Raw genomic sequence first — 72,089 nt, forward strand, 5'->3', positions numbered from 1 at the left:
TTCTATTTTCATTTTAGCTAAACATATTATATCTTTGTTGGAACACAAGATGAATCGTTTCCTTTGGATTGGCTCGGATGCTGTTAAGGCCAAAGCAAAGGTGGGTTGGAATGTGGTTTGTGTTCCAAAAAAGGAAGGTGGCTTGGGATTAAAGAGGTTGTAGGATTGGAATAAGGCCTCTATGCTTCATCATATCTGGAATCTCTTTGTTAAGGCTGGTTCCTTGTGGGTGGCTTGGGTGCAAGCCTACTTGCTAAAAGGCAAGAGCTTTTGGCAAGTTAAAATTCCTCAAGTGTGTTCTTGGAGTTGGAGAAAACTCTTAAAGCCGCTTAATTTTGCCAAACAATTCATTTTGTCTAAAGTTGGTAAGGACAAGAATATTTTTCTATGGCTTGACTCTTGGCATCCGGATGGGATTCTTCAAGACATATATGGGTATAGAGTCATTTATGATGCAGGTAGCCAGCTTGAATCAAAGGTATCTAGTGTTCTTGTTGATGGATGTTGGAGATGGCCGCCGGCTCACTCTGAGGAGCTTGTTAAAATTCAGAGTGCTTTGCCAATGGTGGATATTGGAAGTGTTGACATTCCTACTTGGAATTTTTCTAAGAAGGGTGTGTATAATTGTGCTGCTTCTTGGGAGCTTATACGACATAAACAACAGATTGTTGAATGGTGGAGCTTGGTTTTGTTCTCCATGTCAATTCCTCGGTAGACTTTTATTTTGTGGTTAGCTGCTCAGGATAGCCTTTCTACTAGAATTAGATTGCTCAGTTGGGGGCTTGGAGGTAATGTCCTTTGTGTTTTTTGTCATGGTTGTATTGAGGATAGATACCATTTGTGTTTTGCATGTAGCTTTTGTAAAAGAATCTGGTTGGCTGCTATTTGTCTGTGCTTAATTGATAGCAGATCCTCCTTGGCAATGTGATGATATTATTACTAGAGGTAGCAAGGATTAGTCAGGTAAGTGCTCGAGAGATGTGTTAAGTAAATTGTGCTTAAGTGCCTCCGTTTATAACTTGTGGTTGGAGAGGATCGGAATAGCATACGATATGGTAACCAGTTGGAGAGGAATAGCATACGATATGGTAACCAGTTGCAAACTGAAGAACATATTTTCAAGAGAATAAAATGGATGGTCAGGCAAAGAATCATGTCTGGATGCTTTATAAGGAGTAAGATTAATGAAGATCTTTGTAGGAGTTGAGGGCTTTCAGCTAGTGTGTTTGGAGTTGGTGAGATTGTTTGTTGAAGGAGGGGTTTAGCTGTTTCTTTTGTTATAGTGATTGGTTAGTGAAGATGCTTGTATAGGTTCTTCTAGGAGTTCAGTAGAGAATGTATAGATTGGATATATACTATGCTGTTTTAGTTTTGGGGTAATTATCTTTTTCCCTCATGAATTACCGGCTGTTGTTGACGAGATTCCCTAACAGAAGGGAGATAAAGGTACAAAAATGGTAGTTCATGGTGGTGTCAGTTCGTGGTGGCATGTTGACAATTGCCAGTAGTTCATGAGTGAAAAATGTAATTACCCCTTTAGTTTTAGTATTCAGGAAATAGCTGTTTTCCTAGAGTTTTGGGTGTATATCTTAGCTGCATAGTAATTCTTTGCTGATATATGATAGATTTTACGCATTCGTCCAAAACAAAATAATAATAAAATAAAAATTGTATCATATTAAAGGGAATTAAAATGTTGGAAAGTTGTTTGCTTAAATTGAGGATCGAAAGACTGAAAAAAGCTTCATTAATTTGTGCTACATTGTCATGTACTAATATTTTATCAACAATCCTAATTTGTCTCTTCACCCCCATTCTTATCCAACAATATCACAGACGAGATTGGATCTTTGTTGCACATAATCTCGCCAACCTCTTCCAATGGCTTATATGTATAAAACCAAGCACAAACCACATAATATATGAGATTAATGACTTGTACTCCGCTAACAAGCCAATAATAGTACTCCAATCTTCCCCTATTGAGGTTCCTATCAGGCAGCCAGTTGCCTTTCTTGCCAGAATATTCATGAACCAGTGACACCATCAGCGTGCCCACATAATTTCCCATAGATATTGCTATCCAGTAAAGAGCCGCGGCCATGCTTCTCATGCTTTCTGGTGACTGATCGTAGAGAAACTCCATGTGCCCAACGGACATGAAAACTTCGGCTACACCATGGAGGCAGAACTGAGGCACCAGCCAGAAAACACTTATGGGGATTACAGCTTTTGGATCATCCAACAAGTTATGATTCGCAGCAACTGCTTTTCTCTTGATCTCAACGAGTGATGCAACAATGGTGGCAAGAATGTTTACCACAAAGCCTACTCCCATTCTTTGCAGGCATGTGATGCCTGATGGGTTTCCGGTGAACCGGCGAGCAAAGGGTACGAACAGACGTTCGTATAGAACAAGGCCACTGAGCATGGTTATGATGCCAAAGACGGATAAAGTGGCCGGAGGGATTTGGAAGGACCGGGACAGGTGACGATCCATGCTGCGAGCTTGTTGGATTGTGAAGCTATGCTGGTGTGAAGATGAGGCAACGAGTAAAATTCCGGCAGCCCATATGGGTAGCATTCGGATAATGGATTTTAACTCCTCCACTCGATGGACAGTGGCAAGCCTCCATAGATTTGGTGGCTTTGAATCTGCTGCGTCTCCTTCTGTTACTATTGCAGCTTTATCTAACCACCTGCAGTCAGTAAAGTAAAAGCAATTTAACCATTCAATTTATATTATACTACTAGGGGTTGTAATTCGTGTTGTTTGGTATTTGCGTCCTGGGTTTAGGTCTAGGTCATATCAATCTTAGTCCGATCAATTTTTTTTTGATTAAATTTGTCAGACCCGCAACTTTAACATGTTAATTTCAGATTGAGTTCATATCGGATTTGTTTTATGTCGATGCACAGAAATAAGATTATATAGGTCAATCCTAATTCGACCCATTTAATTAAACGGGTCGTTAGACTCTTCAATCCTGACACATTAATTTCGTATTAGATTTATGTCAAGTTTATAAGTCGTGTAAAAAATTGTCAGCCCTAAATATTACTATAATGTCAATTTGCTTACAATATGAATGCATCTATCATTTCAATGACATCCTTAAAATTGCTTACTTGAATTGATTTGAGTGTAGAAGCCTTCCATGCACAGAAATAGCAGCATCGAGCTCTCTATTTTCATACAAGAGCCCCGGATCTTCTGGCACAACCTGTTTCTTCTTTTTCAGGGCTGCAACAACCACCTGAGCCAATCTAACCAAAGGGCTACCCCCTGGTTTCAATCTTTTGTAAAGAGGGGAACCCAGCAAAAAGGCTAAGATTGACAAGGCCATGGCTATGGTTGGGACTCCAAGACCCCAGCCCCAACCCACATTATCTTGGATGTAAACCACTACAGTTAGAGCAGTTAATGTTGCCATTCCCATGCTAAAGTAGTACCAATTAAAGAAATTCCAGCTTCGAGAAGCTACACTTGATTTGGTCATGTCAAATTGGTCTGCAGCAAATGTAACTACACAAGGCCTAATGCCACCTGAGCCAATAGATGTAAGGAGGAGACAGATGTAGAGGACCCAAAGCTGCAATTCTGAAGCTTCCTTGCAGCTCTCTTGAGTTGAACAAGGTGGAGGTCGGAGCTTTGGCACTACTGCTGATATGGTGATGCTAACCAATCCCTGCAAGAAGAAAATAAAATTCTTTTACTTGTAATATTATGTTAGATTATTTATTGGAAATAATTCACCTATCACCTTTGATATTTCATCACTTTTGCAATCATACTCATAAACTTTAAAAAAAAAATGCGTTCAATTCAATGTATCCATCTTTTAATTATTTCACCTATTACACGTCAATATTTTTTGACGTGTCAAACTAGTATGTCAAAAAATATTGATGTGTCAAAATTTAGCACGTCACTAATCAATTTTATTTCAATATATTTTTTAAAAGTTAAATTGCCTCTAAATTTAGCAACATGGCAATATTACTGTAGACACATGAATAAACCCTCTCTCTCTCTCTCTCTCTCTCTCTTTTTTAAAAAAAAAAAAAATTATAGTGTTATAAGTAAAGTTTTATCTTATTTCTTTTACTATGTTCTAATTAATTAGTAGCACAGATAGATATGTACCATTTCATAGATAATAGAAGCGGCGATGATGGTCCAAAAGCGGCCGGCGAAGGAGTCAGCAATTAAAGCACCAATCAATGGCGTGAGACTGGCCGTTCCACTGAAGTTGGTGAGGGTGTTGGAGGCCTTTACCAGCGGCAGGTTAAGCTCTTGCGTCAGGTACGTTATCATGTTGGCATGGAAACCAGTTGTGGCGAATCTGTCGCATATTTCATTTCCTGTCAAACATATATGCATACGGGTTAATTATGTTCTAGTTCAAAGTTTTTACTCTAATTACAGGAGAGATCAGAATGACTCTTTCGGAAGGTTGTAGATGCGGATATTGGATGCTGATGCGGTTATTTACAATATCTGTATCAGCATCTGTAAAATGCGGATATCACTTTTAGATATGTATCCGCATCCACGCAGTTATTGCGGTTATTAACTGATCAGTCTTTTGGGCCTTATTTGGGTCTCTATTAGAGCATATTTTAAATGATTTTGAAAATGATTTAAGTCGGTTTTTAGTGTTTTGAGCTTGTTTTAATTTTTTTTATGCCCTAAACTTTCGAAATATATTGATTTCACATTATTTTTGCCTTTTTGCCCAAGTGTTACACCGAAAAGAAACGTACGCAACCAACCAAATCAATGTAAATATAACCTAAGTGAAATGAAGTGAAATTATTCGAACTTTATATTGCATTTGGATATATATATATAATTGGTGCACAGATGTTGGGATTTATTTGACTCCAAAAGGGCAAAGGTAAATCTTAAACTAGCTGGTATGAAATTTCAGCCAATCCTATCGAGTAGTTTAATTATAGCATCATATAGAATGGATAGTTTATCAAGATAGTCATAAGTGATAACTCCAAAATTACCTAGTTACTAGGTAAAACTGAACTTTATAAGAGATTATAGAGAAATTCTAAATTAACTAATCATTTTGAAATAATTAATAACGCAGATATATATGACTAACATTTTACTTTAACTTTTTCCTTTTTCTTTTTTTTTTCTTTTTTTTTTTTTTATTCCTGAGTGGTTACCGGTGATCTTCCATAATAATAGTCATGTGTTTCCCTTTCCTTGTTTGTATTTGCTTAGGAAAAAAAAAAAAAAAAAAAAAAAAAAAAAAAAAAAAAAAAAAAAAAAAAAAAAAGTGTATTGGGAAGCTACTTAATGCAGCTGTTGGCTCTAGCTCCTTCACATTTTCCCCTTGAAATTAAAGTTGTCAATTAAGGACCCAAGAAGCTGTTGAAGAGTTGCTTGAAAAACGAAAGAATATTGAAATGCAAACATACCAAGGATGAAAGGCATTGTTTTGATCCCTCCAAGCTTCTTCCTTTGAATATCCTCTATCTTCTCCTGCTTCTCCTCGTCTTTAGCCATGTTGCCTCTCTGCAACTCCAACTCCATCTGTGGGTTCAATTCACATGCAATTATATATGCAAAGGGAAGTTCCAAGAGGACTATATATTTATATATATATATATATATATATATATATATATATATATATATATAATTGTGGAAATGGATTTCGGACAAACCAAAATTATGAGAGAGGCGGGACCCATTAATATTTGACACTACTATATATCGTTGGCCTATGATATATATGGTGCTGTATGTCTTTTGTCTTTAGACAATTAGACATATTTACTAAGGGCACCTTTATCGGGCAAGGCAAATTAACTATTCTGCGGGTCTATTCCGCAAACTATTAATTAAAACAATATGATATTCACTCGTATTCCATTCTCTCTCCCACTTTTCATTGCATTCTCAAAGAAATTGGGTGAGTTTGAGAGAGAGTGAGCCTGAGAGAGAGAACGGAGCGAGTATGTTTCATATCTTTTTTTTTTTTTTTTTTTTTTTTTTTTTTTTTTTTTGAGATATTTCCATTTGGTTTCATTTTTTGTTGCTTTCTAAATTGCATTATTGTAACTATATAATGTTGTTTTTAGGTGCTTCGTTTTCTTTTTTGCATTGTTTTTTCTTTTTTTAATGATAAATTGCTTTGTTTTCATAAATAGTATAATTTTGTTAGAATATTGAATTGGTGTCAGACAATGTCGCTCAAAGAATGTGTGAAAATTCAATATTTTCTCTTTCATTGAGTGCTGGCAAAAATATAATAAAAAAAAAGAGAAATAATATTTAATTGCAAGTAGAGAGCTGTAGAATAGACAATCTGTTTGAGAGAGTATAGAAAAAACATTAGCTAAAGTAGAGAGTTGTACTTTTTCAATAGCTAATTTGGCTATTATTGTTGGAGATGTTCTAAGGCGGTAATATTTGACACGACCCGATACGAATTCAACACGAAATTAGCGGATTAAGGTTTTTTAGAATCACGGTCGGGTCAATTCATGTTGACCCAAATTAACCCATATATTTAATAAACAATTCAATTTTGGATCAACTCGCTTAACCCGTAGGTATATATATATATATTCTCTTTTTCAATTAAAAAGCAAAACCAAAAAATGTTAAAATTCATATAAATTTATTTTTAAATACGACCTGCTTATTAAATGGATTATGCGAGTCAAGTCAAGGCTGTGTCATGGTTGATAGGTTTAAACTGTTTAACAATGGGTCGGATTCGAATTAACACTTCCAAAACGACTAGACTTGAATCCGAATACGCCAACACAAAATGTCATGGTTTTATTAATTGAGGTTGTACTCATTCAATTCAATGGTATATATGGGTTGTGCATGTCATAGTACTGAAGAGATCGACATTTGTTTGTTGTGTACATGTTATGTGCATTTCGGAATCTGGATTTCATTTTCCCAAGTGGGCAACGCACAGTAACTCTTCTCTTGATACAGAAAAATATCAAAGGGAATCTTGATACAAATTGCAAGAGTAATATAACAAGACAAAAGCTTCACTGTCAATCTGATTATCCAGAATTTCCCTTTTGGCCTTTGGGGTAAATTTGATATTGCCCTTCCAACACCTTTAAAAGCTATGCTAATCGGTTAAGTCTCCCATTGTCATCCATCCATGATCCATCCATCCTCTTTTCTCAAAATTAATATCATGCATGCATGTATGGTACTGCTAAAGACACACATGCATGCATTATTTTAGAGCACATCCATACGACACTCGAACAAATTAAACTCATCAACCGGTGCGATGGGTTCGAGTGTGTAGCGGCAATGGGTTAGATTAGGCTAGCGGAAGCACAGCCGCGATGGATCAGTCGTGGAACTATACACAATGAGTTAGTCTTTGTTTTGTTTCCGGTGATGTACGCGGCGTTGCTGACGTGGAGTCACCAGACCAGATGGAGCTTTGATTTGGCAACATTTGATGACCTGGCAATGCTTACGTACGTGTAGATACTACGTACACACCGCGTAATGTGATTGATGCAACTGAACTTTTGGTTCACGTGGCAAACAGCTCACTTGTTAAAGTGGACGAAATAATTAAGTAATATTTTTACACCATCAGAGAGATCAAAAACTAATTTTATTATATCTATAAATAAAATAAAAAATAAAAAAATAAAAAACTAATTTTATCACTTTGCGACAAACCAAAAGTATAAGAATCAATTTTAGATACGTTCCTTCGTGATCTTTCAACACCTCGATATAAGCCTCTTTTTTATAAAGAAAAGAAAATAATAAAATAATAAAACTTGTAAGGACAATTGAATATATTAACTCAAAGATTAAAAAAAAATTAAAAAGTAACAAAATTTTGATGAATTATTTGTTTATTTTGTCGGTTATAGTCTTTGATATTTTTAATTAATTTTTGTTTAATTTTATTTTTTAATCTTGTCACCCGCCATTACGTACCGATAATTAGATGGGTGAGCAATGATAGCTAACAGTGGAGGGTCAAATGATAATAATTTTGGATGTTTGAGAAAAATCACAACTAGGTGCGTAGATTTATATACTTTTAGTTTCTCACGTTCATGACACTAGTACACAAAACGATATAATATTGTCTGTTTTTAGTTCCCGCGAACTAGACTTTTCAGGAGGTTTCACGTTCTGCTATATATTATTATCATAAAAGCACGTTTAACTGCGAAATTCTGATGAGTTCATGATGATCATCACAACTTTAAAACGGGTTGCGTTAAGAAAAGTGCGAATATACATATAATCAGATCTTCATTTCCATACCCAGGTGATGTCCACACATCAACTCTTTTTACCTTTTGTAAAGCCCCACTTTTTAATTAAAAGAAAATTAGGAATATGTTATAAGGAATCAAAGTATTGAAAAATAGCTGGACTTCCTAACAACAGACTTAAAACAAAAATAAAGGTGCAAATACTACAAAAATATATGATTTTTGTGACTGACATCTAGTGACCTGTCAGGATGTCTAAAAGGTCACTAAACACTAATGATGTGTCATTAGTGACCCTTTTACAATCACTAATCAATATGTCAATATTTAGAATTTAGTGACGTGTCACTGGTTGACATGTCACTAAATATAGTGAGTGTTTAAATGAAATGCCACTAATTAACACTTCCAAAATCTGAAGAGGGAGTTTCTGTCTCCAATACCACAAAACACATGCATTCGATGGTATGAAAAAGACAGATTATACAGTGAGAAAAAACAAGAGGAATCCATGGTTTTGTGGTGGATATGGGTTTAGGGTAATCATGATAATTGCCAAAAAGAAATGCATAGGATGACGTCCCCTCTTACGTGAAAGCAGATCATAGCGGAAACAAAATTTGACGTGTTAGGCGCTACCATACAAAAAAGAGAGAAAAAGCAGATGGAGATTGGAGACCAAAAAGGTTGTCTTTCCTTCACATGACAGTCCAAAGCTTTTTTTGTCTTTCTTTAATTCCTTCACATGTTCTACTCTATTTGATGGGATAATAATGCGTGCATTTATTGAAATATCTAATTCCATGAACAAATCTTGTGATTTTTTCCTCCCTAGCAATGATGAAGTACTTCAGTACAGGAATGACAACGATTCAAATTAAAAGTAAAGTGGTTGGATTAGTCTTTAATATGCTTCATTCGCTTGTCTTTTCAATTTGTGTTCCAAGTCAAAAATTTAAGTGAAGGTAAAAATGGTCCGCAAAGAAGATTCCTTTCCAAAATTGGTAGGAAAGGATCCAACTAAAGACGGTAGAATGAGAATGCAGCCAGAATAAAATTTGGTTGTGGCCAAAGATGCCATGCTAGAAAATATAAACGAAAGCAGAAAAACGAAATGCTCCTAAGGCGCGTTACAACGTCGCTTTCCTTAAGAAATTATTTGCCCCCACCAGAAAGGTATGTGATGTGCAAATTTTAATAACTCGCAAGCGCACGAATCGTTTGCAATATAGTGTATGTGCAAGTGCGAGATCGTATCCACAGGGAATTGCGTTGCAAAAATTAATCTCTATTCAAACTAATCCTATTTTAACCTAGTTCCAAATTTAGGGTTTTGTAATAAAAGATAATATAAACAAAAATAACGAAAATAAAGGGGTCTAGGGTTTTGGAATCCACACTCACCAAATCATATCAACCTAATCTCATGCTCATCACACTTATTCGAGGTTGTCACGTATAAATCTTAGGTATGCTCTACATTGCTTCAAAAATCATTTAGATCATTCAATGATTTCGTTCATAGCACAAATCACAAAGAGTACCAATTGAAATCCAAACATCCAATGTATCATTCAATCACAATGGATATCTTCATTCAAACCGATAAAACAATGTATTAGTCAAACGACGCACAATGAATGTCCAATGTTTTGATAGATGAAAAACCAAGCAACCGATTTAATGAAACTTATTCCACATCATCACTTGTATCCGGAAACTACAAGAGATATCAAAACATCATCTCAGAAAAATCGAAGTAGAACAATGAGAAATCAAACCCATAAACTCAAATAGCATGAACAAGCATGAAACTCAGTTTCTCTTCAATGGTGAGGTTTCATCCTCAACCCTAAACGAAAATATTAGCTACACATGATAAAATAACTACAACTTAAAACATTAAATTAAAAGCATAAAAATCAAAGAGTTGCAAAAGGAAAGAAATAAGCTACAAGAAGAAGAGAAGCAAGAAGTTATGTACAAAGAGGCTCATGCCTCCTCTCCTCTCTTGATTTTCAGCCTTGGTCTCCTTTTATAGCCAAGTGGTTTGTGTGGAATGGGTGAGTGGGTGTATGAGTGGAGAGATGAGTGGTGAGTGTTTTATGGAATGAGTGGTGAGTGTTTTATGGAATGAGTGGTGAGTGTTTTATGGAATGATGTTGAGTGGAAAAAAAAGTGATTAAGTGGCTGAGAATGTGGAGAAAAACGTGTATTGGCTCTAGCTTTGGGGAGACAAGGAATGAGGCAAAAGAAAAATAATAAGAGAGATGGTTCCGGATTTTCGGGATGATCCGACGACTGAAATTCAAACAGCCATATCTTTTTCCACGCATCTCCTAATTGGCTGAAACTTGTTGCGTTGGAAAGCTGACATCTTGAACTTAAATTTAGACCTAAGAAACTCCCAAAACGGATATCTTTTGGTCCTGTTATGATCAGTCTAAATGTAGTTGTCTGCTGCATCCGAATTTCCTTGTATTTTGCTTGAATTGTATCATTTCTCTCTTATTGTCCTACAAAATATAAAAACACTAAAACTAACCAAAGCATTAGAAAATAACAAAGCTAAAGGTTTAACTAATGTAAATTAAGGGGTCCAAATACACAATATTTGGTACTCATCAGTATGCAAAAAGGTTACAGCAAATATTTCTCCAGGATACAATGGAGCCCAGAAACCTCTGATTAAACCACTAGATCGATTGATCAGGACCATCCAAAATCGAAAGGTCATGATTAGATCGCTCCGAGCTCCGATGCTTCGTGCTAAGTGCCAAGTGCGCCATCAAAGCGCCACTAGCACCCTACAGCCCACTGCCACACGCGCGCGTGTGCGTGTGCGTCCGGTGCTTCGCACCGTACTAGAGTATACACCCAAGCATTACTTTAAATGCTTAAAGTGTGTTGGTCCTTATAAATGCCAACTTCAGTTTCTCTTTTTCCCATGTGGGACTATCTTCATTTAATGCTCTTTAATACCTTCCTTTTAAATCATTCCCAAGACACAAAATAAATATATATACATATTAATTTTGAAAATACTTTAACATGCCATGTGATGGGCATAAAAGTTTGCATTTCGATTTACATAACTAGCTGATTAGCTAGTAGTGGGTGGAATGATTGTATGGATATGAGATTCCCCATAAAGAGCAGCACATTGGAGACTAATAAGAGAATTGCTGTGAGTAATGGTCACAGATAAATTCCTATTAACCGCAGCTTGAGCAAAAAAAGAATCCCGAATCGCTGTGTCATAATTGATTTTAATAAGAGGAAAGCAGGGCTTCTTCCAAAATTCAGGGGAACATACCAAAGCAGAATTCCAAGCAGAGAAATTCCAAAACCAGTTTATTGATAGTTGCTGAAAAAACAAGGGCATTGGGAACAAAGTCATCATGATGAACCTTATTCGGAGAAAACTATATATGATCGCATGCAACCACAACAAAAATTTGAAACAAATGAGAGTCTATTGTTGGAATACCAATCGTTTCAGGGTTAAGAATAATAGTTAGCCATTCTGTCATCTGTGTAATATTTAAAGCAAGAATATTCATAGGCCAGAAAGATTGTTGCCAAACCACTCGTGCAATAGGACAAGAGAAAAAAAGATGGATAATGGAATTGACAGGGCCAGAGCAAAGAGAACATTTTGTATCCCGATGAGAAGAGATAATATTTTGGGAAATCCTAATCTTTGTTGGGATGATGTTTCAAACTATTTTCCATAAAAACAATTTTAAGTGATGGTTTAGGTTGAGTTTTCAAAGAGATTGCCAACTAGATTTAGGGAGAGGAGAAGGAGTGGGAGGGTGGGAGGAGAGGAGGAGATGGTGAGCAGATTTAGTAGAAAAAAGGCCATTGGTTGAAGGAGTCCAAAGAAGAGAGTCACTATGCACCCTGATAGTAATTTTTAAAATTTCTGAGACAATGCTAGGATGGAAAAGAAAATAAAGAAGGTTAAGCTTCCAAGTTGAAGAAGAAGTATGGATGAGATCAACAATAGTTAAAGGATAAGAAGGAAAATAAGATAAACGCGGAATAGGTAAGAAATTCATCAGAGTAGGAATCAAGGGAGAATACCAAATGGACAAACTAGAATTCTTATGGGGCAAAAAGCAAGCACCTTGATAAAGAAGAGGTATCGTATATTTAATACCATTCCAAATCCAAGAGCCCGAATTGAGAGGGGAAGATAAGAGAGTTCCATATTTGATGTACTTTTTCCGGAATAAAGGAACCCAAACACTGCCATAATTAGTGACAAGCTGCCATCCAAGCTTTGAGATGAGAGAAGTATTAACATCCTTCATGAGATGAAAACCCAAATCACCCTGATCCTTTGGCAAACAGAGAGACTGCCAAGATTTGAGAGATAAGTTACGAGACTTGTCATTTGGGAAGCCCCACCAGAAATTTTTGAAAGCTTTATCCAGTTTATGACAGAGACCATCAGGAAGCAGAAATGAACTCATAGTGTAAGAAGGGATGGCAGAAGCAACGACCTTAACCAAAACTGTTTTACCTGCCTGAGATAATGTTTTGGAGAACCATCCTTCAATTTTCTCTTGAACTTTATCCAGAACTTCTAAGAAAGCTGCTATTTTAGATTTACCAAAAATAAAAGGAAGACCAAGATGTTTGGTCATTGCAGGAGTGATAGCATAGGGTAGAATAGTTTGAATAGTTGAGATAGTCACAGCAGCTGCGTTGTTGCTGAACAATATATTGGACTTTGAAGTGTTGACAGTTTGGCTAGACCAGATACTATATTTATCAAGACAACTCTTTATAGTAGATGCTTAATTAGGAGTAGCCGTAGTGAAGATAACCAAATCGTTAGCAAAGAGAAGATGATTTAAAGGGGTGCAAGATCGAGCAATCTTGAAGCCACTCAAGTTACTGTGAAGGAGACAGGAAATAACCTCCGAACCAATAATAAAAAGAAAAGGGGAAAGATGATCACCTTGTCGAAGTTCCCGAGATGGAGAAAATAAACCAAAGGGCTGTCATTCAGTAAAACTGAAAAGGATGAGGTAGATATGCAAATACAAATCCAGTTGATTTATTTGGGGGTGGAAACCAAGCTTTTAAAGAATAGCCGATAAGAAAGTCCACTCCATTTTATCAAAAGCATTTTCCATATCAATATTCACTGCCATTAGGCCACCTCTTCTTCTCTTGGATTTGAGGGCATGTAGCATTTCATGAGCCAAGATGGAGTTATCTTGAATGTGACGATTAGGAACAAAAGCCGTCTGAAAAGGAGATATAATGTTAGTGAGAAGAGGCTTAAGGCTATTTGCAAGCAACTTGGAGATAATCTTGTAGATAATGTTGCAAAGACTGATAGGACGAAAATGATAAACAGAGGAAGCACCAAGCTTTTTTGGGATCAAAGCTATGAAAGTGTAATTCTGTTCTCTGAGAAGTTGGTTGTGCAGAAAAAAATTTCAGATTGCATGGAGAACTGTATGCTTGATAGTATCCCAATATTTCATATAAAATAGAGTAGTGAAACCATCCAGGCCAGGTGCTTTTAAGCGTCCCAGACTAGCTAGGGCTGCATGAATCTCAGATTCTGTTGGAATAGCACAAAGAATAATTTTATCATTATTTGTAATAGAACAGTGAAAAAGATCCAAAAGCTCAGAAGGAGGAGAGATATTAGTAAATGTGAAAAGTTCTTTGAAATTTGTGACAAAGCATCTACCAATAGCAATTCTATCTGTAATCCAACCAGTTGTTGGGGAATATAAACGATCAATAACATTTCTCCTACGACGGATAAGAGCACAAGTGTGAAAAAATCTAGGGTTTAAGTCCTTGCAGGTTAACCACAGTTCTCTAGATTTATTCTTCCAAAGAGATTCCTCCTGTTGAAGATACTCATTAATCACAAATTTAAGATGTAATTCAAGGGCTAAATTTGAATCGGAGGGAGAAGCCAGTTGGGTGATATCAAGGAATTGTAGAGTGGAATCTAGTTTGGCTCGGATATCCCCAAAGTAGTGTTTATTCCAATATTTGAGGGCCTTCTTTGTATTCTTAAGCTTTTTTGTTAAACAATAAGAAGGCAAACCAATAACAGTAGTAGACCAAGCTTCATCAATAACCACACCACAAGTGGGATCCTCAGTCCAAAATTCGTCAAAGCGAAATGGGTAGGGGAGGGGAGGGATTGAGAGAGCAGTGTTCAATAAAAGAGGATTATGATCAAATGTGTGAGCTGGTAAATGGGTGACAAATAAGCTAGGAAAAGTTTGAATCCAATCATATGAAGCAATACCCTGATCAAGGCGTTCTTTAATCAAGCCAAATCCTTGTCCATGATTAGACCATGTATATGGATTGCCTGAGTAACCTAAATCAATCATACCCATTGTATTTAGGAAGTTGCTAAAACAGTTATCAAAGTAGCAATTAAACGAGTGACCACCAAGTTTATCAATAAAATAAGTAATTGCATTAAAATCACCAATGCAAAGTCATGGAACACTAATATCAACCCCACAATCAGCAAGTTTATGCCAGAAATCTGAAGTAGTTTTCTTATAAGGAGGGCCATACACAAAAGAGATCATCCATTTCACATCAGGCATAGTAGAGTAGCACCAAACACAATTAATATCATGAGATACAAAAAAACTAGTTAGGTTAACATCAGATTTCCAAGCAAGCAAAAGATCACCTCTAGAGTTAGAGGGAGGGGCTTGGACTAATAAAGTAAACCCATGTTGATGCAGTATAGAACTAGCTATATGTGGAGCAGTTTTTGTTTCAGACAACAAAATAATATCAGGGTGATTTTGCCTGATAATGGCCCTGAGACTACGAATTGTCAAAGGATTGGCCAAGCCTCTACAATTCCAGGATAAAATCTTCATGGAACTGGAGGTGGCATGGTCGAGCCGGCCACCTCAAAAGTGGGATGATCAGAATAAGAACCAACAGCATGGTGTCGGTCATCCACCAAAACCAGCTGAGTAATTCTACGGGGCTTACGGGTAGCTTTATAAACCTTTTTTGCCTCTGTGGAGGGAGAAGTGATATGGATCCCTGCTGAAATATCCATCTCCCTGTGAGGAGAGAAAACAGAAACTGAAATTTGCGGCTCGTTGATCAGAACATGACCTAGAATAGTAGTAGTTGGTGGAGAGTACTTCGGGGTAGTCAGGGAAAAGGCAGTCATGTCCATCCTGTCTTGGAGACTATGTGGAGAATGAGTATGAGGGGAAGCCCAACATTTCATAGAGGGAGAAAGAAACTCCCCATCTTCAGAAAATTTTGGCTCGTTTTTTCCTTGTTGCTGATTTTGACCGTGGTGGAAAGGACGATGGCGATTGAGCTTGGGCTTGACCACAGATGGTGCTGGTTGGACTTTTGGGTGGATAAGGATGGTAACGGGCCTGTTGGTCGCCGAAAACAGTGAACTTCGGGTGAGGAAGGGTGGTGGGGTTGTAAATAGGAGAGTTAGTATAGTTGGGCCAAGGGATAGATGGTGGACAGTACGAGTGGAGGTCTGTTGCGAGTTGGAAAGGGGGGGGGGGGAGGCAAAAAGACGATGGGCTGAAGGGACGATGGTGGGCTTAGGGGATAGGGGGTTAAAGGTTAGTCAAGTGGGCCAAAAAGAGGCTGGGGTGGGGTTAGGCTTGTGAGCGTTGGGCCAAGTGAAATGAGGCCCAGGTTGGGAGTGAGGCCTTGTAGGATTCGGTTCAGCGAACCTTGATCCAAATTTGGAGAAGAAAAAATCAAAGGTATTAATGACAGCCTTACCTCTGTCAGTAGGCGTCACAGTTTTGACCGCATGAGGCGGGCAAGACAAGGGCGACGTGGCTGCTTCTGGTCCAAGGAAAGGAATGTATGGATTGATGGCTGCCACGTGGGGAAAGTTCATTGCTCGAGGAGATGTGAGGGTGTACGAGACTTGCTCGATGGAGTACCAGGGGCGAACTTTCACCAGTAGGATGGAGTGCTGGTGAGGCCACTGGAGAAGAAGATGTGCAGATGAGTGCAGAAGAAATTTCTGGAGTAGCAAGTGCCGTATCTTGGTGAACTGATGCAGTGGCAAGAGACCGAACAATTGAGCTTTGAGAAATGGTGGAGCGGGGACCGGAGAGAACAAAGGTCTGAAGAGAAATCCCATATTTGTCTTGAGGTCCTTGAGGGGGCGGAGCAAGGCAATAATTTTTTCGATGCCCGATTAAACCATAGAGAGTGCAATAGTCCGCCAGCCGTTCGTATAAGTAGCGAATCTAAATAGCAGATCGTCCTGGGCGGGGAAGAGTAAACCTAGGGACAAGTGGCTTTGTGGTGTCAATTTCAACTCGAATGCGAAGGTGATGGGTGCAGATGATACCTGGAGTTTTGCTATTTTCCACAGCCATTAGGTTGCCATGAGATTTACCAATACTGATTGCATTGCGGGCAGTCATATTCTGTAGAGGTAGTCCATGCACCTGAACCTAGAAAGGGCAAGTAGAGAGTTCTGCCTCGTCAAAAGTGACCTCCGGGGTCCAGGGTTTTAGAAGAAGAAGGGAACCCTTTATATAGGGTTGGCAATTCGGGTCGGCGGGTCGGGTTCGTGTCGACCCGACTGACCCGATTACACAATCGGGTTCGACACGAACTCGACCCGATTATTAATCGGGTTGAGTTGCAGAACCCGAACACGACCCACTTCCCATTTGTGTTACCCGAACACGACCCGGGTAACACGATTCACTGATTCAGCAATTTCAGGCTTTCAGCCGCTAGGTCTGGGACTTTGGGTCTTCCTTCTTCGTTGCCGACTCGCTAACGCTGTTACCATCAAGGCTCAAGCGCTGGGTCTTCCGTCTTCGTCGCTGTTACCATCAAGTGCTGCTGGGTCTTCTGTCTTCATCTCCGTCCTCATCCTCTCCAGGTCCTTCTTTTTCCTCTTCAGCTTCTCCCTAACCCTCCTCATCTCCATTGCTCTCTTCGACTCCTTCAGCCTCATCAGCCCCAACATGAAATCTGGCACACTCGCCCACAATATTGTGGGTTCACTGGGTTGTCAATCAAATTAATAGACAACCCAGTGAACCCACAATATTTTCCTTTAAAGTTTAAACACCATTCGGTTAGAGGCTTAGAGCTTCTTCAACCAACCAAATAACCAATCAAACCTAAATCAGTAAATCTCAAAAGGAAACCAAAGTTACCAAACCAACACCCATACCTTGAGGAGGAACTGAAAGTGAAAAGTTTGGCGTAGAAAGAGCCAAAGAGGGGGAAAAGGCCGACTGGTTGGCGGTCGCGCCAGTCAGGCGTGCGGAGTGCGGGCCGGCGGGCGACGGGCTACTAGGCTAGGCTGCTAGGGTTCCAGTGTTCCACCGTTTCGGCAATTCGACAATTTCGACCCTTTCTCACTTCTCAGAATCTCAGAATCAGTGAATCTCAGTTACTTAGTGTTAGTCTTTCGGTTTCGGGTTAGTCGTGTTACAGTTAGACAAGTTTTGCCGTTTGTTTTTTTAAAAAAAACTTAACCGGGTCACAATTGTGTCTGGCGGGTCAACCCGCGGGTTGACCTGCCAGACACAATTGTAATCGGGTCATAATCGGGTTGACCCGATTATGACCCGAACCCGATTACAGTAAACCCTAACCCTATTTTCCCGTGTCGTGTTCGTGTCGGGTTCGCGGGTCGTGTCAGAAATTGCCAACCCTACCTTTATATTCCATGGTCCTAGATCCATGATTTTGTCAACATGGGCTTTTTGGAAGACTTTGAAAAGGTATTTCTCAGCAGAAAGACTGTCAACTTCAAAGGGGTGAGCAAATTTTCAGGAGTACAGAAAGGTTTCACAGAGCCAGCATGTAAATGCATGGTGGCCGAGAGGATAAGAGTTTACCAATTAGACGAAAAGATTCTTGTTGTGAAGTAGCCAGTGGTAGAGTTTCCAGTGTTGAAGGATCTTCACAGTTGAGGGCTTCGGTCTCGTCGATGAGAGCTTGCAAGTTAAAAGGTACGGTAGCCATAATAGAATCGCTGGAACCAGAAAAAGAGGAGAACAAAGGTTGGTGGATTTTGCTGAGAAGGGAAAAAGTAACGTGCTTTAACTAGAGATACGGTAGCTATTATCAAAGATGGATGATGAATGTGTTAAGAGAGAAGAAAGATGGATGATTAATGGGTTGGGAACCTGACTCTGTTGTACAGAGAAGGTAGAGGTTCTCTCCCTAACCGTGAGTAGTAACAATTGATGTGCTAGTTAAAACTAAATATTTCAGTGTTTTGATGCTCTGGAATGGGGTTAAACGAAAATTTCCAACTGATGGCCCGATAGGGATCCTAGTCTTTCTTGCTCTCTTATGTTAGTAACAATAATCCTTTTTTTCTTTTTTCAAATTAAAAGGATCCTCCACTCACATTTATATGCTTAATTTGAGCTCTCTCCCAACAAGCCGTGGGTCAATCATCCATAGCAATTCTACAATCATGTACTGTATAAAGCTATGACTTTTTGAACTTGATATTTCAATGTACTGCTCTGATGGCATAAACTCTTTTCAACGTTCAGCTTAGACCATCTCCAATAGATTGTGTAAATTTAACTAATATGAGTAAAAGGTCACGTCCACCAGCTTTTGTTCTGCTTATCTAAAACTCATTTTATCCACAATTCTTGTGTCTCTCCACACTTCCACTCTTTTTTCACATATTTCATTTTATTATAAAATTCTATAAGCAATTTCCCTATTCTAAAATTCATATACCTAATGGGAAAAAGTTAATAACCATTTGATTTGGCATGTCACTACAGATGCCTTTTCCAGCTAAAAATCTGCTTAGATATTGTCTTCACTACTTGAAAACCCCAAACCTCACAAAAGGTCCGCTTCTTCTGAATTGCAGAAGAAATGACAGGCAATGAGATCTATGTACAAAAATATGTAAAACCAATTTGACCAACTCAACGGATTGAGTACAGTTAGCAAATTCTAATCCACGGCAAGATATGACGGGTCGTCTGAAACGCTCCACTTACCTCCCATTTCTTTTCTAAATGAAATGGGAGAGTTTAAATGGGAGGAGAGCCGGACCCGGATACAACTAGTTCCAAGATCAAAATGAGTAGTTCCAATGTTTTCATCTTTCTGGGAAAACAATAATAACTAAATGTTGGTCAAACTATAATAACGGGGGCTGTATGTCCTTCCCTTTCATCTTTCCTTAGATGTAAAACCCCTGCTATTTCAGCAATTGTTGGTCAGCTATTTACTAACAAATTCAAGACCAAACGATTCAATTAGTAGATCTTCCGTGAAAGGGACGGACATACAGCCTCCAACACAGAAATTTACCATTATTATGTTTCAGAAAACTGAGATGTGTCATTACACAAAGGAGGATACAACAAATACACACCACTAGTTCTCTCTCAAGGAGCCAGGGTGAGATTAATATAAGAATACAGAAGATAAACACCTATTGCCATCACAAGGAACCTCGGTGGCTCTACATTCACTATTCAGAATTACCAAGAAAGCCCTACAAAAACATTGGACAAATATATAGGCAAAATCCAATCTGAGGTCGCTGAAAATATTAGTTGCTTTCTTGAGCTACAGGGGGAGAGGAAGAGGCTTTGTCTGTCTCCCCAGAAGAAGTATTTGACTTAATATATGAACGGGCCACCTCCAACATCAAGTCCACCTCTTTCTTGTACTACATTAAGTGAATGTAAAAGTTTAGGTATAAATTAACATGTCAACTGGGAATGCTACAGTCAAAATCCATTCACTTCTTGAAGGACAGAATTGCACAATTATGAGCAATGAGCACAAAAAATTAGGGCACATTTCAATCAGATATGTACTAACCTCATTGATAGCCCCTGACCTAATTTTGGATTGCATCACACACCATTTCTTAAAATGTGCACCTGTAAAAGTTACCACCAATTCAGTTAAAAAACTATCTTCCTGAATAGGGGAAAAAACTTAATGTTAAACTATGCAAAATGAGACTAGAAGAAATCTCGCTGCAGAACACTGCAAGATCGGCAAAATCATGTAAAACCCATACGTGGAACTACATATTGGTCTATGGGTACATTTTACAAAGAACTCCTACGGAGAAAAATATTTAATAGGTTAATATACTGTGTATTAAGTGAGCTGGTTGACAAGATAAAAGGGAGCAATACCAAAAAAAAAAACCAGAGACGACAAAATCTAATGATGATGATGATAACAAAATCCTACTCAAGACCCGTTGGATGCATGATAGCTAAATCCTATTCCATTCCTGGGGAATACCTATTCCCACATTTTCTACAGGAATAACTATTGCTCATTTTAGAGGTACATCTATTCTTTAAGTAATGGTGGTGCAACCAAATAACGGTATAGCTATTCCATTCCTGGGTTATTCTTGCATACCAAACGTGCCCGTAGTGTCTTCTAATTTGCCATCCCTCAAATTTCTGACATATAAAGGAAAACATGGCATAAGAATAAATGTAGTATTACATATCATTAGTAAAATTAACTCTGTTTATGATCCAGTCTATTGTAAAGGTCCACTCGTTTTTGTGCTTTAGATGAGCTCCCCCCCCCCCCCCCCCCCCCCCCCCACACACACACAAAACAGCATTTTGCGCCTTTTGCTTGAACCATAATATGATGTCCTTGGTGATTGGACCTTGTATCCTTAGAGGAAAGAGTTTTAAGCAATATCTCTGTTTAGTTTTACTTGATTGTCACTTATGTAGACTTCGCTCAACTGGCTTTGCATTGGAGCAATTTGTTTTAATAACACTGGACAAATTGCGAAGTTCTGTATTTGGGAGATTCCCTCCTTTTTAGTGTCGTTCTCCGTATGTCCAATCAAATTTGCCTAAGATCTGTCCTTTATCTCTAGGTTTGCAAGCTAGTTCACTATCTGTCCTTGATGTTGCTCAAAAGTTTTTTTTGATAGGTAATAAACAGAATATTATTAAAAAGCGAAAAAGGCGCCCCTAAGCATACAGGGAGTATACAAAAAGGACACAAAAAAAAGAAAAAAAGAAAAAAAAAAGAGGGAAACTATCCTTTGGAACAGCCTCTTTAGAAGAAACCTCCACCTCAACGATTCCAGACGGCAAACCAGGATCCAGGGGGCACCCAACAACACTTCCTTTAGAATCAACCCCCTTTGAAGATTCCCCCACCTCAAAGACCCTAGACGATAATCCAGTAAACTGGGTGTACCCAACCACCAAGGGGACTGGTCTTGGCCAATGAGAAAACAAAACCCACTGACCACAGGGAAAGGAGGCCGAAACCCCAGGAAGGCCCAAGAGATCAACCCCACCAAACCTCCTACCCAAGGCAGAAACATCCGCAAGCTTCCCTACCTGCCGACGGAGAGACGAAGTTTCTGGCGCACTAAGAGCAACGCCTACGTGGTCACGCCCAGCACCGACAGACGAATCACCAATCTCCCCAAGCTGAAGAACCTCAACGTCCGACCTCACCCCAGCTGACGGAAGAACCCCTGCCTGCCGAAAGACGAGCCCAGAAGGCCGCACCCCAGAAGGAATAACACTCAAAGACACCGGCGGACGCAACACCAGCGCCGGAAGAGAGAAAGGGACGGCATCCTCAATGACAGTCTCGACCACAGGACCGCTCACCCGAACAAGATCTGCCGCCGCCGGCCACTCAACAGAGGGCGCCGGAGCCAGAGCCTCCGGGCTGAGAGATCGTTGAACGACAGGACACACCGCCAAAGGCCTCTCAACGGAACTAGCCTCCGACTTCGACGCCTCCGGTGGGGAGGAAAGCTGAACCAGATCTCGACGACCCGGATTCGCAGCCCTCACAAATGGCTTAGGCACCTTAGCCCCAGCCCGAAACCGGGACCCTATGAAAGCAGACTTGCACCTCTTAAGCTTCCGGCCCGCAGCAAAACCCAACCTACTTTTGGGCCGAACTGAGGATATCAAGCCCAATCTATGAGAAGACCCACATGCCCACCGCAAAACCTTGGACAGGCGCCCAAGGACCTTCACCATCTGCCTTAACACTCCAGACACGCTGTCCCTTTGCAGTGAAGAGTCGCCCTCAACAACTGCTGCCCCAGACACGCACGCCGAACAGCAGACACAGCCTCTGCAACTGAGACGCTCAACAGCATGGCGGTCCTTACCCGTGGGATCAGTCGCAACCTTCTCCATGGCGTTGCAACCCACTTGAAGCGGCTTCTTCTCCAAATCGCACCAGCCCGACTTCCACACCGGAGATCTGCAACCCACGACAGAGGCGGTATCTCCCGAGCGCACCACCTCCGCGAACGATGGAGAACCAGTTCCCTTTCCCTTCTTCATACCCGTCGGAGACCCATCAGTGACTCCCCGAAGATCCAGGGGAGTCTTCCCCTCCGACGAAGACATCCCACCACCCGGCGACCGATCCTTTAAACCGAGAAAAGAAAGCAGCTTCCTCAACTCTCCCACCACCCGAGACCAACCCCATCCACCACGGCCTTGAGGGAGCCAAATAGCCCCTTTCCGACCACCCTCAGCGTAGGCAACCACCTCTAGGAAGCGGCCGGCCTTGTTCCCACTCCCTCGAACCATCAGAGCTTTTGTATCCTCCCGAAAATACTTGACGAAATCCAAACCTGGATCCTTCAAAGCCTTCTCGACCGTGGCCATCAACCACGCTGAGCCCTGGACACCAAGAACAATGAACCCCCCAAACGCCTTCCTCCTCTCTTCCAAACGAAGCTCAGGCTCACCTGCCTTCGTCGAAAAAGAGAAGCATTTTGCTTCCACGGTGAAACAACGTTCCATTAAAGCCTATCCTGAAGGATCTCAGGACAGAGCCCCATGGAACCACACCACAAACCAACCCCTCAGCACCACCAGCCAAAAGCCAGCTCCAATCCACGAGACGAACCCTTCTGTCGAACCCAGCGTGACAAATCAGAAACCAGAACTAGCGTGACGCGCCTACACGCGCCACCCCTAGCAGGAGAGAAAGGAGCGGGAAGAAAAGATGAGAGAGAACGGAGAAAATTTCAAAACTAGTTACAAAAATTACAGAAGTGATTTGCCCCATGTTGCTCAAAAGTTAACAATTGAACCTCAATAATTGAGTTGAAACTACTTTGAACCATGAAAAATTCTTAATATTCACACTTCATCTGCACTTACCAATATGCGACCCAGAATATGGATCATGGTGCTACGTGAAATGGGAATGAGTGCGTGGTACATCTTTTATTTTTATCAGTAAGTCCACATACATCAAAATGGGGAACTATGTAGGTCAGGCTTGCATATGATAAAATATTGTCCAATAAGAAATTAGAATGTGATAAAGTAGCTTCGTTAAAATATTTGTAAATGAGCCAGTATTGCCCAAGAATTTTGAAAGCTATGCAAGATTTTACTATTATTTTTCCATATTACTGAATTGAAAGTATACCAAGTTTTGGTACTTCATTTTGGATCCTAGATCGCAGTTGAGTAGGGTGGCAATCAATTATGTTAACACCGATCCCATGAAAAAAAAATTTAGTAGCAATATAATTACAAGCATGAAGTACATGCAGATAAATGGCAGTGAAAGAACAAAATGGGGTACAAGCCAATACTTACCCACTTTTATGTCTATGGTAATTGAGTTTTCAGCATTTGTCTCTAAACGCCATCTACAGTGGACCTGTATGCAATACCAACAACTACATGTCACCTATAAAGTAGACAAAGCATTATAGAACAAATAAATCAATAAATTGTTTCTTTTACAAGTCATATCTCTATTAAGCAAACAAATAAATGATATTCACTCGTTCTTAAAAATCTCTAGACTAGTCTACTGTGGAATAATTACCACAGAACAAATCTAAACGATCAACAGATACCAAGTCTCCTATCTAGCTCTTTGTGTCAAATTTCTAGTTTGTCAGGAACAAGTTATAGATGGCCGATAATTTCAACCCACAGAACTGAACCTGCCGTTGAAACAAATATTTGCCATTGCTACGGCACATCTCAAACATGCCCTTCCATAGTCGATATTCCCATTCTCTATTCCTCTAGCCTAATTTCACAAGAAAAGAATGCTAGGCCACCAACCAGAGTAGCAGCAAATGAATAATTAGCATGAATTGAGTGTATTCTATACTCCCAATTAAAAAGAGAAAATGGTCTATAGTCAATTCAGTAGTAAATAAGTATGAATTTATAGTAGTACCTCGTGGAAAAAGAAAAAGAAAAAGAGGACTTCTTTTGCATTAACCATTCCCACTTTCTTCAAAAAAAAAAAAAAAAACCATTCCCTCTCATTTATTTCATAAAGAAATGGAATCATGTTCAAATATGAAGCCGACAAACTAAATGAAATGTAAAATTCTTAAGTACTCTACTTCCAGTTGAATAATAATCCCCTAACTCGGCTTGATTATTAACTCAAGATGATATCGAACAAACCATTTGAAATGGAATAAATGCAATCTATTTGTCAATTGGACTGTTATCAAAGAATGCTCCCGCAACAGCCTGGCAGAGCAACAGACTGGGAGGACAGATACCAGTTGCAGTTTCCATGACTTCCGGTCAGCGAGTCCAAGAATATATTTACAGCAAATTCTTAAGAGACATGACAATATGGAGAAACATTAATCTCTAAAAGATTTGCGTAGATGCCACCCAGCAAATTCAATACAAATTAGCATATGGAAACTGAAAAGAGGATAGCCAAGTAAATAAAAAAATAAAAAAAGCAAAAAGTGCACATACCCCCCTTAAACTACCACCCAATTGTCAATATGCCCCCCAAACCATCAATTGTGTCAATGTCCTCCCTAAACTACCAAACAATGTCAATGTCCCCCTAATGACAAAAATACCCTTTATAATATTATGAAAAATCTTAAAATTACATAAAAACAAAAGGAAAAAAAAAAAAAAACCAAAAAATTATATTTTAACAAAATCAATATTTAAAAATTAAACAATAAAATAAAAAAGTGAAAAATAAAAACCAAGGTTTTTCATTTTTATGAATTTTTATTTTATTTTATATATAATTTCAGTTTGGGCCACCCCTTTGGATTTTCATTTTTCTCGTTTTTTTTTTAATCTTTTAATTTTTTTTTCCTTTTTTTAATTTTTTTTAAGGATATATTTGTCTTATAAACTTTTTTAGGGTTATTTTTGTCTTTTTGTTGGCTTTAGGGGGACATTTGACATTTTTAGTAGTTTAAAGGGGGGCATTGACACAATTGGTAGTTTGAGGGGTACATTGATAATGCAGTGGAAGTTTAAGGAAGGTATGTATACTTTTCTCTAAAAAAAAATCTTTTATTTCAAGAGTACAAGAGAGCCAAAAATTATATAAAAATTGAAAAAAAATGAAAAATCAACAAGTGAATAGTGACTACATCTCAGAAAAATTATGATCTCTCACACAGTACAGAGAATTTGACTTGAACTCTTATAAGGCAGTGGGAGAGACATGAACCAATGTGCTAAAGTTGAAGGCAATCAGACCAGTTGATTGGAAGAAAATGGATAAAAAAAATTACATCTGCAGTTATAAATATTTATCCTCGAAAGAAAAAAGAAAAAACTAGGCTGTCGTAGAAATGCAGAAATTTTACATTATGGCAATAAAGAACATATTTAAGCACATCAACAACAAATCCAAAGCAATAGTAATGAACAGGGAAGGATCTAATGGTTTATCAAAATAACTAATTATCAGATGCTGACAACCAGCTTCTAGATTTAGCATGCATTGGCTTCAAAAATATGGTTCTCCATCAATTGTTTATCAGGTTGAGTTTGGATCTGTTGCTCTCAGAATTCATGGATATATCAGATTGAGACATAAAGCACACAACCCAATCATATACAAATGTTAAAGTACAAAACAAGATATACAAAATATTGAATACCTCAAAGTAGGACCCAAATGGAACATCATGTGCCTGTTGCACGGTCTCAAACACCTAAAAGAATGGAAAACTCATTATATTGATATATTAAATAAAAATAAGGAACCCAAGAAGATGTAGAAAAAGAAAAGTAAGACACCAGCACATTTACAAGCAATGAAAGATATGTGCTTCATAAAAGAGAGAGGAAGTCACATCCTTTTTTGATAAGCAAATATAGCTCATACACTCATACAGAATTGACGCCACAATAGAAGGAAGATATATGCATTAATACCAGCATTTTCTTGTCTGGCGATAGAACAGCATGCTGGTACTCTGTCATGGCTGTGTCTGGAGGGCACATTGGACTGTTACAAAGGGATCTGAATGTTATCTCTCTGACTTGACCATCATATTCATCTGCAACATGCCACTGTCCCATCTGGAGATGACATAAGAAGAAGCATGAAATCTCAAGTTGATACAGCCACCAAACAAGTAATTAAAGATTTAAATCTCATAGGATCGAAAAATTCCACACCAGGACTTAAAATTACTTAGACTAGCTTAACCTCTAGCATCCCAGAGGATAGGGCAAAAATTGGTCAGAGCAACATTGTTTCCTGGAGCCTCCATGCCTCGGGCCACCAAAGGTCCTGGTCAGCCCTTCAGCTTAAAAATGCAACTGAGCTTGCAATCCAAGCCATAGATGTAATGAGAGCATGGAATTTCTCCTCATTCACTAATATGCATATATGAATATCGGACACAACAAACAATAGCATTAACTATTCTCAATTGTATGGGACTAAAAAAGACAATGGGCCACCTCGGATCCATTCAAGGGACTTTGTCTTAGCCTTTTAGGTTGAGATGCACAAAGCATTCCAGTTGTGACAAAACCAGCATTCTAAGAACATGTTATATCAATAAAACTCTAAATCAGGAACTCTAGCGTATGGTGCAGAATAATGAAAAATAGTGTCACCAAGCAAGTCAGCTTTTTAAGACAGATATAAGGCTGCCTACACCTTTGGAGAAGAGTATTAGGCACAATTAAGTTCAAATGGAATTACTATAACAGAAAACGAGAAGATTAAGATAGAAAGTGCAATATAAGAAACACTAAACTTAGAAACAAATTCCTTTCTTGAAAAAAAGTAGAAGAGAAAAGCTATAAGACAGATATGAGGCCGTCTACACCTTTGATACAGAATATTAGGCAATTAAGTTTAATTGAACTACTGTAAAAGAAGAGAGAAAATTAAGACTGATAAGTGCAAAACGGCAGCATATTGTGCGTGTGTGTGTGTGTGTGTATTGTAAAATTTGTAGAAGAAAAATCAGAGAACAACCGATTTACATTGCAATAAGGTATTGATTCTAAAACCATGGCAATGCATTTAGACTTAACACTCCATACAACTGATTTATATCACTGTTTTACTGTATAGAATAAGTTCATTTGTTTTTCTATTTCATATTAAAAGCAAGAAATAATATAAAGCATCAAAAATTTTGTCACAACTGATTTAGTTGGCCTCACACTTTCACCTCTAAAAGCACAGTTTATGTCTTGACTCCCTAAAGGCAAGGCCAACTTCATTCCCTAGAGGTTCATGTCCAAGTATATGAGATAAAAACTAAAAACTCTAGCCACACAAGTTGACCTCTTCAATCATTGCTAATGCTCTGAGCCACACCTCATGACAAAGCATGTTTATTACCCCGAGGGATCATGCCCGAGTGAATCATGCAGATGAGAGTTGCACTTGCAGGCCTTAGCACTCCCATACACTCAAAATTCAGACAAGTTAACTTCTCTGAAATACTTCTGGATGAGAAATTAAATGAATAAATATTTGACAAACTTAATTCAGTGATTCCTAAAGATTCAAGCACATGATGACAAAAGGAAACTTCATTGCTGCACCTTCCCTGTCTGAATGTCAGAAAGGTAGCAAAGTAATAAGAACTAGTGTCCTCTAAAGCAAAAGATTGATTCTTTTTTTTTTGATAGGTAATAAACAAAATATTATTAAAAAAGCGTAAAAGGCGCCCCTAAGCATACAGGAAGTATACAAAAAGGACACAAAAAAAAAAAAAAAAAAAAACATCACTATAAATGCATAGTGATGTGAATAGCAAATTTAATTAGCCAATATGTACTTCCAAGAAAAAGAAAAAGGACGATGACCATAAGCTAGTTTGTTACTTACAACAAGATTAGAATCTTTCCGTGCTGAACGATACTCATTTGTGAAATTTGAATCATCATTCAACAATATATTAAAGAACTGCTCAGCTGTGCATGGGAAAACATCCTGCACAGAAGATAAATTATAGCATGCTAATAATATGAAGATGAGGAACTAAATCTACGAGTTAAAGGAAAGAACGATGCATACATTGTATATGCCAACTAGAACTTCTTCCTTGATAAAAGCAGGAAGCTTCCCAGTTTTCGGCACACTATCTTCAGGAATCTCAGTCTGAGTTTTACTACCTTTAACAGAGCTGCTATGAGCACGCAGAGCTGACTCTGCCCTCTCCTGAATACCAGTAACAACAGATCACATGTACATTCAAAACAGTAGAGAGTTAGTAGATCGGAAAATTTGGAGTAAACAAAAAAGAAAGCCAGCCCCAGGAAAATAAAAAATAAAAAATAAAAGAAAAGACAAAAAAAAAAAAAACTGTAGTACCAGCAGCAAATGTTTTCCAAATAATCAATTAGCTTTTTGTCAATAAACAAAAAGAAATGTAGCCTCAGCAAAATCAAGAATAAAAGCAAAGGAAATTAACCAAAAAGAAAGAAATTTGAACTGAAGTACTGGTAGAGAATGCAGCAAATGCTTTTCGAATAATCAATGAATATCATTGACGAACATAGTGTCATTTCTTCCCACTAAGAGTATTTATAACATCAGAAATAATTAGTTGGACAAACCATAAGAATAACGTACCGTAAATACTTTTAGTCTTATCTAGAGTAAACCTAACAGTAAATTAGTCAAGATTATCCCATTTGAATCAATCAAGTTTTCCATGATCCAAAACAGCCATACATTGTCTTCACTACAGCTACACATCCAGTGGTCCATCTTTCCCTTGACTAAGGCATGGAATGCCTACATAATCTATTTAGAAATGACTTTAGAGTCCTAAGAATGACTACAACTTGTAGAGGACAACACAATACAGATCTCTGAGCTGTCCACATACAACCGCTCTCCCCATGAAATTGATGCTACATAGTTTCGAAAGTTGTGCCTGTAGCAACATATTCACAATTTTTTAACATCTAAAAATGTTGTACAATAGAACTCCCCCACTCTAAATCTGAGATAGCTTCGTGACCCACAAACCGCAGCTATGGCTGCACTATAAGTCCACACAAGTCTTACTGAATTCAAGCAGAAATATGATAAAATTTTTTTTTGATAAGTATGAAAATTTCATTAAAAAAGCGTAAGGCGCCCCTAAGTACACAGGAAGTATACACAGGAGCAACTCAGATAGCCGACATGAAAAACCCAAGAAAACCCACGAGAAACTACATATCTACAACACCCAAAACCCACATGAAACCAAAAATACAAAAGCCCCCAACAAACACCAACAAACACCCAAGATACAATAGAAACCCCCCATCAAACACCCAAGATACAAAGTAACCCCCATAATACAATAAAACCCAAGATACAATAGTAACCCCCCATCAAACACCAAAGATACAAAATAACCCCTCATAATACAATAAAACCTAAGATTCAATAGAAACCCTCCATCAAACACCCAAGATACAATAGAACCCCTCATAATACAATAAAACACAAGATACAAAGTAACCCCCCATCATACAATAAAACCCCCAAAACCTACCCAACAACCCCAACCACCAACCAAAAAAACCCACAGACCCAAAACCCGAATTACCTACAAGTTAAAAAAAAAAAAAAAAAAAAAAACCCTGCTGGGCCGGCGCAAAACGGCCACGCGCGGCCTCCAGTGACGGCGCGTGGAAGTCACGCACACCGGCGCGGCACGGAGCCAGCCGGAGACGACGCGGAATCTACCGGAGAAGCCAACGGAACGGCGCGTGGCGGCGACCTGCGGCAGTCCCGACGGCGGGGAAGAGACGGACGACGACGGAGATTCTACCGGTGAGGCGCGTGCACAGAGAGGAGGGCCCAAAAACAGTAGATCTACACCCCAAGAAGCAAAAGCCACGCACACCGGCCAACCACAAAAACGCCGACGACAGAACAGACCGGAAAAAACCGGTGACGCCTCAGACGGGACGCGTGAGAGCAGACGACAAGCCAACCACCGCAGATCACACCCAAAAGCAGAGAAAACCAAAAAAAGACAAAAAGGAAGAAGAGAAAGAACTAGATCAAAACAAGAAGAGAACCGGAGGAGGAGGGAGAGACCTAGGGTTTTGGTAGTATGATAAATTTCAAATCACAAATTATGTTAAACAGAGAGATGTTGTCAATAACATAATGAAAGCATAATAATGCCTCGGGTAGTATTTGTTGTCGCAGCATTTGCTGAAGTTTCCCAAATTCATGCTTAATTGAGAGATTAAAAAGAGGGAGTTATCCCCAAGAGGTAGCTCAATAGGCTTCATTGAGAGATTAACTAGTATCCCCAATAGGTAGCTCAATAGTTTGAAGCAAACAAGGAGAACAGGTTTAACTGCTACTCTGTGTAGTTCTCAGTTTTGGGCCCTAGTGCGATGCCAAGTGGAGTTCAGACTTCAGACCAAAATAGTTTCATTATGTCATGTTATAAACAGTGAACAATTTGAAATAGCGAAGAATAAAAAGAAGCAATTAAATGCATTATAAATATAAATGCAATGCATTACTAATACATTTAGACTTTATATCCCAAATATTATGTGTATTTTCACATTGAACTATAAATATAAATATAAATATTTGAAAAAAATTCACAACAGCCTTCAACTGAATATTCCTTTATCAATTATAACCAGTCACCCACCCCTCCATCAGTGTAGTGTGATAATCAACAACCATTAAGATGTATCTTTTCCAGCATCCCCCACAAGAAAACAAACTACGGTTAATCCCTTAAGTCTGATAGTCAGCTATGTGAAGATATCACCATTTTCAACCATAACTTCATACTAAAAATGTAATATACGAGGGGTAAGTAGAAAAGTAATATACACCCGATTACCCAATCTATGCTAAAGTAACAAGACAAAATTTCACCCTAAGAATGTATACACAAGCTGTACTATCACTGATTCGCTACTGCAGTATCGTTTGTGTTGTTAAAAGCTCAAGGTACACTTGAACCGTTGAACGCAAAGGCCATGAAGCCAAGGCACAAAGTGCAAGCACACACCTGATCTAAGTAAAGCACAGATTTTTTAAATACAATGTAAAATTATTTCCAAGAGAAAGCTTCATCATATACAAACCAAAAAGTTATTTATTTAGCTTATTATAGCTCAAATAGTTAGAGCATTCTCCAGTTCCATGAAGGTTGTAGGTACAAAATTTGTAGGGAAAATGCTAGACTTACTACCAAATCCTTACAACCAAGTTTTTACAACCTGATGTGGAAATTCCACATCAGATATATATATATTTTTCTTTTTTTCTTTTCTTCGTTTTCAACCAACGCTCTCTCTCTCTCTCTCTCTCTTTCTCTCTCTCTCTCTGGTTCTTCTTCTTCTCTCTCATTCTTCTTCTTCTCTCTTTCCGGCTGGCGAATGAAGCTCCGGACGACGTGATCTGAATGGCCGGCGGGCGAATGAAGTCGGACGACGGGATCTGAACGGCCTACGGGCGAATGAAGCCGGACGACGGGATCTGAACGGCCGGTGACTGCATCTCGGGATTTGGAGAGCCGGCTGTCCAACGCTCTCTCTCTCTCTCTCTCTCTGGTTCTTCTTCTTCTTCTCTCTTTCCGACCGGCGGGCGAATGAAGCCGGACGACGGGATCTGAAAGGCCGGCGACTGCATCTCGGGATTTGGAGAGCCGGCTGTCCTTTCCTCGGCCAGAACGGCCGGATCCCGGTCGGCTGGCCGGAGAACGGCTGAATCTGGCCCTTCCCCGGCCAGAACAACTGGATCCTAGTCGGCTGGCCGAGATCTGGCACTTTCCCAGCCAGATTCCGGCCTCGGGGTGGGCAGTTCGAGGGTGGAAAACGGGGAAAAAAAAAAATCTAACGTGGCATACCACGTCAAGTTGTGAGAAGTTGGGTGTGGGAAGTTGGTTGTAAGTGTAGCAGCCCTCAATTTGTAGCTACTATATCGCTAATCAATTTTTTTATATTATCTACAAATAATCTGAATGGAATTGTCAATGGGCAGCAACGTAATCATAGGATCCAGTGAAATTTAAACATAATAATAATAATAATAATAATCCATTATCTTTCACTTTACAAAATTTAATATCCTGTGAATTAAAAAATATACCCAGTGTGGTAGAAATTATCAAATTCGAGCACATGGTTTCACAAAATATACCCCAAAAGTGTGAAAGAAGAATTGAGTGAGAATCACTAGTTCATGGTGATTCTAAGATGGTTTCACAAAATATATTCAGGTATTTTACTCTAACTCTCTCTAATGGTGGTTAGCACATGATGGTGAGAGGTAGAGTGTGAGGGTTAGTACTTGTTTCTTGTTTCAACGGAGTTACTTTGTAGCTTTTTCTGATTGGTTATTTGGGTTACTTTTACGTTGAATTAAAGTCATTCGAAAATCAGTCTGGAATTGGGAACGGTGGTGGTCGATTAGCATAGAGGAGTGAGTACAAGGTTTTTTTCCGAGAGGTGGTTATGGGCATTCAGAGTATGTTTGGTTGCTTAAAACGATGGAAGCTTTGATAAAAGGAGATAACCTGAAGGAATTTTGGAAGCTTTTGTTGCTTAAAACTTCAAGGGTGGCTCTCTTTGTATGGTCAGCAGCTTTACGTAAAATTTTGACGCATGACAATTTGCGTAAGAGAAATGTCGTAGTGATTGAGTGATGTTGTATGTGTAAAAAGAGTGGGGAGACTATTGATGCAAAGTCGCCCGTGATCTGTAGAGTTACATTCTTACTTTATTTGGGGTCGAGTGGGTTATGCCGCAAACAGTGCTAGAGTTGTTGACTAATTAGAGTGCGTCGGTTGGGTATGGTCTTGCTAAAGAAGCTTGGCAATTAGTTCTTCTGTGTTTAATGTGTATTTGGCGGGAGCAGAATGCGTGGCTCTTTGAAGATGTAAAGGCATCAATGGTGGAAATACGGAAGCGTTTGTTCAATACATTATATATTTGGATAATGTCCCATCATTACTTGAATATTTTTACTTATGTAGACTTTTTAAATTTATTCTCTGTTCCATCATTTCAGGATCACTCTTGTATACTTCCTGTATATTAGGGTTGCGCCCCTTTGCACTTTTAATGATTTGATTTGAAATTACTTATCAAAAAAAAATAAAAAAAAATTGTAGGACCTTTAGAGTTGGAGATACAACGTATGTAGTGCACAAGCGACAGAACCATGGGACGTTTTTGGAACTTTCAGAATACGGTGGAGGAGAGCGGTGAAGTTTTATAATTATACCAGAGGGCCGAGAAGGTAGTGGATGAGGACAATGCATCTCGCAACTAAGGTGGGTGGTGAAGCAAGTAGAACAAAAAGGGATTGTCAGCCCAGCGTAGCTGCTGCGGGACGATGGAGCAAGGCCCGGGATCATTCACAGAAGTGGTGGCAGAGAAAGGGCTAGTGCAGGAAAGAGAGGATTCGAGCAAGTTTAAGAGCCTGACTCTGACCAAGTTTTGAACTATGAAATACACCACTCAATAGTCAAAAGTTTTGATATTGAGTTCATGTTAAGTATGATATATTATCAATTTAGACCCGGTTCCCATTGTTTGGTTCCTTAGCCTCAGTAACCTTCAAAACTCTCAAAAACAAAAAAACAAAAAACAAAAAACAAAAAAAAAAAAAAAAAAAAAAAGATTGAGAGCTTTATAAATATTGCATATGTTCCTAATCATCAAGGTTAACAACTATCAATACCACAGAATCCTAGGTTTCTTTCACAAATATTAAGGTAATTCAGCCCCCAAAGTAATTAATAAGCACAATACAAACAGCTATTAATTTTAGCATGTGTCATCAATCATGGAATATCAACACACCAGACTGTTTAAATTAATCTAAAATTACATCATAATTAAAACTTTTCATGGTTTGTGGATGTTTATGTTGGAAGTAATCACATGCCAAAAAATATGAGTCATTCGCAAAGCCAAACAAACTTGGACCTCTTCTCATAAACCCATAGTAGGTATATTTCACAATAGGAAAGGTAGCACAAAATAATGTAATGAATTTTTCAAAATGAACATATAATTAATTTTAACATTACTACATAATTAATGTTCAATCTCTTCTTAAAAGTTCCAAATCAGGCTCCATCTATTTTGCAGTTGATAAGTATGACTAAGCTCCTATATATGCAAATTTATTTAACAGAAGATTTTTATTTTTATTTTTTTTGGAAAAAAAAAAAAAAAAACTTTTGAGCACAAGAAATTACCATTTTCTCAGCTTCCAACATTGCATGGAGGTTCTTTTCTGCACGCTGTAAGGCTCGTAATGCATGATTCCTGTTCCAAAACGATGCAAATTTATATCTGACTCTACCTGAAAATGGCAAAGCAAAATGAAGGCCATATAAACACATCTTGATAGATCAACTTATCCCAAAAAGAATAGAAACCCTTCAATGATGGGTGCTTCCTAAACAAATCAATTTAGGAGCAGAATGAAGGTACAAGTCTTGACTAGAGCCTCCCCCCCCCCCCCCCCCCCCCACATCAAATTGTCATGTCTCTCACATGCTTTTTTTTTTAATTAGCATTAAAATAGTTGGGAAAAATTTAATTATAAAAGCATGCTTCTCACATACTATTTAAAAAACATATATTTCTTACAGGCTAAGGGTCACATGCAATTTTATAGACCTCCCCCCCCCAAGCGGTGGCACAATAACAAATGAGCTTTTACATGCAAGTTATGACGAAAGAGGAAATTTTATAGACTTAACCCCCCCCCCCCCCCCCGGGGGGCAAAACATCAAATTGTCATGTCTCTCACATGCTTTTTTTTTATTATTATTAGCATTAAAAGAGCTGGGAAAAATTTAATTATAAAAGCATGCTTTTCACATTCTATTTAAAAAAAATGCATGTTTCTCACATGCTAAGGGTTACATGACAATTTTATAGACCTACCCCCCAAGCGGTGGGACAATAACTTCCTTCAAAGTAATAATAGAGAAATGTTATATGTACTTCCAAGTGTTTACTTTTTTTTTTTTTTTTTTATTAGCATTAAAAGAGTTGGGAAAAATTTAATTATAAAAGCATGCTTTTCACATTCTATGTAAAAAAAACGCATGTTTCTCACATGCTAAGGGTTACATGACAATTTTATAGACCTACCCCCCAAGTGGTGGGACAATAACTTCCTTCAAAGTAATAATAGAGAAATGTTATATGTACTTCCAAGTGTTTACTTTCTGATGTGACAATAAAAATTACCATTAGATTTTAGATGGGTTAATTTGTACATTTCACATCAATAGAGATTTTCACTATCACATAAAGGAATAAGCACTAGGAAGTACATGTAGCATTTCTCACAATAATATTTATTTTACTTGTACTTATCGAAATATATATATATATATATATATATATATATATATATATTTATATTGTCTCTAGTTCTAACCATCAAATTTAACCATTACTTTGTAAAATTTTGCAACAAAAACTAGATCTCTTTAACATGCAGCGCGTTGCTAAAGGAAAAGTATAAGGAAACAACTGAGGTTATCATTATTGGAAGAGAGAGAAGGGGGGGGGAGGGGGGGGGGGGGGAAGAAAAAAGAAAATCTATATAGCAATACAATTTTTATTTTTTATTTTTATTTTTTATAATTCAATCTTACTAGAAGGCGATGCAACCCAAGTACATTGAGAGTATACAAGAGGGACACCCAATTAAGGAGACGAGGAAGAACACACATCTAAAAATTCTTAAAAATTAGAAAAACGAGAACAGTTGAAAGCAACCATCCATGAAGAGGTTTGGACACCAAAGCTTTTAACTCCATCGTTCTCTCACAACCTTCAAAATTTCTAGCATTGCGTCATCTCCAAATACACCACATCAAATTGGCCTCTCCAACTAACCAACAATCTTAATGGGGGTTTTCTCTCAGGATTCTATGTGGGGTATAGGCACTCAAGTATGGTTAACATATCACATATGTTGTTTGCAAATGACACTCTAGTTTTTGTGGGGCCAATCCTGACCACCTACGTTATCTATGTGCCTTATTTTTATGTTTTGAAGCTCTTCCAGATTTGAAGATTAAATCTTCCTACGTCAGAATTGATTCCTGTGGGTAATGTCGTTAATGTGGGTTGGCTAGCATCCTGGGCTGCAAGGTTTCTTCTTTGCCATTGAAGTATCTTGGCATTTCTTTGGGAGCCTCTTATAAGGTAAAGTCTATTTGGGATGGTGTTATGGTGAAAATAGAGCGGCAACTAGCTAGTTAGAAAAGGATGTACCTGTTTAAGGGTGACAGTATTACCCTTATCAAGAGTACCCTTTCTAATTTGCCCATGTATTTCATGTTCCTCTTCCCTCTCATTGCAAGTGTTGCAAACCATATTGAAAAGCTTCAACGATATTTTTGATGAGGTGGGCTAGGCGAGGAGTTCAAATTTCATTTGGAAAATGTTCAATCGTACTCTCCTAGGAAAATGGTTAGGGTGCTATGTGCATGAAAGAGGGGCTTAGTAGAGAGTTCTGGTGGACTCTAAATTTGGCAGTTCTTTTGGGGGGGGGGGGGGGGGGGGGGGGGGGGGTGGGGGGGGTGTTGTAATGCTCCTCTTGGGGCGTTTAGGGCAGGGTTATGGAAGAACATTAAGAGGGGTTGGGGGAAGTTTTCAAGTAATACCAAATTTGAGGTGGAAGGAAGATGGCTCCAATGTTGGATTCAAGCATGATTTGTGGTGTGGGGGACAAGGTCCTAAAGGAAGCCTTTCCAGATTTAAATGGTATTTGCTTGTACGGAGGATGCTTCTGTAGTGGCTCACTTGGAGCTTTTTGGTAGCTCCAATTAGTGGAACATAAACTTTGCTAGAGCGGCTCATGGTTGGGAGATGGATGTCTTTGCCTTGTTTTTCAGCTTGATGCAGTCAGTTAAAGGGAGGCCAGAAGGTGAAGACAAGCTTTGGTGAGCCTCTTCCAAAAAAGAGTTGCTCAATGTTAGATCTTTCTACAATGTTTTGGGTTGTAACGACGGTTTTCATTTCCCTTGGAAGGGTATTTGGCGGACTAAGGTTTCAATGAGGGTGGCTATCTTCGCTTGGTCGGCGGCTTTAGGAAAGATCCTTATCATGGAAAATCTTAGGAAGCGGCATGTCATTGTGATTGATAGGTGTTATATGTGTAGAAGGAATGGGGAGTCCGTGGACCATCTTTGTCTACATTGTGAGGTTCCTTGTGCCTTATGTACTTTTTTTTTCCAATCATTTTGGGCTATCTTGGGTTATGCCTAGCCGAGAAGTTGACTTGTTTACTTCTTGGTGGACTATTGGGGAAACACTCAGAGTGCTAACACTATTGTCCAAACAAAGAAAGCCATTCTCAAAGTGGCCTTGTTTCTCCAAATGCTCAGTAAGTCTCCTTCAGCTAGCCTTATTCGGCATGGCTTCCTTCTCCCAATCGTTGTGGCCCCTCCTTCAACTGGAGTGGGTGGATCTCCTCTCTCCTCGGCCCAGTCTATGGGTGTGAAGATGATGGGCATTGGTGCCCTGCCAAGGCTTGTGGTCTCTCCAGCAGTTGGGTGGCCTCCTTTGTTGTCGTCTTCCTAAGAGGTGGGAGAATCTTCGAGAGGAGAAAGATGTTCTCCCGGGGCCGCAATAGATGTTATTTTATGTTTCCATACTCTGGGTGTCTCCCACGAGGGAATGTGAAGGGCTTTTTCGATTTATTAGCTCAAGTTGATGAGGCGCAGCGTCAAGAGATTTCAATCTGCACTCCTAAGTTTAAAGGGAGTAGAGGTCAAAAACTTGGAGTGCTCGATTTATTATGATGCTAGGGTTTTAGTTCTAGTCGGGGCAAAGGCAAGAGTGCCCTTGCTATGATGTAATGGTCTCTGGGTTGTGTGGGCTAGTTCCTGTTGGGGTGTTTTGGTTTTCTTCTGTTTTTGGGTTTTGCGGGTGTTTTTTCTTTTTCTTTTTTCTTTCTTTTTCATGTTTTGGTATCCTTTTTGTATACTTCATGTATGCTTAAGAGCGCCTTTACTCTTTTTATAAATTTCTCTACTTACCTATAAAAAAAAAAAAAGAAAAAATGGCAGAGGGCTAAGTGCCTAATAAAAGGATCTGACCTCGAACGTCCGCCTTTTGGAAGGGATCCAAAAAATTCTATCCTCACCAACTCGACTCTTCCTAAAATAGTATGAAAGATTAAAGAACGAAGTGACCATCTCCACTTCCCAATCATGCACTGGTCTAATGAAGATGATATTCCACTGAAAGGTGTCATTAAGAGACAATATAAAGTCTGCCATTGAAGCCTTCTTAAAGCGAGCTATATTAAGCAATGTCGAGAAAGATGCCTTCAAGGGCTGATCACCACCCCATACACCTTGCCAGAACTTGATCTTAGACCCATTTCCCACATCAAATCTCACAAGTCTAGAGACCCCACACCCCCTCATGTTTTTCCACACTCCAACCCCATGGGATCCAAAAACCTCATTGGAACACCACCCTACCCACATGCTGCCACATTTAGCTTTGACCATTGATCTCCATAAAGCCTCTCTCTTCATGGCATACCGCCATAAGAATTTCCTCAAGAGAGTTCAGTTAAACATGCTAGTGATCTCAACCTTTCTAGCCTTTTCCTCATCAAATAGGGGTCTATCTTCTGCAATAACATCAAGATCACCTAGTTCATCCAAACAAACCTTTTTTTGCTTCTCAACATTGCCAAAAACCTCCTCATTCCATTTTTTCAAGTCAAGTTCCAAGGTTTTTAGTTTGCGAGCCAAGACAAAACTAGGGGAGCATTGAATGCTGTAAGACAACCACTACTAATTTATCTTTTCCATAAATCCCTCAGATTTTAGCCACATATTCTCAAACTTGAAATATCTTCTATCCCTAACAACACCACAATCAAGCAAATGCGGAAAGTGATCCGATAAACCACTTTTGGGTTTGCCAATTAGATGTATTTAAATTTAAATTCAATATTAATGCTAGTATAATTTTGATCAAACTTGATTCCCTTTTATCTTTTATTTTTGTTTGACTAACTGTAATTTATCAATTTTGATCCACGCATACAATCTTTTATCAAATTTTTTGGTAATTGGTTTTGCATTTTCAGTCACCTAAGACACATATCATATTTACAGGTTCAAAATCATTTACTTTACTCTTGAAGGAAGAGTTAGTTCCTGAGAATGCCCTCAGGATATAATTTTTGGTACAATAGGCAAAAGTGTAGGGCAAGGTACTAGAAGGTTAGACAAAAGAGTTTTACTACGAAATTTTGTATAATTACGTTTAGATTTAATGGGAACTTCTCAATGAATTGGATTTAGTTAGAAAGTTTAGATTAAATACATAATAATATCTTTGTATACATATTTAATTAGATTATATTAGTGATTTTTTTTTCCAACCCCACCCCCCGCAAAAAAAAAAAAAAAAACAAAAAACAAAAAAAACAAAAGAAAAAAAATCCTAGCTCCGCCCTTAGTCATCATAAAAAGTTGGCATACCAACTACCAACCAAGATCTGAAATGGTACACATACTTGTGGTGGGACATCTAAACAAAATGCTAGAAGTTTTACATTAAGTATGCTAGTTACACAAACACACGTATTTAGAGAGACAATCAGGAAGAGAATTAATTGAGTTCACAAATACTATAAATCTTACATGCAAGAAGAGGCACTTTTTCAGAAGCAGCATGCAACTCATGTCTAGTGAGTGAATCTTATGACATAATTCATTTTTAATTACAAGCTGAAATAAGAAATTAAAGATTAGGAACAAAACACACAATCGAATGATGACCTAAAAATGAAAGTATATTCCTGAAATCTACGTTATGTAAAAGTTCACGATTTAAGTTGATCAACTCTAAATAACAAAATTTAAAGTTAAAAAAAAATCACCAAATCTAACATCTACCGTGAAAACATATTATATAATTGACTTTGAATATATTGTCCTAGCTATAAGTTAAAATAAAAAAGAACATCCCTTTCCATTCTCCGGAATGGGAAGCTAAGTTTCTCGATATATTTCAGAAAAGGCTGCATAGATTGTATGCAGACCATTTCCTCATTCTCCTTGATTGTGGTGGTATTCAAGGAGGCAAAAGATCTTTTAAGTTTGAAAATGTGTGATTAAAGGTTGAAGGGTTTGGGGATAGGGCGAGGCAGTGGCGGTTTTCTTATCGCTTTCAAGGCTCTCCTAGCTTCATTTTGGCTTGTAAACTTAATGCCTTGTAAGTTGGAATCCAATGAAAAAAAAATAAAATTATAATTATAAATAAAATAAAACCCTGATGGAGTTGTTGCGTGTTCTTGATGGTTTAAAGGAAGAGAGAGTTGTAGTTGCTAAAGAGAAGTTGAGGAAAATCATGGTTATTAGTGAGTTGGAAAAGGCTACTTTATTGGAGGTAAAAGTCAAGGTCTATGTGGTTAAAAGATGGCGATAAATGCATGGAGGTTTTCCATCGGGTGACCAACTCGAATAGGAAAAACAACTCCATGAGTTGCTGTCAGTAAATGGCTCAGTTTCTTCTAATCAACCTGTTATTAGGGAACACATCATGCAATTCTATGATAAATTGTTTTCAAAACAGTTTAGCTGGATGGCCTTTCTTTCGACTCCACAGATGCGGAGGAGGCCTCTTGGTTAGAGAGACTATTTGAGGAGAGTGAAGTCCTTGAGGTGGTGAAAGGTATGAACAGTGATAAAGCCCCAAGTCCTGATGGTTTAATTATGGCATTTTTTCAAGCTTGTTGGGATGTGATCAAGGCAGATATTATGGTGGTGTTCCATGAATTTCATGCTAGTGGTAAGTTTAAAAAAAGTCAGAATGCCACTTTCATTACTCTCATTCCGAAGAAATATGGGGTTATTGATCTTAAGGACTTGTGTCCTATTAGTCTTGTGAGTGGAGTTTACAAAATTATTGCCAAATTCTTTGTCAATAGGTTGAGAAGGGTTGTGGAGAAAATTATTTCAAAGCCCCAAAATGTTTTGTTAGAGATAGGCAAATCTTCTCCGTACTCATAGCAAATGAATGTCTAGATTGTAGGATTAGATCTGGTGAGCCAAGGGTGCTTTGCAAATTGGATATTCAGAAGCCCTATGATCATATCAATTGGGATTTCTTACTTTATTTGTTGAGGAGGTGTAATTTAGGGGGGGAAATGACACTCTTGAATAGCGCATTGTATTTCTTCAGAGCGTTTTCTTGTTTTAATGAATGGCAATCTGCATGCTTTCTTCAGTAGCTCTCGTGAATTGAGACTGTGAGATCCTTTGTCACCTTTTCTATTTGTTATTGTTAAAGAGGCTTTAAGTAAAATGCTTTTTGCAACTGTTAATGGGGGTTTTCTCTCGGGCTTTTATGTGGGGTCTAAGCAATTTGGCGTGGTTAACATATCACACATGTTGTTTATAGATGACACTTTACTTTTTTGTGGTGCCAATCCTGCCCACCTACGATATTTGTGTGCCTTATTTTTATGCTTCGAAGTTGTTTTCGGTTTGAAGATTAATCTGACTAAGTTGAATTGGTCCCCATAGGTTATGTCGAGAATGTGGATGGGTTGGCCCAAGGTTTCTTCTTTACCTTTGAAGTATCTTGGTCTTTCATTAGGAACCTCTTATAAGGCCAAGTCTATTTGGGATGGTGTTATTAAGAAGATACAGCGTCGATTGGCTAGTTGAAAAATGATGTATTTGTCTAAGGGTGGTAGAGTTGCACTTATCAAGAGCACCCTTTTCAATTTGCCTACGTATTTCATGTCACTTTTCCCTCTCCTCGCATAGAGAAACTTCATCGAGATTTTTTATGGGGTGAGCTAGGTGAAGAGTTTAAATTTCACCTGGTCAACTGGTCCAAGGTTTGTTCTCCAATCTCTAAGAGAGGGTTGGGGTTTGAAACTTGTTGATGTTCAATCGTGTCATTTCAGGAAAATGGCTATGGCACTATATGCATGAGAGGGAGGCTTGGAGGAGAGCTATAGTGGATTCTAAATTTGGTAGTTCGTGGAGTGGGTGGTGTTCTAATGAGCCTCTTAGGTCCTATCGGGTGGGATTATCAAAGAATATCAGGGGGGGTTGGGGGATGTTTTCTAGTCATACCAGATTTCAGGTGAGAGATGGCTCTAAGTTTAAATTTTGGCATGACTTATGGCATAGAGATAAGGCCGTTAAGGAAGCTTTTCCAACTTTATATAGTATTCCACACATAAAGGATGCTTTCATAGCAGTTCATTTGGAGCTTTCTAATGGCTCCCATCAGTGGACATAATCTTTATTATAGCACCTAATGATTAGGAGGTGGATGTATTTGCTTCGTTTTTCAGTTAATTGTACTCCTTTAAAGTGAGACGGGGAGGTGAAGATAAGTTTTGCTGGCCCCCTCCAAAAGATTGCTTGATGTTAGATCCTTCTACAGTGTCCTTGTTCGTAATGATAGCACTCCCTTCCCTTGGAAGAGTATTTGGCGGATTAAGATTTGTTTCAGAGCAGCTTTCTTTGCTTGGTCAGCCATCCTATGGAAGATCCTTATCATAAATAACCTTAGGAAACGACATGCTAATGTGGTCAATTGATGTTGTATTTGCAAGAGGAATGGGGGGTCAGGGGTCGGATCATTTTCTTCTCCATTGTGAAGTTGTTTATGCCTTACAGAATGCTATCTTCAGTCGTGTTAGGCTGTATTGGGTTATGCTTAGACACTTAGTAGACTTGTTTGCTTGTTGGAGGGGGTTATTTGGTAGCACTCAGAGATGTGTAAAAGATGATGCCTTCATGCCTTTTATGGTGTCTTTGGAGGAAAATAAATGATAAAAGTTTCGAGAATCACGAGAAAACAGTGGTGGAGCTTAAATATACTCTTTACCTTTGGACAGCTGCGTTAGTCTTTCCTAATTTGCTTAGTTTTCATTATTTTCTTGTTCATTTTTCTCCTTCTAACTAGATGTTTCTCTTGTCTACTTTTTATGTACCTGGATTGCGTTTTTTGCTTGTTAATGATATTTCGATTACTTATAAAAAAAAATATATAATTGACTTTGATAAACCTGATCGGAGTGAATTAAAAACATTTAAGCCAGCAGTAAAACCAGCTTTACTCACACGTCACAAAACATGTAAAAATCCAATAACCATGACTACCATGTAACACCTTTTTTTAGATTGAATCAACAATCATGTCAAGTTCAAGAAATATTCTTCTGTAATAAAATACAAAACCTTAATAGCACTCTTACAAAACTAACAGTGTGGATAACTAGAAAAGGAAGGACAGAACTTTGTGAACGAAAAAAGTACCCCTATGGTAGTTAACAACATAGAAAAAAAATAAATAAATAAGCCCAATAAATCTTCTTACTCTAAGGTAAATCTTTCATTAAACTTCTGATAATTTGGAAAGAAAGAGGCATCACATGATTAATCCACGTGAACTTTTGAGAAACATTTCATTAATTAATTTACCTCCCACAGGGAAAACTCTAAGAAAACCAGTATGAAGAAGAGAGAAGCAATTCAAGAGAATCAAAAGAAAACCTCTTCATCAACACCTTCAAATCCTATACTCCAGAAGTCAATACCCATTCTCAAAAGCAAACACAAACATATTTTCCTATATTTGTGAAAAGATCTTGTTTAATTCTCCCTGGAAACAAAAACTTAGGTTCTACGTATAATATTTTCCTACCCTTTTCCAATTTCAACAAGCAAATTCTTATTGAAATACAAGTTTTAAACCCATGCAGAAGACTGAAACCAGCTGAAACATAGACCGTAAAAGAATTACACAAGTACAAGTTTTCACAAAGACTTCAGGAATGGAGATCATATCCTTATCACAACACTCATTTGTGCGGATAATACCAACAACATGAGCAACCCCAACAGAGCCACCAAAATCCCTAATTTGAACAAGTCCTCAATAAGTCATATCAATGATTCCATCTCCATTTCAACTTGAAATATCAGGTCAACTAATAACATCCATTATTGTTATATTCAACGGATGCACCACTCTGGCACCATATTCTAATTTAATAAACCACCAACATAATACCTAAAAAACATGATAATTCCTTTAAGAAGAATATATATTCAGAAAATAAGTTATATTTAAAAACAAAAGATGTTCACTTAACTTTAAGAAAATATAAATAATAATTAAAAAAAAATTCAGGCTTCAGAACCAAACACTAACCATCAGGACTTCCCAAAGGAGGTACACCATGTCCACCAGCACCCATGCGAAGAATAATTGTAATAGCAGGATTAATGAATGCATGCTGACTTCTTCGTATCTTCATTAAATAAAAAAATAAAAATAAAAAATCCACAACGAATAAGCAAAATGTATGATTCAACAATGTGGTCAAGGGAAGACTATAGAGAGAGATCGTGTGTGAGTGAGTGAAAGAGCATACCTCATCTATATCTTGAAATGGTATAACCACCTGTCAAATGTAATTTTTTCGAAAAAAAAAGAAAAAACAAAAAAAAAGAAATTGTTACAATAAATAATGTATTTGTCTAACATGAGAATACCAACAGTGTTAGAACATTGTTGCTACTTGAAGAGTGAACGTCGCTTCTTGAAGTGCAATTGGTGAGTTCTGAAGGTCTTTGTGGGTATCTACAAGCCAAGGGTGCTTATTGGTTGGGGTTTAGGTAGCCTTCACTAGTAATTAAGTTAAATTGTTTCTTTGACTTTTTGCACAAACTTCCTTAGGTTTCAGTACTAAGACATTTATGTTATAGTTGTGCTAAGAGTGTTTTACAGAATGACAGGGAAGGAGCCATTTGATGTTGTTCGTGCTGCTTTATATGTAAAGGATGAGTATGTTGAAGAGAGAATTTAGTATCAGAGCTCTTTAAACTGGATCGCATCAATGACACTTTTCTAATGTCCTCAAATTTAGTAGTATAATATTGACTTATGCATTACTTTATAATAAAAAATTAATTAAAAAAGAAGAAGAAGAAGAAGAAAGAAACGAAAGAAAAGAGAGAAAGAAAGAAAAAGTCTAATATTGACTCAACCTTAGAAAAGAAGAATGACAGGCTCACCTTCATTTGCTTAGAAAAAACATTTGAATGAAAGCAAATGTGCCATGTGGAGACATACATACGGCCATGATACAAGAATGACCTCTCAAGTGCACAAGAATAACTATGTTCAACAACCTGAAATAGATACTGTGTTTGTTAGGTCTGCAACTAAAATCACCTGGAAAGACAATATAAAGATTCTCATACATAGTTATAGTTACCAATGTGCTATTTGAAAGTTCAGGAGAAAAACGTTACCATGAACAGAGTTTATGCAACGCTGGCTAATAAAATGTGCACATTTAAGCTAATTATAATGCAACTCACCTCATCTGGAAAGAGATCAAATATTGTTTGAAGAGGCCCTGGCTTTTGATGAACCACTGTCGGCCCTGGTTTATCTGAAGAAATCCTTCTCCGAGTATTAGCTCCAGGATAGCCATTCGGTATCCTAACAGTACAATAGACAAACAATAATTATTATTGATAAGTAACAAACTATAATCATTAGGAAAAGAAATATGATTATAATAACAATAACACCAACAATATAGGAGTGTGGGTCCATCATAGCAATTCAACATGATGCACATTTAAAAGGGAACTAATCTGGACCAGTGCAAGCATCTTTATTCTTAACATAAAACAGCTCTAGTCACATTAAATACAACAGCAAGAAATGAAAACTTCAAGCAGACAGAAAACGAAATGAAAAGCACAAAAATTTGCTATGTCCCAGCATAATGAAAAAAGTATTCAGGTCAAATACACAATCATTTGTAAATATGAGTAAATAGTCAAGTAAAATGCAATAACCACAAATACAATATGCATGCATGTGATCAACTCATTTGTATATTTGGGCTTGGGCGTCCCAGAACACCAAAAAAGAAAAACAAAATCTTATTCATGTGCTTACTGTCTACCAGGATTGCATCATCTGAGTGCTTTCTTTAATGCAGAAAAGGAAATTTTGAGGTAGATTGAGATAATTCAAATCAGTGGATCCCATCAGAACTCCGCAGAACTCCGCAGTTAAGCGTGCTTGGGCGAGAGTAGTACTACGATGGGTGACCTCCTAGGAAGTCCTCATGTTGCACCCCTCGTTTTACTTTTTTCAATTATTATCGGCAAACTGTCGTTGAGAAATTTCCCTTCATGGCCACAATGTTGAAATGCTCAATCATAATACACGATCACTTACAAAGCCCAATCTCACCTAGTAAGGAACCGATATTGGGTTAGCAACGTTTAAGAGATGAGTCTGTCCCGTTGGTGGTCAGTAGAATCTAAGGAGTTTGCTTTGTCGGTAGTGGGTGGTTTCACAGGCATTAGGATTCATGAACAACGAAAAGGAGTGACGAGGTCCATTCTTATAGATAAAAATGAGGCTGCCTGGTTGCTTAAGTCTTTTCATGATCTGGTAACGGTTCATGACTGTAGAGTGTTCTGGAATCAATCCGTTTCGGGTTTTCCGCGGATTCTTGCGCAGCAATGTGCAAATAGGCACGGTTACTTTCTGACCATAGAAGAATATGAGGGGAGAAGAAGGAAAGGTTCTGTCTTTGTGCCTAAAGGAAAATATGGTGAAGGGTGGAAGCGTTTTGGGGAGGAGCTTCGTTTAGCTCTCAATAGTCTGCTTGCTAGCAGTTTCTCGAAGCATTTTCAAGGTAAGGAAGTGTCACTGCCTAAGTCTCATTCCGAGATGAGGAGGAGCTATGCTGAAGTTTTGAGAGCTTCTCTGCCGAAAGATAAGGCGTCGTATTCTTTTACGGATGAAGATTCCCGGACCCAGGCGACGTCTCTAGCGAAACCTACTAGGCTGAAGATAGATAAGATGGAGAAGGTTTTTCCGGCGAAACCTGCTGGGTTGAAGATTCAAAACTCTTTCTCTGCTATGTCGGATAGTGAGTCTGCGTCAGACCTAAGGGGTAGGGGGGTGGGATCTAGCCCCTCTATGTTGCCCTCTGCAACACGCAAGTCACACGTCGGTGATTGCCTCGAGCTGCGCAGCATCAGGAAGACGTTGGAGACGTTGCATGAGGAAATCGAGTATTGTCTGAAAGGGTTGCATTTGTTGGAAGACGAGTTGATGGGTAGGTCCAATTTCTTGGGCTCCAGCCTTTCTCGGCCCAATTCCATGATGCCCAAAAGACCCTCTTCGACCTAAGGTCCACCAAAGCCAGCCCAACTTTCTAAAGGTAAAGCATCTTTGCAGTTTCCCATCAAGAGGCCCATGTTTTTGTTTAAGTCCAAGGCTGGGTCGGTTTTGCGCCCTATTCCACCTCGCCAGTTTTCGTTGGACGCCGGCGCTTCTACTTCTGCTGTGCAGTCGGAGTCGTTGGGTATGGGTTCGGCCATTTCGAGGTCAGCGTGTAGACCAGGCTTTCCTGGCCGGGTTTATCAGCGTCGGAAGATACGAAACCAGCTTTCTTCGGCTGTTTGGAAAGTTAAGCCGGGGCAAACCAAACCAGATGCAGGAACGAGTCGGAGCAGGGAAAAGGAGGCGGTTTCTTCGGTGATTGGGAAAGAGGACACCTCTCCGGCGTTCGAGGAGGTGCTGTGTGGTGGGGAAGGAGAGCCGAAAGTCTTGCAGGCAGCTGATAGACAGTCAAAGGAGTTAGCAGTTTCTTTTCTTGGGCTGGAATCAGACGGCTCTCGTCAAACTGGTTTCGGCTCATCTGCAGCTAGGGAGGCCACTGATTTAGGAGAGAGGGGTTCTGGCGTTGGAAATGGTATCATCTTGGCTTTGTCGGCAGAGGGTGCAGGTCTACTGTTGGCTCCTCAGGTAACTAGTTCGCAGTTGTGTATTGGACTGGGTAGTTCTGGGTTTGGTGTGGATTTAGTGACTCAGAGGCAGGAAGTAGGCAGCCTTGAGCTGGTGATTTTTTCCGCAAAAGAAGGTAAAATGGGTATCGAATCAGAAGCAATTTCAGGAGGACCTCTAGTGGCGAAATGCCTTTGGGAAGGAACAAGAGACAAATGGAGAGTGGTTCTTCTTTTAAAAGCGTGGTGGTTGAGGAGGGTGCTCATTTAGATTGTTCTTCGTTTTTGCTAGAGCATAATCCTGAAGGCCTCTTGCTTCAAGACAAGGTTAGGGATGGTGAGGGGGAGTTAGAGAGTTATGAGCCGACAGTTGTTACTCCACTGGCAGTGGAAGGTGTAGACGGGCAGAGGGTGTCGCCTAGATGGGTGGTGGAAAGAATTAAGAGGTATTATCCAATCATTGGGCTATCTTGTGGTGGTTTCGAGGACAGATTGTTGGCTTTGTTTGAGGAGATTGAAGCGGCCAGAGACCTCTCTTTGGCAGAACCTAAGACTAAGTATTCGCCTGCACAAGGGGTGAAAGGGCATAGGGAATTAAATAGGCTGGCCTGGTCTATTAATTATGAGAAGACAGGGGTTCATTTTGATAGAGGCAGGCATAAGGGTAGCATAAGGGTAGGGGCCCATCTCGATTATATGACGCCTAAAATTTTGACATGGAACGTTAGAGGGCTTAATGCAATCGAGAAAAGATTGGAGATTAGAGGGCTTCTAAGGGTTTGGAATGCGGATATTGTATGCTTGGTGGAGACAAAGATAGCAGTTATCTCAAGGGAGGTGGTGCGAAGTTTATGGGGTTGCTTTCATGTTGATTGGTGTTACTTGGGTGCCAACGGAGCGTCGGGTGGGATTTTGTCAATGTGGGATAGAAGGGTGGTGGAGAAAGTGGAGGAGTGTATAGGTAGATACACTGTTGCTTGTTCTTTGCACAACACTGGAGATAACATAGTCTGGGCTTTTGGGGGGGTTTATGGTCCGAATGATGACAGGGAGAGGAGGGATTTGTGGACTGAGTTAGCTGGATTGATGAGTTGGTGGGAGATGCCTTGGTGTATTGGGGGAGATTTTAATGTGGTTCGTTTTCCTAGTGAGAGATCTAATGGTACTGGCTTCTTTGCAGCTATGGAAGAGTTCTCAGACTTTCATTTTCAAGCATAATTTGGTGGACCTACCCCTTGAAGATGGCCAGTTTACTTGGTCTAATGGTCAGAAAAATCATATTTGGTCTAGAATTGATAGGTTCTTAATTTCTCCAGAGTGGGAGGAACGATTTCCCGAAGTTTCACAGAGGAGATTGACAAGACTTTTCTCCGATCATTTTCCTTTGTTATTGGATTGTGGGACAAATAGAGGAGGAAACAGGTATTTTAAGTTTGAAAACATGTGGTTGAAATACGAGGGTTTTGTTGAGCAGGTTAAAAAGTGGTGGATGTCTTATGAGTTTTCTGGTTTGCCAAGCTTCGTTTTGGCCAATAAACTGAAGGCTTTGAAGGCTGATTTGAAGAAATGGAATGAAGAAGTGTTTGGTGATATAAGGAAGAAGAAGAAAGAATTATTTGAGGGTATTCAAGAGCTGGAGTTAATCAAAGAATGTTGTTGCCTAGAGGAGGATGAAAAAGTTCGTAGGGTAGATATGGAGAGAGAGATGGAGAAGACCCTTCTTTTTGAGGAAATGAGCTGGAGGCAAAAGTCTAGAGCTTTGTGGTTAAAGGAGGGGGATAAGAACACAAAATTTTTTCACAAGGTGGCCAACTCACACCGCAAATTCAATCAAGTGGATTCTTTGAATATTAATGGTATAATTTCCAGAAATCCTGCGGAGATTAAGGAGCATTTAGTTCATTTTTACAACAATCTGTACCTGGAGAATTGTTCTTGGCGGCCTAGGATGGAGGGTCTATCATTTTTATCCATTGATGCGGATGAGAGCATCTGGCTAGAAAGAGCGTTTGAGGAGAAGGAGGTGTGGGATGTAATCAGGGATTTGAATGGAGATAAGGCGCCGGGTCCTGACGGATTCACTGCGACTTTCTTTCAGAAGTGTTGGGATTTTTTAAAAACTGACATTATGGATGTTTTTGCAGAATTTCATGCTCGAGGCAAGTTTGAAAAGAGTTTGAATGCTACTTTTGTCTCTTTGATTCCTAAGAAGACTGGTGCCATGGATGTGAGAGATTTTCGCCCTATTAGTTTAATAGGGGGGATTTACAAGATTATTTCAAAGGTTCTTGCAAACAGATTTAAGTCTGTTGTGGGCAAGATTATCTCCAACACTCAGAATGCGTTTATTGGTGGTCGACAAATATTAGACTCTGTGCTTATTACAAATGAATGTGTGGATAGTCATATTCGATCGGGGGAACCTGGACTCTTGTGTAAGCTAGATTTGGAGAAGGCTTATGATCATGTGAACTGAAACTTCTTGCTTTATTTGCTGCAGAGATGTGGTTTGGGGGAAAAATGGAGGGATTGGATAGATTTTTGTATTTCAACGGTGAGATTTTCTATTCTTGTAAATGGAACCCCATCGGGTTTCTTTGGTAGCTCTCGTGGTTTGCGACAAGGAGATCCTCTTTCTCCTCTGTTGTTTGTGGTGGTTATGGAGGCTTTGAGTCGGATGCTGACTGCTACATTGGATCAGGGTAATTTGACAGGGTTCTCGGTGGGTTCCAGGGATTCAAAGGCTTTAGTTGTGAATCACTTGCTGTTTGCTGATGACACATTGATCTTTTGTGGTGCTCAAGAAGAACAAATTCGACATTTGAGATGTATCTTCTTAGGCTTTGAGGCAGCTTTTGGTTTGAGAATAAATTTAGGAAAATTAGAAATTGTTACAATTGGCGGTGTAGAGGATGTCGAAAGGTTGGCTAATCTTCTTGGATGTCGGGTTGCTTCTTTGCCGATGACTTACTTGGGTTTGCCATTGGGTGCTTCTTACAAGTCCACCTCTATTTGGAATGGTGTTATTGAAAAAATGGAAAGGAGGTTGGCAGGTTGGAAGCGGATGTATTTGTCGAAGGGTGCCCGGTTGACTCTTATTAATAGTACGCTCTCCAACATCCCCACTTATTACTTATCTTTGTTTCCTATTCCAGTGAGGGTGGCTAATCGTCTTGATAAAATTCAAAAGGATTTTCTTTGGGGTGGCATTGGTGATGAGACCAAATTTCATCCAGTGAATTGGAACAAGATTTGTACACCTTTGCATGCAGGTGGGTTGGGAGTTCATGATCTCATCCAGTTCAATTGAGCACTCTTGGGTAAGTGGTTGTGGAGATATGGTAGGGAGAGAGAGGCTTTATGGCGTTTGGTGATTGATGCCAAATTTGAGAGTTTAAAGGGTGGGTGATGCTCGAAAGAGGTTTCGGGTTCTTTTGGAGTGGGTGTATGGAAACATATAAGGAGGAGGTGGGAGAAATTTCGCAATTTTGTTCGTTTTGTTTGGGGTTGAGTGGGTTATGCCGCGAACGGTGTTGGAGTTGTTGAGTAGTTGGGGGGCGGCGATTGGGTGTGGTCATGCTAAAGAGGCTTGGCGGTTGGCTCCTCTGTGCTTGCTATGGTGTATTTGGAGGGAGCGGAATGCTCGACTATTTGAAGATGTAGAGACTTCTATGGTGGAGCTACGGAAGCGGTTGCTCAATACATTATATTTTTAGATAGCGGCACATCATAGTTTGAGTGTTTTTACTTATGTAGAATTTGTAAATTTATTCTCTGTTCGTCCCTTTTAGGGGTTCTCTTGTATACTTCCGGTGTATAAGGGTTGCGCCCCTCTGCGCTTTTTAATAAATTGCAATTACATATCAAAAAACAAATAAAATAAAATAAAATAAAATATATATATATATATACACAAGTATTGCGTATACTATATATATATATAGATACATGCAGAGAGAAGGGAGAAATTGATGGGCTAACCAATATAGTTAAACGAAAAAAATAAAAAAGATAAACAAAAAAGCTACCTGGAAGAATTTACGGGCAGTTTTATTGTTTTTATATGGAGACAGACCTGACAAGCAAATACCAGACTTGTATTGATCTCTAGAAGGAATAATGAATGGTAATTAAAAAGCCATCAAAATAAAACCAACAAAAAGGAATATACCTGCCCTGGTGTGGTATCCAATGTATACCAAACTGCACCAGTTTGACCTTCACTTTCAACTGGAACAGTCACAGAACCAAGAACAGCACTTTTCCAAATTATATCCCAGTCATATATGGTCACGTTAATCTGCTATGCAGTAGGGGGGAAAATCAGTTTCACACACCAGACCTACTTAAAGAAGCCAGTAATGCCAACAAAGAGATCAACATTAAAATAAACAAAATACAAATGGACATTTATCTTTCTTTCATCACACCATATATTTAAATGTGCATGTCCTACATAGAAGGATTAAATATTGACTTTGATCATAGTGTGAAGTCCAAAAAGCACAGACATAGAGATGGAACCGTTTAACTCAAGTTCCACCTGCAACTCGGACAAGAATACGGAAATAATATTGGTAGAAAGGTCTTAGATACTTCCTGTTTACTTGGGTTGCGCTCTTCACTTTTTAATGAATTTCGATTACTTATCCCCCCAAAAAAACAAAGGTCTTAGGATCTTAGCCTCATGCTTGAGACCTAGGATCAACTCCCAGCCTTCATCCAGATTAGGAGGTTTACAGATAGAAGGAGGGCAACCCCCTTTGAGTAGCCCTGCCTTTTAACCAAAGAAAGAGAAAAAGAAAAAGGGTCTAAGGGCTTACTGATTTATTGATTAAAAAAAAAAAAAAAAGCTTACAAAGGCGATGAAGAACAATTAAATGATACTTTTTACAACTACATTTTTCAATGAAAAATGCAAAGGGACAGAACCCAAGTACACAAAAACAACTAACTAATTAACTTGTACATAACATGCAACTAAGATGTCAATAAAGGTATCTGAAAGAATAAAGCCTTGGCTCAAAAGTGGGATAAACTCACCCACAGAAAATCCCTACAAATATGTATTTTGAAACCGTACCATCTCACTATGACACTACTTCATAAGAATAACTTGTGTTATGTATAACTTCAATAAAAAAACAATGGACAAGTGGGCTGTCGGTTTTTCATCAACAGCAGCATGCCTACTTTGAAAGAAATTGGACATGCATATTAGTGCAAAAACGTAAATGCATAACTTGTGTATGAATAACTATTTCAATGTAAACCATTTCATAAGAATAACTTCAATAAATAAATAAATAAAAAACAACAGAGAAGTGTGTTGTCAGTTTTTCATTCCATAGCATGCCTACTTTTAAAGGAAATGAACATGCACATTAATGAAAAAACAAGAGGAAGAAGAGATGATGATGATGAATAGAAAAAACGTCGATTTAAAAGGTCATGACTCTTCTTTTCCCAATATCGCCCCACAACTAAGTCTTCTAAATCTCCATCCATGAGAATTGTAAGGATGATAAATCATGATAACTACCCGAACAGGAAGCTCATCAACAGAAAAATTAAACTCCTCTCCCCACATGGGATTTCTTGAACCAGGAACCATTGAGCTGCATCAGCAACAGCATTTAACATTAGATAAAAGTAGCTATGATAAAGCTATGCACATAAGATCTAGCGAATAAATCTTGCTCTTAATGAAATGAAAGAAAGAATATGAAAATAGAATAGCATTTAAAACTTCAAACAACTTGTTCAATTTGATAGCCAGATTTAAGTACAAAGCTTTATAGTTTTCTTCAATAAATATATATTATAAGTCAGCTCAAATTTCTATCTCTTTAATACTATTACTTAATAAGTAGTCAATATACAGCTTCCCCTTACTCAACTCTACACCAAAGTCTCCAACTTGTGGCTACATATACCTGATAATATTGAAGAAAAGAAAAAGGATAGGCAAAATCTAACACGCGTGAAGTGTATAACACCAAGATGCCACCTAAATACTGCCCTTAAAGTTTGCCAACCATAAACTCCATACATTCAAAATGAGAAACTATTCACAAAACTAAATAATCCAAAGTCAAAAACATTAAAAAAACAACCACAAACCTTAAGAAACCTAACCCTACCTAAGTAATAAACTCTAATCCTAAAAATTTATTTAAGATTACTCTCAACAATACTCACATATTTAACAACCACCAACTAGCTCTTTCCAAGTCCTAACAGTTAAATATGAAATTATAAAACACTAAAATTCCTAAACTTGAACTGTAATCAAAAGTACATCAACGCCTTTGACATAAAGCTACAGAATTAGATGAGTATCTTCTATTTTGTTAATTAGATGAGTATCATCATATCCAGCCACAGATGAAAAGTTCGATATACGTCATTATATATTTTTTTCTAAACCATCAACCATTCAGACAAGTGCAAAAAGTAGGGGAAAAAGATCAAAGTAACCTGAACCGCTTTTCTCCACAGCAAGTGATTATAGCATAAGGATCTGATGTGCCATTTATGTTTGCACCAATGAGATTCTTAGCTGCCAACAATTCCAACTGAAAAATAGAGCACACACCATCTCATTGTCAACAAGCAAGAGAAGATCCATTACATCAAAGCCAATATCAAATTCTTAATGCCTGTCTTCATAATGGAAACAAACACCAGAACCAAACATGATTGCAAGGTCTTATATACCTTGATTAAGTATGCTGAATTGGTTTGGGGATCTCCTTTCGAGTGGCCCATCTACAAAATAAGGGCAGGACTGCACGTCAAAGAAGTTAAAAATTACTCCATGAAACAGGTACATGCAGACTGTCTGGAAGGATAAATGCATTTCCAATATATGTCGAGATGGCATGAACTTTAAACAGTTTAGCATTACTTTACAAAACCAAAAAGAAACAAAAGAAAAATAATGATTATAGGAATAACAACAACAACAACAATAAGGAAAATAATAGAGAAACGTAAAGAAAAATATACAGTAAATCCACTTGCAGCCAATGGCTTGTTTCCCTTGAGAAAAATATACACATAAAAGGAGACAAATATCAGATTCTGAATCAAAATTGTACACTTACAACTGTTTGGCAAACTTTTGAAAACACTTTTCGGATTTTAAACACTGAAAAACACTTTTAAGACAATAGTTATCTAGACGAGTTTTTAGATGTAGCTTCCACTACTAATACTCTTTTCAAAACAAAACACATAATATTTTTCAGAAAAAAAAAAATACAAGACATTTTTTAGAAAACTTCCCCCACATTCAAAGAAGTTTTTGTTTTAAAAACTCATGCTCACTTTTTTAGAAGTGGAGCTGACCTTTTTACTTACAAAAAAATTAAATAAAAAATAAAAGTGGAGGCCACCCCTTCACTAGAGGTTGGTCTTCCTTACACACCTCCAGCGTCCCCCCTCTCCACCACTGCAGAGGGTGGCAGGTGTGGAGTTCCCTCACCATCGTCTGTAATGATGGTGACCCACGCCCAAGAGAGGGGGGGTGGAGTGTGGAGACCATCCCCTTTGCACCTCTCACAAGGGCGCACAGGGTGGCTGCCACCACCCATTGGAACCCAACCTCTAGTAAGCCCATTTTTTTTTTCTTTTCCTTTTCTTTTTTTCTTCTTTTTTTTTTTTTAGTTTTTTGTTTTTTGATTTTTTGTTTTATGTTTAGAAAAAAAAAAACTGATAAGTAAAATAATTGAAAAATTAAATCAAAACGCTTTCAAATTTTTTTCTTTTCAGAAACAGTTTTCATTTATCTAAATGATTTTTCAGATATGGACTCCACAGACAATGCTTTCTCATAGACAACACTTTCCAATACAAAATTGAAAGCACTTTTGGAAACTATTTAGATAAACATTTCAATGCAGCAAGCAATGGTTATTCAACGCAACCACCCAACAAAAATATTTTTAGATAAACACTTCGATGCAGAATTCAAGCTTGAATTAAAAATCAGCACTGCCATAATGCATTTGGTAATGACAATTACATGTAGGAAAATTCTGGAATTGACTAACTCAAAATTGGAGGCTTTCATTTCCACGTAATAAAGAATTCAAATATAAAGTTCACAATTTTCTAATCTCCAACCCTTTTCGGCACCCAAGCACAGCTGGTCAGAGTCCAAAACTAAACCTTTATCATCTACAATTCATATGAACCAACCAAATTTTCACACTCAAAACCATCACTTCTCAAACACCGACATAAATTTACACCAAAAATTACAAAAAACTCCAAAACAAACTAAAAAAAAAAATTGACCTTAATCCTCATTGCCAAGTGAAAACCCCAAAGAAATCCACATCAAAATTCTCAGAAGAACAAAACACTCACTGTAACCCCAGGATTCAGCGAATTACGGTCGAGGCGCTGTCGATCAACGTCGACATCTCCGCTCCGGTACGTGAAGAACCAGTAGGCGACGATCACGAAGAGCGAGGCGGCCACCGTAACCTGGATCTCCCACCACGAGGGGACCAGAATATCCATCGCCGTCTCGATCATGATCACGTCGAGCCTGAGAACTGAAGGAAATCCCAGAGTCAAAGAGAAACCAGAAAACAAGAAAATGATCAGAAATTGAATGGCTCTAGGGTTTGTTTTAGGGAATGGCTAGGGTCTTGAGGGTTTTGGAAGGCCATGGTCCCCGGACAAGTTGAGTTTTCAAGCAGAAGAGCAAAATTCAGAGTCAAGGTTGGACCGTTGGAAGGACATGGAGGTTGAAAATTGATTATTGTGCGTTAATGACCGACATGCCCTTGAGGTCATAACGTAATACCGGAGATACCCTGTTGTGCACTTGTGCGTGTGGAAGTTTTGGGGGGGGGGATTGTGAGGGGTAGTTTCGGAAGTGAGGTTCTTTCTTTTGAGAATCATGAGTTGAACGTGAGTAGAGAAGCGCGTGCGAAGATCTGACACATTTAACGCCCTGTTGATCGTGGAAGTTAATGAGTGTGTGTGTGAGTCTGAGGGGGAAGAAAAGTAATCGTTGGAAGTGGTGTTATGACTCAATTGCCCCTATCATTGACAGGAAAAAATTACAATATAATAATTACGTACTTAGTTGCAGGCATAAGATTTCTCCTCCGAATAAAAGCAAAAATTAAAGAGCTTTTGAGAAATGCAGCAGCAGACGACTAAAGCGTACTAATTAATTCTCATCGAAGTTTCAGTTGAGTGTGAATGCAAACTTGATGAGGATATATTTTAAGGAGGGGTGTTAATTGGCTCAAATGGCAATGACAAATTAAAGGGTTGAACAACTTCTACTTTTTTTATACTTTTTTTTTTTTTTTTTTTTTTTTAACTTTATGGATTAGCTGGCAACACAATTCTAGTGGATGAGATCTAAATTTCCACTGCTACATCTTGTTTCCAATTATAACGGTTTTGACTGAGTTTTGCAAAGCTTTTTCTTGTTCTTTGTATGAATAGTTGGCTACGTATAATATGGGAGCGCCCAAGACAAAGACCTCGTGCTAAAACACATGGTCGAGGAGCGGTCAAGACAGGCAGCATAGCAACTACTTTCGGCCAGCTTAACCCTCAGCTGAACCCCAAAGAGCAGGACTGGATGGATAAACGAAATTATCCCAACTCTCCCAAAACAAGACCCAAAACACATAACCTCCTCATCACAGCCACATTGAGCTGCCTTTGGGGCATATATAATCCAGAGGCTAATTAATGAGAGAGATTGTGAAAGTAGTACGAGAAACCATACTGAGGGGACCCGTCCACCATCGCCCCAACAAGACTCCAAGCTCAAGCAGCCGAAACACCCAACGGAAGGGAACACCAAACGAGATTATGTGTCGGCCTTCCCAGTCACATTGAAGGGACGACCCACGAGGAAACGGTTCATCAACCTTCAGCTGTGTTGGATAGGGCCCTTTGCCAACTTGGGTAAGCAATTCATTACCTAGTTCATCGGCGGGAGTAAGAAGTAGCAGAGACCAACGATATACCTTCTCACCATTAATTAATGAGGTGAGATTGAGTCCCTCAAGGACCCACTTTAACTGGGAAATGCTCTCGATGGACAACTAAGATGAAAACCATTCTAATCATTTTCCTCTCTTACAAATCTCATCCCTGTAAAGCGATTTGAGGTCATATTTGTTAAAATAAATCTATAAAATAGAGAATATATGTGAAAGAGAGAAAGAGCGGAAATATATTAAGGACTACATTGTATTGAATCTTGATGCATATAACATATTACAAGAGACCTCTATATATAAAGAGGCTATGAGTAGTGACCAAGAAACCCTAGAGTAAATAAGGTAAGGAATAAACTCTATTAGGAAAGATAATAACTTTAGAATAATATATTATTCTAACATCCCTCCTCAAACTCAAGGTGGAAGATTCTGAAATCTTGAATATGAAATTAAAAGCCAGATTTAAATGCAGCTGAAGTACTTGATGGTTGGATCAAAACGGTGCCGGCGAGAAAGGCTGAAAGTGACAGTTGGAGAACGGAGATTAACCATTAATCCCGTGAGGAACCAAGCCGCAACTGACAATGATGGTCGGAGAACGGAAACTAGCTGTCAATCCTGTGAAGGGTTAAACTACATTGTGCTAAAAGGTTGAAGGAGACAGTCGGAGAATGGAGAATATCCATTAATCCCATGAGGGGCCAAACCGCAACTTACAATAATGGTCAGAAACAAAAATTAGTCGTTAATCCTGTGAAGGGCTTAACCATATTGTGCCAAGTTTCGCCAATGAATTGAGTTGCAAATCACAACAAAATAGGCAAACAAAAATCCAAAAGAGGGGTTTTCCTTTTTTTTTTTTTTTTTTTAAAGGCAAAAGTCGCCAAAGAAGTCTCCCGAAAAGTCGCCGAAGAAGACCAAAAAGTTGCTTGAAAAGAGACCAAAAGGAGTTTGGAAAGAGGCCAAAAGTTGGCAACAAAGCCGCCGGAAAAGTCATCGAAAAAGTCCAAAAGTCAATAGAAAAGTTGTTGAAAACTGCCGGAGAAGACTGAAAAGTCGTCGAAAAAGATCATCGGCCGAAAAGTGGCGGCCGAAGGCGCCTAGCCGCCGTGGCACAAATTTCACAGTATGCACGTGTAGTGCACGCGCGGCAGAAGGGCAGCGCATGAGTCTTGTGAAACAAGGTGCAGAAACTTTCCACCGGCGCGTGGAGGCGCGTGAGAAATCTGACTGGGGCGTTCTCGAAGGCTCTGAACAGGTCTCTGGCTGATCTACGAGTCTGGGTGGAAACCGGATCGGTTGACGGACTGTAGCGGTCGGTGGCGAGACAGCAGAAGCTTAAGGTGGCAGAATATTCAGGCAGAGTGTGGATGCTCCGATGAAACTGATCTCGACAGCTTTGGCACGTTCGTCTCCAAAGGTTTCTAGTGGTATGGTCACCAGTTCGAAACAAGGACAAGAAGAGGAAGAACCGTGAAAGACAGAGCGATGAGATGTTGTGGAAGCAATGGTGGCGCCGAAAAACTGTTGGGAAAATGCTGAAAAAATAAAGAGAATTTATTGGAGGCCACAAGACAGTATGGCTCTGAAACCATGTTAAAATAAATTTATGAAATAGAGAATATATGTGAAAGAGAGAAAGAGCGGAAGAGAGAGCGGAAATATATTAAGGATTACATTGTATTGAGTCTTGATGCACATAACATATTACAAGAGACCTCTATATATAAAGAGGCTATGAGTAGTGACCAAGAAACCCTAGAGTAAATAAGGTAAGGAATAAACTCTATTAAGAAAGATAATAACCTTAGAATAATATATTATTCTAACAATATTGAAGGTGGGGACATTGACATTTTCTGATAGTTTAGGGGGGGGGGGGGGGACATTGATACAATTGGTAGTTTGTGGGGTACATTGACGATTAGGTGATAGTTTGAGGGAATTATATGTACTTTTCCCAATTATAAATGTTTTTATTTTGTCATTCTTCTAGTAATTTACAAACAGTGACGGACTTTGTAGGTGGGGTGATCCAGAATTGTTAAAGAAAAAGGAGAAGAAAATATAGAAGAAAAAAAGTCATCATTTCGTTCATCTACCATTGATCTTTGCTAATGATTCCTCTATGTAAAGTTACTTCACGCGCCATTTTCGGTGACGGTTTTCTTCTGGATGGCAGCTCTGTTTGGTTTTCTCCTGTGTGTTTGTAGTAGTGTACTTTGTGGTTAAATTTTTTTAGTCATTGCTTTTAGTCCAAAATGTGTGACCGATTCCCAACTCAAGTAAAGTTTTATGTCAATACAACAGCATTATTTTGGTTGGCTAGGATTTATTTGTAGCAAATGTTTGTATTGATCTGAGTTTATTTGGCTTAGTTTGGGTATACACCTTTGTGTTGGTGTTTTATGTACACCTATATGGTGGTTTTATGTACTCTTTTTATTGATTAATGAAAGTTTGCCTTCATCCTAAAAATCCAAAAAAAAAAAAAAAAAAAAAAGGGGTGTCAATCTAACAGAGTCCGGAAAAGAATCCTGATCATTAGAGTTAAGAATGAATGTGACACGAAATTTACTTTGACCAGAAAAAGATTTTTGCCCACTGGAATTGTGAATATTGCCAATTGGAGTTTTTCTTCGAATATAAGCAATCAAAAAGGCTAACAAGTTTAGAATCTGGTTAATTCTAGGATTATAATTTAAAAATTTTCAAGTTTGCATCAAAGTTCAATCGATCATTTCAATCAATACAATATAGATAACATACAGAGAGAAGTAAGCAGTCACTGGATGAATACAAGGAAAGAAAACACATAAATATCTCATGTTAATCTTAGTTACTAATTAGTTAATCTACTACATATATAAATATAACACCTACCTATCCTGCTCCCAAATAAACAAATAATTTCTATGGATCAAATCCAACTACAAAGCAAATCAATCTCACAAGAGCAATGAAATGCAGCACAACCATGTACAAAGCTTAATTAACCTTCACAAAGAATGAAAATTGAATTGAATAAAAATGCCAAGAAATTACGACAGCCAGCCCTGTGTACAAAACTAAAATTGGCCTTCACAAAAAATGAATTGAATTGTATAAAAAAGTCAAGAAATTACAACAGCCAGCAACTATCATACAAAACTAAATTGACCTTACTTTATAGTTCCTACAAAACAACACTATCAACAGTGCTTCTACTAGTATACTTCCTTGCTGTTTCTTGGTTTAACTTTCTTGGCTTGATCAGTTTGGACTTTACACTGATTGATATTTCCTCGAAACTTGGATTGAATTAAAGGGGGCCCGGGATTCATGATTCGAAACAAAATTCTCTTTTTGAGGCCTCAATTCCGATGCCCTTTAGCTTTACCTTCTAAGATTTTGTATCTTGAAGTCTTCATGTTCAAGGTTAAGGCTTTTAGTAAATGACGATCACTTAAACTTATGGTGAAGTCTGGGTAACAATCGAAATGAATCGGACCATTATACAGACTTGACTCAATCAAACCGAGAAGACTGTCACTAAAATCAATGAATCGTGCATCTCGAAGACCTAACAAGATTGAGGCGTTAAGGCCTTTTCTTGTTAAGGGTTTAGTGGCAACTTGAACTAATCTGATATGGATAAAGTTGTGGCCATCAGACTTATGTTTCCTATTGGACTCAGGGCTAAAGAGCTGACATGTTTCATGCTCTTTATTTATGGCATGGACCTGTTCAACAGTTTTGACATGGTGTTCACTCTTGAACGATGTCATTAACCATTTTTTCCTGTAAATTTATTTACTAGGAACCTTAGGGATGTTCTAATCATCGAAGTCAATGAGGGAATCATCAGACTGGTACTCAATTTGTTCTTCATTGGCAACCTCTGGGATCCTAGCCATTGAGGACTTGGAGCTCACAGATGAGTTAAATCTGAACAATCTATTCATCTTACAAGTTTATGTTTACCAGACTTAAAATTTTACTGTTTTCATCTTTTTACTGCACTATATCTCTGGAAATCAACTAAGTGTCTTAGATCATACATTGTATCCTATCCATGTGTCCTCCCGACTTACTCGCCTTCCCTCAGCCTAACTGCGCTGACGGCACGTTGACGGCAGTGACATCTTTCTAATAACCTAGAAACTTAACAGAGAGTAGAATGCAACAAATTGATCTAACAATAATAGTTCAAGACAAATAACCAGTCGGGCGGATGTACAGATTAAACAGGAATATAACTCAACTTGGCTCTGAAAATTCATCTGAAAAGGATACATAAGCCTAAGTTTCCTCCTACAAGTCTTACCAAAAATTGGTATCCTAGGCCAACCCCTCCGGATATCCAATTTGAAGAAAGAAATTTTCAAAGTCAATTTACAGTTTCTACCAATAAACTATACGAATGGAACATTGAGGGTTTATCAGAACAATAGATTCTAGATAAGTTGACCCATATGACTATGGTCTCAAATAGCTATGCTACCAACCATAGTTTAAGCCAACCAAAGGTATATATATATATATATATAGTCGACCCAAAAAGGATGTGCATGCTAAATCTCCCCAATACCATCAATTGATCATCCTATATATAATCAGGGATTCAGCTTCAGTACTGTACAAAAAAGTACAGCACATCTGCTGTTAAAAATGGACGGTTAAGATTAAAGGACAAATTTTTTTAAACAAACGACGTCGTCTACTTAAAGGAACTATAGATTGATTTAAACGGTAGTTAACGTCCTACCTTCTTAGTCTGTCACCTCGTCACCTCCTTCCGCTCAAAAAGTGGTTCAGAGATTAGGCATTATAGTTCTACTTCTAGCTCCAGCCACCAGGCATGGCCACATAATCTCCATGGTTGCCAAGAGCTGGGCAAGTTCATCCTTCACCCATTACGGTCACAAGTTCTCCATCACCATCCTCTTCACCACATGCTCCAATTTGGACAGCCCATGCATCTCCTCTCCTACATCCACCATTCGTGTCCTTATCATCGACCTTTTTCTACACCTATGCTCTTCCTATAGCCAAAGATTTCAACCTTCCTGATTATTATTTCAACTTTTGGCGCTTATTCTCTCGCTGCCTTTTTTAAACGTCCCCAAGATCCACGAGCAAACCACCAATATCCTCAAGGACCAACTCACCACGATTGAGCTTATACTGTAGGAACCAAAGAGAGAGAGAGTATAATGTAATATATTATTCCTTTTTTGTTGTGGCCTTTTTATCACATTTACGGAGTTTGCTATGTTTATTATTTTAATAAACATATACGGTATTATGGTTATTTCTATTAATTTAGATTACCGTAAATATGGAATCGGTTAATTGATTTCAAAAAATCAATTAACAATATTGTTTCCTTGATGGAAGGAAATAATACGGTGTTTACCATTTTAAGGGTCCCTAACCTAGCCTATAAATAGAGTGCCTGTGTACACCATCAGTACAACCATCAAGCAAAAGGCATAGGTTAGAAGATACCTCAAAATTTTATTCTTAGAAGTTCTCGAGAAGTGCTTGAGCAACGATGGCCGAAGGTAAGCCTAAACTTTTCTAATTTTATTTCCGCTGCGCATGTTAGGTTAAAAATAATTGTTCATATTATTTCTAACATATGAGTGATGCATACGCTGTACGGGGGTCACTGAACAACAGAACATCAACCGAATGGCAAAACAGGGGAAAACAGAGCAACAAACAACTAGATATATGTCGTGGCCGAGCTAGAGACTTTATCATCTTCATAAAGATTTGCATGCGCAAGTTTAATTTAGCCAATAAGATTTGCATTCATAGTTGCTTTAGTCGGTTGAAGTTATCATTTGCTTTCAGTCCCTTTCTTAGTTTCTTTCTTGTTATAGTGTTGCGTCAGAGAGAGAGAGAGAGAGAGAGAGAGAGAGAGTAGGAGAATTTAATTCATGGATAAAGTTAGAAAAATAAAAATAAAACTGCCAGAGCTCTGCTATAAAACCTGTAACACTACAGTTTATCTCTCTCTCCCACACACACACACACAACTTTCTCTTTCTACATTCTTCCTTTCCTTCTCTCTTTATTATTGTATGTTATGTAATCGTGAATAATGGATGGCTTTCTCTTCGGTTTTACAATTAGTGTATGCTAGTATGGAGGGGAGGGCTGGTTAATGCAAGGTAAGATAATCCTTTTGGCTCTCTCTCTCTCTCTCTCTCTCTCTCTCTCTCTCTCTCTCTCTCTCTGGGATGGAATAAATGTTCGTGTTATAATTTTCGGTTGTTATTTCTATTTTTACACTCTAGCCTCTCATTATTTGGTAGAAAAATAGGTTTTGAACAACTAAATGTTGAGCCAGAGGAAGCAGGGGTGCAGAGAGACGCCAAACTTTCAGTGAGAGGCTGCATCAGAGATGAAGCATGGAAGAAGACGAATGCCACAAGCAAGAGGAAGGATCTTTTTTTGTTTCATGCAGTGCATCTTGTATTTTGGCTTCATAGATCTGCCTTTAGAATAAGACGTTAACTACTGTTTAAATCAATCTGTTAGTTCCTTTAAGTAGACGATGTCGTCTGTTTAAAGAATCATATTATTTAATCTTGACCATCCATTTTTTAACATCAAATGTACTGTACTTTTTTTTGTACAGCACTGAAGCCCGATCCTATAATCAGATATATTAAAAAGTGAAATAGGTGGCTGGCGCTTCACATTCACGCCCGTACTTGTTCATGTTCAGCAGCCACCAAGCCCAAGGCCCAAGGGCAATGGATTCACGTAGTAATGCTATGTACCACTCTTGTGTCTTTATTTTTTATCCTAAAATTAATGTGACTCTTAAAATCGTCGATAAATGAAAATTTAATAGTGATCTATCATAAATTTAATAGTGATTTTAAGAGACACATCAATTTTAAAAAAACAAAAGAGGGATACAAAGGTAATATGTACCATTACTCGGAGTCCCCAATATCACGGGGAATATATATATATATATATATATATATATATATATATATATATATATATATATATAGACTTTTTCATTTTAGTAGGAATTATGGAGAACAGCACTCCTGCTAAAAGCTCAGGCACTAGTGGAGATCAGCGTGCTGCATGTGGAATCATATTTCTTAATTGCGTTTACGGGGATTAATTTTCATTATTAACTTTGAACTTATTTGTATTTTTATGACTCCCTTTCAACTTTCACATGTTGGATCATATATGGGCTTTACACTAACAAAGCCATCTATATTAGGCTCGAGGTTAGGGAATATCAACTCTCAAGGTTTCAAGTTTGAATCATTTCAGGTGCAAACAATTTCTTGGGCCAGACACCCAGGTTGTGTGTGGGGGTCCTCGGGTCTCTAATCATCTGCCTATGATTTACGGCCCAATGCTTGGAGTAATGTTCGACATTGGGCCAGGGATTAGTTTGGAAATTTTGGCTGGGCCTCTGTGTTGAAAAGAGTTGACTACCACCTTCAGTGGGCGTGCAAGTCGAGGTAGCGAACCAAGTATAGCTCGGCTGTAGGTAAACCAGGATATCCTGATAAAAAAAATAAATAAATAAATAAAACCATCTATTTCTTCCCTTTTTTTTTTTGATATAAATAAAACCATCTAATTATGATACGTCCATGTAATGTTTAATTAATTAGAGTATACATATATAATAATAAATTAGATGGTGCAAAATGAACCGATCATGGTCTCTAACAAACAGAATATGTGGCCTTTAGTCTCTCTAGGTTAGGAACTAAACACTTCCATGCAGCACATGAAGTAAATGCTTGGCTTGTTTGCGGCTTTGGTTGATTTTATAAAGTTCTGATTACACTACAATTCGTAATTTTGGTATGAATTTAACACGGAATTAGCAAGTAAGGGTTAAGAGATTTGATCTGTTTAATTAAATGGGCCAGACTTATGGCTGACTTATATAGTATTATACGTATGCCTCGACACGACTCAAACCTAACACTCGACATTTAGGGCTGACAATTTTTATATAACTCGTGAACCCGACATAAACCCAACATGAAATTAATTAATGGGTTATGATTGAAAAATTTGAACCGTTTAATTAATTGGCTGGGTTAGGCTAACTTATATAGTCTTAAACTTATGTCGCATAGACATAATTCGAACTCGATATGTAAACACGAAATGACACCCGATTAAATATAATTAATACATGTATAGCTTCAGTAATTAACCAAAAAAAGAACTAATTTGCATAACTTTAAAGTGGGGAAAAAAGAAAAAAGAAAAAGAAAAAATCTATTGGAAAAATGAAACATTATGGAACACAACCAAAGTTTACGATTTTTTTTTTTTTTTTTTTTTTTTCTGAAAAAAAATAAATTAGGATACTATATTTCTTACTATAATCCCTTACAAACTTATGCGATAGTTCATATTATATAAAAATAAGTGTTATGTAGCCGTTTACATTTTAATAATTAACACAATAAAAGTCACGTGAATTATCACATTAATTTTAATTTATAAATATGAAAAATGTCATGTACGTGAATTATTTATCACATAACAATTTACATTTTGATCGTTAACAAGAGATAAATGTTAACGTGACGAGTAAATTTATAATAAAATCTCAAATATCTCTCGCCCACTTATTTTTTCATTTGTTAGGAGGTTTGAGTTATTATTATGACTTATGAATTATTTTTTCAAAGCATGCAATACATGGTCCCTGTTAACGACTCCAAGTGTGATTATGGACTGCCCGGCACTAGACTCAGCCATGGGTTGGCAGAGTACTGGGCCAAGGCCCTAGCCCTTTCGCAATTATGAAATGCGCGGCCCCGACCCGAGAAGCCGGCCAGTAGCATCTCTAACCAATAATGCCATCCAGCACCAACCAGGGAAGATATCGATAACAAGGTTTGGATCTTTTTCCATGTATTTACTTTATGGTCAAGATAGAATTTATTATTTGAAAATTGATAATAATCCATGATTACCGATTTTAAATGGTGTGATATTTTTGGTTCGTTTGGGTGTTGAATCCGAATATTATTCGAATTCACTGCGCGAATTACGAGGTTTGACTTTGTGAGATAAAATTTGAAAAAATATAATTTGCTTTTGAAAAAAGTTGAATATTATTCAAAACAAACACACCATTTGTGCTCAAAATTTTATAAGAATTAAATATTCAACGTGTATTTACTATTTTGTTTTCTGTCCATTTTAAACGTTAATGGAGGAAGGCAGCAAGAACTGGGTTGCTAATTTTAGGTGGGCCATTTTGTCGTCTCCAGATGGGCCCATGATATGCAAGATGAATAGTTTACATATAATTCAATAGAAAATTTTTATAAAGGGGTGAAATTACAAATTTATTAAAATTTGAATACACTAAATTGAGAGTTTTTGAATGTTAGAGAGTGATTGCAAAAGTGATGAAAGTTCACCAGGATTAAGTAGAGTTTTCCTTTAAAAAAAAAAAAAAAGATTGTAAAATAATATATATATATATATTTAAAAAAAAAAAAAAGTAAAATATTATTGTAGTCCAACCAAATAAGGTATGCTTATAGACCGGTGATGGATATAGTATTGTTGACGCTTGGTATGCTCCTCCTGGCGTTAGGCTTTGTGCTGACTAGCTTTTTATCTCCAATTTGTTTTCATGTTGATGGTATTGATGTTTTCTAGTTCTTCCAAAACTTGTTCCATCGATGGACGACTTTTTGGATTGGATTCCACGCATCTTAGTATTAGCTGAGCTACTTGGCACGCACCTTCTAACGGGTAAAGTTCACCTAGTCTTGAGTCCATTATTTTCTTGAGTTTATTTTTGTGAGACAGAGATGGCTTGGCATAGAGGACTAGGTTTTGAATGGGCCTATTGAGGTCATGGGCCCGTAAGCCCGTTAACATTTCCAACAGTACAACCCCAAAACTGTAGACATCACTTTGTATGTACAAATGACCTGTCGATCAAGGTATTGTGAGAACATATATATATATATATATATATATATATATATATATATATATATATATATATATATATATATATATATATATATATATATATATATATCATTAAATTCACGAAATTTAATTGAACCATAAAATGAATCACTTATATATGTTTCAAATAAAATGAAGATCTTGGTCCAATCCAATTGATCAAGGGTTACCCAAAATAGATATCTACTTTGATTTCCGAAATTAACTAATGAAGGTTAATTTTTTGTTTTGTTTTTTTTTTTAATTGAAATATGATATTTACCTGTTTCAACGTATTCGGGAGCCACATAGCCGTAAGTGCCCATTACATTAGTTGTCACGTGCGAGTGTCCATTTGTGGGGCCCAACTTTGCTAGTCCAATATCAGAAAGCTTTACATTGTAGTCCTGAAAATATAAATTTAAGAAACAAGCAAAGCAATATTTAGCATGTGATGATGTTAAAACACCAAGGTTAATTAAAAGTATAGAAGAGATTGTCAACAATTTTTCTGTTTGAATCGCTAGCAATTCAGACATTCAGCTATTAAATGTAAGAGAATTTTTATGGGCCGACTTGCCCGAATAAGTCTTGAGCATGTTGTTAAAGTAAAGGTGAGCCTTATAAAGACTTTCACATTTGTTGTCCGAATTGCTAGCAATTCGAGTAACAAATTACTGAAAATTTGAATCCTAATTAATATGTTCTGGTGCTTCAAGTCACAAAGAACCTTACCCTATCTAGCAATATATTGGCCGACTTGAAATCACGGTAGATCACAGACTTTTCTGATGTGTGTAAGAAAGAGAGGCCTCGAGTTGCTCCTATAGCTATTTTAAGCCTTGTATCCCATGAAAGTGGTTCTGGAGATCCTTCTATTATTCAGCATAGAGTGTATAGGGGATGTCATTTTCGAAAAACAAATTACATAATTTAATCTTCTCCATTTTCCAAAAACAAAGATAAGAAGAGAAGTTGTAGATATGCTTCTTACTTCTAAAAAGATGGTTATCCAAGCTTCCCTTCTGCATGTATTCGTATACGAGAATGAATTCTTTATCTTCCCAACAGTAGCCTAGGAGTTTAACCAAGTTGGGGTGAGAGAACTTGCCCAAAAATTTCACTTCTGCCTGTACCCACAAATACATGTACTCAAATTCACTTCTATCTTGTATTTATTGGTTTTCTATGATACAAATCATCTCATAAATGTGTTAATTATCACTAATCATTTGTTAATCTTTGCTTTTGTATTAAAGTGTGTGAGCTCACATGCAAACAGATTGATTTACTTCTATTATAACTTTATTGCATTTGATTTGTATGATTTCAAAATTCAAGGTCTAAAATATTCTTTGTGACATATAAAAGATATTATGGTGATCCAAGATATATTGTTTACTTTTTATTGGACACATAACATATCATGCATGTTTGTTAAATAAATCTCATGTAAAATTGTAAAACTACAAGTGTAACACCCCAGTTCCATATTAGGAAGAGATAAATATTAAATACTATACTCCCATCTCATTTTTATCTTATTGAACTAATGTGACAATGCTTATCAAGCATTGGCAAATAAAATAAAATCAAGGGATGTCGATAATACTAGCATTTCAGCTTATTGTAATAGAAATGAGACCAAAATATAGTATATTTATCATTACTCTAAACCACAAATTTCTAGTTACTATAGTATCTCATCATTGCGGCAAAAGCAAATTTTAAAAATCTTAAAACCACAAATTTCTAGTTACTTTTACATTAAACGAAAATCTAACCCAAGCCTGTGTAATATGGACAGAAATAGCTACAAAGTAGTTTGTTGCTTATTTTTACAAACCAGTTAATTGAAGTGAGATGTTTACTAGTATGTGTTTCTGATCACTTTTTTTTTTTTTCATAATATGTGTTTCTTACATACTTTGAGAACATATATATCGATTTATTAGAGTGATTTATAAAATTAGCTACGAACCTAGCTAATTTTGTACTGTAAATATTCAATGTGATCATGCTCATTTGGATCGACTAGAAAAACATGTCCTTAGAGCATCTCCAGCAGTTGGAGTTAAAATAGCTACTCAAAAAGTACCAGTCTCTACTTTAACTACTGTTTTTCCTATATTCTCTCCAACAGATTTACTATTCAACTCTCTACATATATTTAAATATTATTATTATTATTATTCCCTTTTGTCCGATCTCTCTTTCCCTCTTCCTTTCTCTTTTCGTCTGAAACACACCGAGAGAGAGATCGAGGGATTTAGGGAGAGACCCATGAGAGCAAAGTCGGATATGGAGAGACCCGAGAGGCCGAGACTGATCCGAGAGAGAACCGCTGAACTCGACGAACCCAAACGAAACCTATCAACCCGATCCTCCATGAGTCGAGCTCTGGTGGCCTGAGACGAGTTCCAGTTGAGCTAGGCGTAGATCCGGCAGAGTCAGAGTTGATTTCCGGTGATTATGAGCAATTTTTGAGAGAGAACCGCTGAACTCAACGAATCCAGACGAAACCCATCAACCTGATCCTCCATGAGTCGAGCTCCGGTGGCCTGAGACAAGTTCCGGTTGAGCTAGGCGCGGATCCGGCAAAGTCAGAGGTGATTTCCGGTGATTATTAGGTTGATTTTGGTTGATGATTTTTAGTTGAACCCATCTAATTTTGAAGTTTGAATGTGTCTCCCCTGTTTCGGTTATATGTATCATGGCTAAAGCTGTATTTATGGTTGATTTTGATGATTTTGGTTGGTTGTTCATGATCGATTTTGGTTGATTGTTCATGATTTTTAGTTGGTTGTTCATGGCCGGCAGAGAGGGACGGAGAGGGGGAGAGAAAAAATATTTATAAAAAAAGTGTAAACAGATGAATAGTGAATAGCCAGTGTTCTATTCACTATTCATTGTTAAGGAAAAAAGCTTAAAGAAGCTAATCTGCTGGATTGAAAAAAAAAGCAAAGAAAGTCAAATTTGACTATTTTAGCTAAAATAGCAACTCTGTTGGAGATGCTCTTAGTGGGTCTTCCAATTATAAGTTGAAATGACTTTTTGATACCAAGCAACAAAAAACCAAAAAATAAAAATACTAAATTCCTACGTAGGTGCCCAAAAAGCCGTTTCCTTTCGATTGGCCTGGGTTGATTGGAACAAGACAGTTTAGGGTTTTTTTTATTTTTTTTTTTTATTTTTTATGACACAAACCCAAGAGTACAACTCTTCAGAAAATACTGGATTAAGCCACCTGCGTAGGGACAACCCCTAGTCAATACAAACAGAGCTAGGATTATTGTTCAGAGGAATCAAGTTTTTTTTTTTTTTTTTAATTTCTTTTATAAAAAGGAATTGAAGTTAAACAAAAACTAATTAAAAGTAGTATAAAATAAAACTAACACACTCTGTGTTAACTTGAAGCTAACACCCGAAGGAATAGAAAGAAACAAAAAATCACCCGGTGTTAACTCGAAATTTTTATCAATTTGACGTTCTGATTGGGTGTGTTATTATATATATATATATTTTCTGTTTTTTTGTTTTTAAAATTGTGAACATCGAAAAAAAAATCAAATTATTTTTAAATGGTCTATAAAACACAAAACAAAATTGAGAAAATATGTTTGAAAATGAGAATTAAATTAAATTATTTATGTTTGGTTGATAGTAGTGTTTATTGTTCTTTTTTTTTTTTCTTTTGCAAAAATCAAAGCAAAGTAAAGATTATAGTCTCAAAATTAAGGCAAAACTAATGACCGGGAATAAATTGTAAGTACTTTTTTTTTTCAATTAAG

General features: G+C 38.0%; 3 protein-coding genes across 3 annotated transcripts in view; all 3 read right to left on the reverse strand.

The window, feature by feature from the left end:
• Window positions 1–1,717: 1,717 nt before the first annotated feature.
• On the reverse strand, window positions 1,718–5,600 carry LOC133879575 (protein NRT1/ PTR FAMILY 3.1-like). The gene is made up of 4 exons (XM_062318195.1): window positions 5,443–5,600; window positions 4,148–4,365; window positions 3,130–3,689; window positions 1,718–2,699 (listed from the first exon to the last, which is right to left on the reverse strand). The coding sequence occupies exons 1-4, from the start codon at window positions 5,555–5,557 to the stop codon at window positions 1,793–1,795; spliced, it is 1,800 nt and encodes a 599-aa protein (XP_062174179.1). The 5' UTR covers window positions 5,558–5,600; the 3' UTR covers window positions 1,718–1,792.
• A 13,808-nt stretch (window positions 5,601–19,408) lies between these two features.
• LOC133879582 (BAG-associated GRAM protein 1) lies at window positions 19,409–56,900 on the reverse strand. Its single transcript, XM_062318207.1, has 18 exons — window positions 56,717–56,900; window positions 55,061–55,111; window positions 54,821–54,918; window positions 53,883–53,958; window positions 52,512–52,640; window positions 52,369–52,415; window positions 45,902–46,025; window positions 45,593–45,709; window positions 44,950–44,979; window positions 44,727–44,826; window positions 34,745–34,851; window positions 28,570–28,713; window positions 28,381–28,485; window positions 26,457–26,603; window positions 26,180–26,233; window positions 23,877–23,940; window positions 20,110–20,171; window positions 19,409–19,954 (listed from the first exon to the last, which is right to left on the reverse strand). The coding sequence occupies exons 1-18, from the start codon at window positions 56,885–56,887 to the stop codon at window positions 19,835–19,837; spliced, it is 1,746 nt and encodes a 581-aa protein (XP_062174191.1). The 5' UTR covers window positions 56,888–56,900; the 3' UTR covers window positions 19,409–19,834.
• Window positions 56,901–67,953: 11,053 nt separating this feature from the next.
• LOC133859558 (probable serine/threonine-protein kinase PIX13) overlaps window positions 67,954–72,089 on the reverse strand; it is a 7,014-nt gene continuing 2,878 nt past the window's right edge. Inside the window, exons 3-6 of the mRNA XM_062294993.1 lie at window positions 69,293–69,428; window positions 69,034–69,173; window positions 68,582–68,705; window positions 67,954–68,276 (exon numbers count right to left, since the gene is read on the reverse strand). Of these exons, the coding sequence (XP_062150977.1) occupies window positions 67,954–68,276; window positions 68,582–68,705; window positions 69,034–69,173; window positions 69,293–69,428 (723 nt within the window). The remainder of the gene's footprint in view (window positions 68,277–68,581; window positions 68,706–69,033; window positions 69,174–69,292; window positions 69,429–72,089) is intronic.

Source organism: Alnus glutinosa, chromosome 1 (genome assembly GCF_958979055.1).
Source record: "Alnus glutinosa chromosome 1, dhAlnGlut1.1, whole genome shotgun sequence".
Lineage (NCBI taxonomy): Eukaryota > Viridiplantae > Streptophyta > Magnoliopsida > Fagales > Betulaceae > Alnus > Alnus glutinosa.

What these genes read in the sequence shown, in the direction of transcription:
- LOC133879575 (XM_062318195.1), bottom strand. Translation starts at nt 5,557, where the DNA reads ATGGAGTTGGAGTTGCAGAGAGGCAACATGGCTAAAGACGAGGAGAAG. An exon ending in AACAATGCCTTTCATCCTTG is followed by an intron (nt 4,366 to 5,442) that starts GTATGTTTGCAT and finishes TATGTTTGACAG; the next exon opens with GAAATGAAATATGCGACAGA. An exon ending in CTTCTATTATCTATGAAATG is followed by an intron (nt 3,690 to 4,147) that starts GTACATATCTAT and finishes TTCTTCTTGCAG; the next exon opens with GGATTGGTTAGCATCACCAT.
- LOC133879582 (XM_062318207.1), bottom strand. Translation starts at nt 56,887, where the DNA reads ATGATCGAGACGGCGATGGATATTCTGGTCCCCTCGTGGTGGGAGATC. An exon ending in CGCTGAATCCTGGGGTTACA is followed by an intron (nt 55,112 to 56,716) that starts GTGAGTGTTTTG and finishes CTTATTTTGTAG; the next exon opens with ATGGGCCACTCGAAAGGAGA. An exon ending in CTGCCCGTAAATTCTTCCAG is followed by an intron (nt 46,026 to 52,368) that starts GTAGCTTTTTTG and finishes TTGTACTGTTAG; the next exon opens with GATACCGAATGGCTATCCTG.